We start from the raw sequence: 72,089 nt of genomic DNA on the forward strand, positions 1-72,089 counted from the left end.
CCCTGAGAAGCAGTTTTTGGACAGAGCTGTTCTGTGAATATCTTTGCCTGTCCCTTCTTCATCACCACCAACAGAGAGGATTGGGTGATGTTTCTTTCTTCACCTCAAGTCAAGAGAGAGGTATATTAAGGGAGATTATTCAAGAGCACTGTGTAGGTTTCCTGAAACTGGATAACAATGTTCATATTCAGGTCCATCATGTATGGTAAGCAAATTGTGCTTTGCACAAGGGTACCTAACTAAAAGAGCAAGTAGTGATAGAAATCCAGCTAGCAGTGAACTTACTAAATTGTGAAACAGCAGGACTCTATCTGACCAAAGCAGATGTCTTCTTATTTGCACACAGGCTCTACGTGGAAAAACTATGACCGTGGGTGAGTTGGATACATTGGTCTAGTGTCTGACTCCTTACTGAGGTATCTAGAGATAGTTATGGCAGTGGCCTGGTAACTGCTCATGGGAGAAGTGAAGAGGGTTAGCTGAGGTGGAATTGTCCCACACTCCAAAGATTTTCAGGGCAAATGATGGGTGTTTCCCATAAACCAGATGTGGGCTAGGCATGAGAGAGAGCCTGTGAGGGGTTACCTTGGATCCTGTCCAATAGCACCAACTGGAGAACTGATGGATTCTCAGGACAAAGAAGCTGAACTGCTGGATTCTAACTAACGAGATAAGAGTCGTATTTGTTATCATCAAGGGATTTATGGGTAACAATAATGAGGAGGTGTCTAAAGAAGGTTTGAATGCACTCCTATGACAGATTGTCATCTTTAAATAGAGAATAGGGCTAGCTTATGACAATGCTAGTCAAATAAGAACTTTTTTGATTCCTTTTCTTTTGTTACCTCCCCTCCCTTCACTCTAACCCAGGAATTATCAAAAATAGCTTCTACTGAGTGAGTAAATAGATGAACAAGCAAAAAAAAAAAAAACAAAAAAAAAAAAAAAAAAGAGAGAAAGAGCTGAGTACACCCTCTGGCTAGGAGACACATGACTTTCCCATAGAAGGCCTTAGCTAGATAGAGGAAAAATAGCTGTCACTTTGAAAGAATATGAGAACTATGACCAACACATGGGATTTGGAATTTTAATATGTTGATTTGAGACTGTTTTGTGACAAAATGATTACTAGATTTTACTATCTAAGAGTGATCAGAAAAGTGATGTAACTTCTTGCCTTTTCATCCAAAGGAAGAAGTCTTTCTTCTACTGAATACATTTTAAAGAGATAGTTGGACACAAATGATTCTAACCCAATGAGTCTCCAGTTGTTTTTAGCATAGTAGCTATAGATCTCTTAATGTCTGGGCACATCTGATAATAAGAAACTAATTTTCCCTTGAAGAACTCAATCTGTTGTTTCAAGTTTTAATAATTCCAAGAAATGTATTTTTATGTTATACTAAGATAATAAAAATTTATCTAAGATAATTAAAAATTAAATTTAAAGTTATCTAAAATAATTTAAATAATTCTAAGTAATTATTTTACATTATTTTCTATTATCTTCAAAATATTCTCCTTTTTAAATCAACAGCTCTTTTTGTACCTTCCAGAACTGTACACACAAGACTTCTCTTTGTCCTATATAACTGAGTACAACTATCATGCTTATTCATACTCTTCTCTTTCCAAGTTCAACACCCTTAATTCACTTAATGATTCCTTGCATGATATTGTTTTCTAAACCTCTTGTTATTCTGATCATTTTTCATTTTAAGATTTCACAGTCCATTCAAGTCATGAACTCAAGCATATTCTGAATAACTATAGTCTTCTGAGTCTCAAGTTGGCTTTAGTCTATTACTGGCAACTGCTTTCATTTTTCAAGCCATGGAGATAACATATACTAGTTTTTCTTGACCCTTTGTTGTTCTTTCATCTTGTGGTTATATTTCTGTTGTTTTAGCTTTTCATTTCATGATGCTTCTGTTGGCTCATTCTATAGGAAAAGGGCCTGATGTAATTGACATTTGGACAGCTTGAACAATGTTGGATAGTGTAGCAAAACAGACAACCATAGTTTTGAATGGAATATTATGAAATGGAAGACAATTATTAAAACTTATAACTAATAGTTAAGGATGAATAATTATTTTAAGGAATTGCACCACTTTATGGTTTCCCATTAAAGAGCATGACCAGCTCTTAAACCCAACAGACTGACTGAGGCCCAAATGGCAAGTCAGATATGGGTGAGAGGTGTCCAACCCGTGGGTTTCAACGGTGATATTGTTCTCCTTGATCTTATAAAGAAGTGTATCTGAGGTTCCTACAGCATCAGGATAGAGAGATGCCATGGCTTCTACCAAGATGCTGCTGCTCTTGCTCTCAATGGCCTTGCTTGCCCTGAGCTCAGTTCAGGGGAATGAAGATGGTAAGAGGGGGAAATGGAGATCATACAAGGAATTATGGAGTTAAAATTCATGGAATGGGGTAGAGTTGGATTGACACTCCTCAGAAATTAAATACTTTATTTTCAGAGAGTACGTCGATAAAAGAGGAGGCAACATTAGTTTCTATTTTCTGGATTGCAAATATGTCTCTGAAGACCTGAACCTAAGTCACAAGCCAAAAAATAAAGTTTTGGGGTCTGGTTTAAGGAGGGCTTTATTAGCAATGGGTAAGATTCATGATTTAAAAGTTTAGGAGGCAAAGATTCTGAGGTGCTGTAGAGTATTAGAGAGTAAACAATTGATGACATTAAAGAGTTAAAGAGGTTAATGTTTGTTTGAATGGGTTTGGGGCACGTTCCTGAAATAAACAATAGTTATTTGAAACAGTTATCTTTCTGAGTTCTCTGGAATAGTAAAGTCATGTTAATGCAGACAGTAAACTGTCTGGTTGTAGATGATTTCAGTTCTCAAATTTTCTCTGTTACAAGGTGTCACATAATCTTTATTTTGTCTACAATTGTTGTGGCTCTTTATTTTATTGTATGCAATACAGAATTAGTAAAATATTTATCTCTCCACCTCTGCTTCAGAGTCAATGATCAGGACTAGAATTCTACTTTTGGAAATGATTCATTGTATCTAAACCTTTCGTCATCATCATTCATATTACTATGTTGAATTCTCTCAGGTTTTTTTTTTTTTAAGATTTTATTTTTTTCCTTTTTCTCCCCAAAGCCCCCTGGTACATAATTGTATATTCTTTGTTGTGGATCCTTCTAGTTGTGGCATGTGGGACGCCGCCTCAGTGTGGCTTGATGAGCAGTGCCATGTCCACGCCCAGGATTCGAACCAACGAAACACTGGGCCACCTGCAGTGGAGTGCGCGAACCCAACCACTGGGCCATGGGGCCAGCCCTGTCTCTCAGGCATTTTCTTAACTTCTTGTTTCTAAACCTACTTGGCTTTCTACAAATGTACAGCTGGGGTATTTTATCAAATCGTATTTTAAATTTATCTTCTTTTTCTTATTTATTTATTTTCTTAAATCCTAGGTATTGTTTCTGAAGATTTTCTTGAAGGATCAGGTAAATCATTGTTCAAGGATGTATTTCTTTCTTTTTTCTTCAGAACCTATCACACTTTCTTTCTTTGCTTAATGTTTTGTCTCTTGAATGTTCTCAAAATTGCCTAGAGAAGGACAAAAATGAATAACGAACCTATAAATTTTAGAGGTAGATGAAGTTTAAAACCATTGTTACTCATACACACTTTAAATAAAAAATTTGAAGTCAATTTTAAAAGCATGAGTGGGAGTGTGTGTAGGAGTGAAGGTATAAGGAAGGACCAGAATACATGAGAGAGCTAATGAATGATAAGTTATTTCACCAACGAAGTGGTAGAATTGAGTAACTGAGTTAACAAAAAATTTTGTTGCTTAAAGAAAATCTTCACCAAACTGTAGAGGAGGAGGAGAATTCCTCTACCCACTCTAGCTAATTCTGGCTTGGCTACAAACTAAATTGACATGAGACAGGATAACAGGAGAAAATCAAATGAAGCTCTATAACATGTATACATGGTAGAAACCCAGAATACTGGGTAACTCACTGAATGGCTGAACTGCCAGCTTATATATCATCTTCAGTGAAAGACAAAAGAGGATGTTAGTGGTGGTGGTTTGGGACTTCAGGGGTTTGGAAGGCAATTTACTTGGGGATGGAAATGAAAATGGGCCAACTATAGACAATGTGACCTGAGAGACATGTTTTCTGTTACATTACAGTTATCTCATGGTATTAGCTTCTTTCTGGAACAGGCTCTTCTATTTAAATTCTTTTAGGTAATGGGGGTGGTGAGGTCAAAGTTTCTTCCAGTCTTTTATTCTTAAAAATAATCAGACTGAGGGGCTGGCCTGGGGGCATGGAGGTTAAGTTTGCGTGCTCCACTTCAGTGGCCTGGGGTTTGCTGGTTCAGGTCCTGGGTGCAGACTTATGCACTGCTGATCAAGCCCATGCTGTGGCAGGGGTCCCACATATAAAATAGAGGAAGATGGGCACAGATGTTAGCTCAGGTCCAATCTTCCTCAGCAAAAAGAGGAGGATTGGCAGCATATGTTAGCTCAGGGATAATCTTCCTCAAAAAAATATTGCACTAAAGAGACACATTTTGGGGTAGCCAATTCTGATCCCCCACATTCCTGCCTTTAAGAGGTTTCACAGGGGGCTGGGCCCATAGCCAAGTGGTTAAGTTTACACACTCTACTTTGATGGCCTGGGATTTCGCTGGTTTGGATCCTGGGCATGGATATGGCACTGCTCATCAGGCCACACAGAGGTGGAATTCCACATAATACAACCAGAGGCACTCACAACTAGAATATACAGCTATGTATTGGGGGGGCTTTGGGGAGAAGAAGAAGAAGAAAAAAAGAAGATTGGCAACAGATGTTAGCTCAGGTGCCAATCTTTAAAAATAGAAGTTTCACAGTCCTTTGAAACTTTAAGAAGTTTCATAGTCCAGCAACTAAGTGGTAAATTGTTTCATCTCATTGAACACATTTCTTAGTCCTGATAATAGATCAGTCCAATTAAATTCATTTCAGGAGGTGGTGATGCAGGTGAACTCCCAAATCTAGGCCTATATTTTGGAAGAAAGAAATCAGGTATTTAATAAGAAGTATTTCTATGGAAAGAGAAAGAAAGACAAGGTTAATGATTGGAGTGAATTATAACCCATTTTCTGAGCCCAGGAGACAGCCAGTCAATAAGATTTTTAGTTGTCAGTGTCAAAGCATCTTTTGCAGCTTGAAATGTCTCTGATGATGTTGTTGGGTGTTCAAATACCCTTTTGAGTGGCTTACATGGCAGCAGGCATGCTATCATGGTGATTTTTAGTGTTTATATTAAATTATCCAGCTTCAGTTTACAGGGCTTCAGGAAGAAGGCTGGGTGCAGTTCTCAATGATTTCAAATAAAAATTATGGAAAAAATTGAAAATGTTAGTTTGAAGATTTGCAGGCAGGTTTTTAAGAGACTAGAATAATTCAGGATCCAGTCGAGTTTACATGTAGAAAACAAAAACTTCAAAGATAATTAACAGAATTAGAGTCTAATATCCATAAATGTTTACTACGGTTTTTACTGAAATACAATTTTATTCTCTAAAATAACCCTCATTTTTACCAAAGATAGTCAAGTTAAGACTAACTGGTTTTTAAAGTAAGTCTAGTTTCAGTAAATTTGGCCCAATTATTTACATAAGCACAGCAAGAATAGCAACTGATCCTATAGGCTCTTTTAAATCTGCCTTGCTGGAACTTTTATCAGGAATCTCAGATTGAACTTTAAAGGCCATGAAACTCTTGAGGCCATGAAAGCCAAGGACCTATCAGACAAAGCCTGTAATACCTACAGATTTGGGTGAATTCTTCTCTTCTTTTGAGGTTCCCCATAATATTGAGGTTCCTTGCATCTGCCAGATAAGTGGCTTTCTTTACTTACCCAGTAAGGTTGCTGGTAACCCTGTAAACAAGGTACCAGGCCAGTATTTCGAAGTGGCTTTATTTCATGAAGTCAAATTTTTGTTTCTCAAAACTGTCTGGTCATATCTGAGTCTATGCATGTTTCTGTAAAATATGACATTCCAGTCAAATTTTGGGTAATATAACCAATGTTTCCAATTGTGTCCTGTTATAAGGAGAATAGATTCTTATTGAATTTATGCAAGTAAGTATATTGCCTTGAAAATAACAATACTTACTCATAAGAGCTTCCAAATTCTGGAGGGATCAAACATGGAGAAAAAGATAAATGTTTCAATTCCATCTACAAAAGTATAATTTACCAAATTTCTATAAGTCATAGTTAGCTTAAGAGAAAAGAGAAAAAATATTTCCTTAAATTTGACAAAAACAAAACATTTAAAAAATCAGCAACATTTCAAATGAAAAGTGACAAGATTTATAATCATCTTCATCACTTCATTCAGTCCCATATAATCAACTCTTGATTTTGATCTTTGTTAACAGTTTCATGAAGTCATCAATTTCTCTGTTGGAGTTCTGTAATTTTTTACCATCTTCAGTTTTATATTCTGAAAGTTTGTCAGAAACTTGTATTTTAGAATGTGTCAGAGTCCTTTCCATGAATCTTTCTCTAAAAATGAAAACACTTGTAAAAGTAGAGTAAAGTAAAACGGTCTATAAATGACAAAAGACTTAAAAATGACAATCAACAAAGAAACTTGGTTATTTCTGTAACATATAACATTTTAAGATAGTAGCTAGAATTATGACCAACAGCTAGGATAGATTAGAACTTTTGGAGTGTTATATAGTATATAACATCATATGCTACATATTATATATTATAAAATGTTATATAATAATTTTTAACACTTACATCAGTAACATTTACTCACAAATGTCATAGCTGTCTTTGAAAACATTCTTAGTTATCCATTTAACCATGGTGACAGTTAAAGATTTTCAGGAAAATGCAGAAAATTTAACAGCTGTAAGAAAAACTTTAGTGCCTGATAAAAATAACAGGAAATTAATTTTGATAAAGCACAAAATCTTTACCCTTCTCGTAGACTACTCAAAAAAAAAAAACCTTTTATAGTCTCTTTACCAACAACAGACTAAAGGTTCAAGAAAATTATCCTTTTAGGATAGAGAAGATGAAATTCTAATTTTGCACTAGCTAACTTTTCACATTAAAACTCATTTACTTAGCTAAATTCACGTCAATCTTAGCCAACTGGACCATGTAAAAAAACTTTTTCTCAGGGTCTGTATTCCACAAACCTTATGAAACTTTTTCTTTTTACATTCAGAGTTTGTCCCACACCTCCTTTTTTCCTCCTAGTACTTTAGGACAAATTTATCTTTATTAAACCAACAAACAAAAAATATTTCCATCCTTTATTCTTTCTTACTTTCCTTGAATGCAAACATATTTTCCTTAATTTTTAGTAACTTTAATCACATATTGGAATTTTTAACGCTTAGAAATCTCAATTTTTAAGTAAAAACTAAAAAAGCAATTGTAAAAATTTTCTATTAGCATTCTGTGGCTTGACAAATTGATAAACATTTTTTATAATTTTTAGAAACGTTATTTTATACTACAATCTTTTAACAACAAGACATATTTACCAACAGACTCAAACACCTTTTAGTTTCTCTGTAATAAGATGAAGATAGGCAAACTTACATTTAGTAATTAATGTCTAATAATTTATCTTATTTGGAAATGATCTAGATATTCAATGAATTTTTTCATTTAAATTAACCTGGCAAAACTTCAAAGTTTTAGGTTACCAAAGAGATCTTGGAAGTTATGTAATACATGTCATGAAATATAATTATTGCTAAAAGTTTAAACTCTTATCTCATTTACATCTAAACATTTGTTCCCAACAATTATGTTTAGATTACCCATGAAACTTCATGAGACATTAAACAAAATTAACTGTCATTCTAAGCTATTTTTGCTGACAAATTTGTAACAGGGATAACAGGAACTTATTTGACTAGTAAACTCAGGCTGTGTGTCTACATCATATCCAATGCTGATAACTCCAAGGACATGTCTATTTTAATCAAACCAACAAACTTAAACAAGCTTTTATTTACCAAAGATTATTTCATATCATGTTAACTTGAAAGACATTTGTGTTAGTTTTGATTACTTTTAGGAATAATTTCTGTAAGTGCTTATTTTAAGCCAATTAAACAGAGTTCTTAATTTTGGCCACCTTATCTGGAGGTAAAGTGTCACACATATATAATATACATAAACACACTGGTGGACACAGATAGAGACCTTATAGCTTCTGTTAAATTTTTGTCATGAATCAGGTGTAATACAAAACTCACTAGCTTATGAGAAACATTTGCATTTCAAAGAATGTCTCTCAGGTCCTAGAGAAGATGGGAACAGAAAATCTACATTATAAAGACAAAAAGAAAGCAGTCAAGTTTTCTTCAAGATGGAGTTTCTGGGGGCATATTTGCCTTATCAGTTTCTAATGTTTCAATCTTTTATCTCAATCAAAATCTAGGAGCATTGAGAGGAACAGGGGAAGTTTTAGGATTGCCAAAAGGCAGGTGAACTGTGAATTGCTTTTTTAGAGCCATACTTCTGGCCTTGCAGAGATTTGTAAGACAAAGATGTTGCTTCCAGTGCCACAAAGAACTGGATTGTAGTTTGAATAACAAAAAATGTTGACCCACTATCCCAGTTACATTGTGTGTTTCCAGTTGGCATTTTTGTATGAGGGAAAATTTTTAACTTAAGAGGTGAATCAAAAGATTTTTATGTTTTAAAACTTTCAAGACAGTGTATCACAACTTTAAAGGTTTGTGCAAAGCATTTAACAAACGTCTTCTTTCTAAGTGTACAATTTAACACTAGAACAACTTAACTTGGGTGGGGGCTTTTATTATCCTTTTTAATTAGCACTTGGTATTAGCCTCTAGTTTTTATCTCATACTGCTTGGGCTTGGGCAACCCTACTGACTTCCCTTTAGTATGTTTAATTAACACTGTCTGAAGAGCAGACTTATATGCTGTCTTACAACAGGCATGGGAAATGTTTCCCAGTGACTCCCAATATTTATCCAGACAATGCAATCTATAATAGTCAGGCAAAAAGAGACATAATCACTTCACATAAGGTCAGTAAATATATCAATTTTTCTACAAAATTTCATCTAAATTCCATTATAGCTTTCATTAGGACTTTATCAATTGGTCTTATAATTTTGGACAGGGGAAGTATTCTCAGTCAGACATTTTAAAACTTACATAGGCAAAGTTTATATAACCTCTTTATATAAAGTTAGCTCAAACATCCCAAACTTTATAATCTTATCAACACTTGCATTTTTACATTTTCTCAATTTAATTGTAATCTGAGTCAGGGTTTTAAGGCTAGACATTGTTTATTTATTTCCCTTTTAATTTGGCCTTTTAATAGATACCAATAAAACAATTACGATGAGAGCTCTCAAAAAAATCTTTTCCCCCCAATTTAGAGGTTTTTCCAATTTAAACAATCCACCGTCTGGCCACATTGATGAGTATGATCTTACTAGTGACTCATACCAATAAGCTTAACCATGAATGCAAGAAGTGTCCCCAAAAGAGATCCAGAAAATTCACTCCCAAAAATTGTCTAAGAAAGCAAAGGCTATCATTGCCCAATAAGCAATGAAGGTTGAGATGACAAAGGCCCCTAATGAAAGTAATTGGGACCCTTTATGATAAACTCCCCTGAAAACTGTCACAGCTAGCCAAAGAGAATATGTCCCACAACTCCAGTCTACTCAACAGGACACCAAGATGCATGCCAGTACATGCATCCTCTGCATGGGGGAGACCAGAAATGTCACAAAGCCAAGCTCTCAAGACACAGAATAACACAAAAGAAAAACCTCATCTAATATGCAAATTAATAGCTTCAGCTAAGTCTTGGGTCTCTTAGAGCCAGAATAATACCTAGGAGGGAGGTCTTGTGGGTTGGGGATCACGTGTGCTTTATAGAGTAACTCATCATTGCAAATACATTTTCTTGAAGTTGGCAGAGGGACCTGTGTCATCTGCCCCATTCTGTGACTCAAATTATCCTTTCATGGGAGATTTCTTGAGGTGGTGAGTGCCCTAATGGCTCTTAACTGCTTGACCTGTGCCCACCAAATTTATGGCCTCTTTGGCTTCCAAGATGCCCTTGGCAACGGCTTCCTCCTCAAGTGCATATTCCCAGACAACAGGCTTATAGACATGCCTGCATCTTGTGACAAATGACAAAAAAAAAAAAAAGAGACAAGGAAAAGTTGTGACTGTCTCTGGGAGGAAATGGATCAATTAACAAATGAGTACTCAGACCAAATCCTAGAGTTGTTAAGTCCAAGAAGCTAGCTTAACCAATATTTTCTCCTGCTAATCTAAATTTATAAAAGGAAAAAACTCACCACTCTCACTTTTATTGGACCCTGCAGGAAGAGATCCAGGAGATTGACGTGGTAAGAACACTTACCTCCTCCTGGCTCTTGTCAGGGTTTCAGGATCTCTTGGCTGCGGTAGTCCAGGAGTGACCAGTGTCCAACCAGTGATGTTTTTTCCTATCCAGGTTGCCAAACTGTAGGAGAGGAAGAGAATTCCTCTACCCACTCTAGGTCCTTCTGGCTCAGCTACAAATTCAATTGACGTGACACAGAATAATAGGAGAAAATCAAACAAAGCTTTATAACATGTATACATGGGAGAAACCCAGGAAACTGGGTAACTCACTGAATGGCTGAGCTGCCAGTATAAATATCATCTTCAGCAAAAGACAAAGGAGGATGTTGGGCTTCAGCAGGGAGAAGGCAATTTACATGGAGATGGAAATGGATATGGGCCAACTACAGGCAATGTGACCTGAGAGACATGTTTTACATTACATTACAGTTATCTCATTGTATTAGCTCCTTCCTGGAACAGGCCCTTCTGTTTTAAATTCTTCTAGGCAGTTGAGGGGGAGGTCAAAGTTTCTTTCAGAGTCTTTTGTTCTTAAAAATAATCAAGCCAAAGAGACACATTTTGGGATGGCCAATTCTGATCCCCCACACGTGCTTAATGATTTTTTCCAAGTTCTTGACTTGTCAATGGTCTTTCCATTCAGGTTATAATATGTTTAATATTTCGCTCTTCTTTTAATTCTTTCTTTGCAGAAGCCCATTCAGAGGAAGAGGAAATACCCCAGCTATTAAGTGAGTTATTCTGAAGAATTCAGTTAACTTATTTAGAATTTTTCTAAATGGATTCTAGGAACCTCTGAGTCACTGGTCTAATTCAATATTTCTATGACTTTTTCATTAATTTAAAAAATCACTCATCTATTAAAATTTCCTTTATCAACTATTCTATTATATGGTTTACTCACTAGTTTCACAGTGCAGAAAGAGAACAAAAGAACACACACACACACACACAAAAGATTTGCTTTAGATTTAAGAGTTCTCTCAGGTCTAGAGAGTGTGATCACTATTTTCCTTCTGATTTTTTCTCACCTATGTTACCTGGTCTTGACTGTCTTTATGAGAGCATGCTTATTTGACGATCACCCCCAAAAATTATTTGGTTATCTATATTTTCTACCACAACATTAATTCAATAAAATTTAACACTTAACAATAAGCATGGCATGATCCTATTTTTGGCAACAGGGATACAAAGGTAAATGACATTGTTTCTGTCCTTAAGGAGCTCAGGATCTAATGGAAGATTTACTTTGGACATAATCATGGTCACTATCAGAAAAGTGGCAAAAGAATGTATTATGGAAACTCAAAGCAGAGGAGAAAAGTGAAGGCCTCCCACAGGAGATGACATGTGATCTGGACCTTGGAGAGTGGAGGAATGGGAGAAAGTAGAGTGAAATGCATTGCTAAATCTCTGCTGAATCTATGCATGTAACATAATATTTCAATGGTCTAGGAACGCTGAATCATCCAGGAAGGTTGAAGTGAATATAGGAAGACTAACTTGGGGATGTGGGTTAGTTCTAGTTTATTAAGGATGTTGTGACTGACTAATTGAATTTGTGAGTTATTCTATGGGTAGAAAAGAAATTTTTGAACGGGAGACTAACATGGCAATTTCTTTGCTGATCCAACAACAGTGAGGAGTAAGCAGCTTAAGAGCATAGATTTTAAGCTTGGAATTTAAGTGTCTTTCAAGCTTGGAATCTTAGTGTCTGTGATAAGACACAATAAAATACACGGGCATGAAATAAAATATATGTTGAATCCACAAGAGAATTATTGGTGGAGTGACAGCCATGAGATCATAAAGAAATGATTGAAAGTTGACGCAAGAGATGATGAGGGCTTGGACTCAATTATAGGTACCAGAGACTTGCAAAATGAGACAATATAGGGAGGGCTTTATTTATACTTTCTGTTTGCGAAGCTGTGGACTTAACAGTTTGTTGAAAGTGATATAAGAAGGGGACAGTGTGTGTTATTTGACTACTCTGCTATTGGGAAGAGCAGAGTGGCTGTGAATTTTCCCCTGTTCAATAGATTTGTGTCAAGATATCATGTATACCTATAGGTAGACACAATGAGTCTATCTGGTGGTTTCTCTCCGAAGTCAGTAGATATCTGGTGATTTATGGATGATTTCATGTATATCATGGCAAGTTCAGGATAGATAGCAGTATAGAATAGTGGCAGACACTTCAAAAGAGGGAGAGTAAATGACGATGGGCTGAAAAAGAGGTGCTAATTTAACTACATGTGCTCTGAAGAGGGCAGGACTTCTGCCCTGTCTCTCCTAGGCAATGGGCCCTGGTCACTACCTGTCACCATTTAAGCCAGTAATAGACTACTTCTAATCAAATTTGGGCTATTGTAGATTCTGCACTTGTCTCGTTTAAGTTTGTGGCTAACCTTTCTCTTTACTTGTTCCTGTCTGAATCTGTGTTCTCTTGCCTAGCAGCTGATGGATTAGTTGAAGAAGTCCCAGAGGAATCACAAGGAAGACTTGGAGGTCTGCGTGGCAAGAAAGGCAAAAATGGAAGGAAAGGCCATGGTCAGCAGTATAGGCCTTGCAGCCAGAATGTCCAGGGAGGCCAAAAAAACTCACCTAGCAGAGGTGACCGAGATGGTCGAGGTGGCCAAAGAGGCTCGGATCATGAGGGAGGCCAGGGCAGCCAGGGTAGCCATGGTGGCAGACGTGGCCAGGGTGGCCCTGGTGGCCAGAGAGGCCAGCATGGAAGAGGTGGCCAGGGTGGTCAGCACAGTGGCCAATGACAAGGAAACCCAACTAAAGATGGTCTCCAGTGATTCTCTACGTATTAATTATATTTTTATTCAACAATCTAGTGAATTTCTCTTTAAATTTCCTAATTCTCTCTTCTTGTTTCTGTTCATTTCTCTTATTTTTAAATATTGACTTTAATCACTCTTAAACTCTTTGTCTAGATTTGCCCTTGCCATGATTCTCCTTAACTCAACCTTACATACAGAAGAGTCCCCTCCATTCTCACAAAAGAAAGTAAGGCTTATACACTGAGCTGGGGTTTAGTTTTTGACTCCATTATTCATATATTAGCCTACAGCCTCCCCAGTTTCTACCTCTCCTCTCCTTTCCCTTCATCTCCTGTCTTGTTCTCTTCTCCTTTCCTTATCCCTTCTCCTGCCCTCCTCCTCCTTCATCCCCCTCCCCGCTCCTTCTTCTCCTCTCTCTTAATATGATATCTTGTAATAAGATTACTTAATGGTAGAGATGTGTAGGGGAGGAAGAACATTTTTTTTAACTCACTCTAGGTCCTTCTTGCTGGGCTATTAATTAAACTGACATGAGACAGAATTACAGGAGAAAATTAAACAAAGCTTTATAACATTTATACATGGGGGATGCTCAGGAAAACTGAGCAACTCAACAAAATGGCCAAGCTGCCAACTTAAATATCATCTTCAGCTAAAAACAAAGGAAGTAGTGGTTGGGAGTAGTAGTTTTCGACTTCAAAGGGGAGGAAGGCAATTCACATGGAAATAGAAAATCAAATGTTTGGTAAACAGAGCTTTGATAAGAATGGGCTTAGAAAAGACCCTCCCAGTTGAAAAATACCCAGAGTCATCTATGGTGATGTCCTGACAGGCCTTTTATCTTAAATTATTTTAGGTAGGTAGGGGGAAGGTCAAATTTTCTTTCAGAATCTTTTGTTCTTAAAAATGATAAAGCCAAAGATACACATTTTGAGGTGGCCAATTCTGATGCCTCGTAGATGCCTTGCATAGATCATGCCCAGGCCAAGTCATTACATCTGTCTAAAATTCTTTTCTTTGTTTCAGAAATGATACAGATCCACTGATGTCATAGACTTCTCAGTGGTGTAAACTTCTTGGCCTTTCCTTTCTCCAACTTCAAAACATCAATAAAGTTATCAGCACTAACGTCCTGGCTCTTGTTTTCCTTCTAGGGTGATGGGTCTCAGTCAAGGGGAAAGAAGGGCAGGCTGGGAGATTACAAAGCCCTGTAGCTCAGATTTTAATAATTTTTGTGAGCACTTAACTACCACCATATTCCAGAGCAAAAAATTTTATTCTTGAGACCAGTAAGGGAGTTTGCCAAGTTCAGATTATCAAAACACATGCCTTTCTCTCAGCTCAAACACAGAGAAAACTACCTTGTAATCTTCCTTAATCTCTGGCAGTCCTTCAATTCATGTGTACCATAGTGTATATTTCTGTTTATGTCTGGGATTCAAGAGGGCCTCCAGCACCAGTTTACCCTCAGAGTGCCCTGGTAGAGACAGACTCATCATCTAGCTGTCAATCAGACAGACTTCCCCTTGGTTTAGAGACATTCGATTTTACCTAATGCACTTCAGTGAGTTCATACACATTGACTCAACTTATTTCTTCTGTGTATATGCATTTGTGGAAATGGTGTGAGGCAAAATCTGCCAAAACTAGACAAAATATAAAGAAAAGTGAGCTGAATTATGTCCCCATAAAGTCATATCTTGAAGTCCTAATTCCAGTGTTTCAGAATGTGACCTTATTTGAAAATAGGGTTTTTGCAGATGTAATTAGTTAAGATGAGCTCATATGGGAGTAGAGGTGACCCCCAATCCAATGTGACTGGTGTCTTTATAAAAAGGGGAAATTTGGACATAGACATGCATACAGGGAGAATACCGTAAGAAGATGAAGACAGAGATTGGGGTGATGTAGCAAAAACTGAGGAACACCAAAGTTTTCCAGCAAATCACCAGCAGCTAGGAGAGAGTCCTGGAACAGATTCTTCTTTGTAGCCCTCAGACTGAACCAACACCTTGACCTTGTGATGCCTGCTCTGATATCAGTTCCCCTACACTAAACCCAGCATATATCAGGTTAAAACGAAAGCACTCTTTCCTGATTTACTCCCTGGCTCCCTGGCTCCAGAATCCACTCCCCACCATGGAGACAAATGGCCAAGGACAGCCACCTGGATTCTTTATTATCTCCTCCTCCACCCTGCAAACAGCCTCCCAAAGCTGAACACAGGCTAGTGGGAAAGCTCTGACCAGTAAGACCACTGACTTCCCCCTCTTCTACAGGCAACTTCATTCCTCACAAACGTTTAAAACCCCTCATCTCCCATCTTTCAGGGAGATGAGATTAAACAAGACAAATTTGAGAGCTCACTCTCATCACCCAGCTGATATCATCTGAAATAAAAATACTTCCTTGCCATAAGCCTGGCATTCCAGTTTTTACTTGGCCCTTCTTGTGTGGCGGGTAAAGAACCTATGTTTGTAGGCACTAACAATCTGGCAAGCCAATCAGGAGGCTCTTGTCCTTGGCTCGGCAGCTCCAGGCCTACTGGGACTTCCTTGGAAGCAGTCTAGCAGCTGTCTAGGTGATTTGCCCTAGGGACTGTCCCAATACTTTCCATCTAGCCTGGTACCACTGACCCTAGGCACATTTTCTTATGGCAAGGAAATAGGCCTTAGATTTGTGTTTGTTTATTTGTTCTTTGTCATGGTGAGTTGACAGACTCCATCTGAAATAGGGTAAGTTGCCTTGGGGATGCCTGTGAACTTCCTTCCTCTCCTCTGGGGTCAATTCTGTTGACAGAGGGTCCTTCTGGGGTCCTTTCTGTTTGCAGAGGGGGACATACGGGCACACATTCAGAGTGGGAACTGTTGTAGGACCTTCTATCTCTAATCTGGGAACCTGGCTTTTCTGTGTCTGGATCTGTGTGTCTGTCTGTCTTTTTGAATTGGAATGGGAAATATTCTGTCTGTCCCAAAGCAGAGCCCAGTGAGGCTGATTCTGAATAGATGGTCTAATTATAGTTATAAGCCAATGTCTAAATAGGGATGATTTTCTTTTGTAACACCACATGGCCATAATATTCTTTAAACTCCAAACAGAAAATGGCCAAACAATGGATCCTTTAGTTGGAAAAATTTTTAGAGAGCTCTCATCATAAACAGCTGTTTTATTGGTACCTATGGAACGATCAAATTAAAAGGAAAATGCAATAATTAGTCTTAAAGACTTAATCAAACTTGCACTCTCAGCTTCTTGTGGTCTTACAGATGCTAATGAAAACATTAAGCAAACAAAGAGAAATCAGAAAGAGAAGAGTCACAGAACTCATCCCAACAGGATGGAAATCCTTAACTAGTTATTAAAAATAAAGGAAATGGGATCAATAGAACAGACATAAATAAAGTTAAAACAAAGGTTTTAACAAAACACTACCTAAGGTTGGATGGCTAAAGGGACCCCCCTCATTGTCTCCTCAACATTAAAGGACATCAGAGAAGCCTGTTCTATTCACCCCAGTTTGAAAAAATTCAAAAGGTCAGGAGGCAGAAATCACAGTGAGAAACCTGACCAGGAATTATTTGAAGCAACAATTAGGTTGCTCAGGTTGATAAGACTGTAAAGATTAAAGTGTTTAAGCTAATATTATATGAAGAGTTTATTTCAACTTTACCTGGATGTTTTTGAGAATAGATGTTATGTCTAGCTTGAAATGCTTTCCCAACATAATATTGTAATACCAAAACTTGTTAACGGAATTCTAATATGTTATAATTAGAAGTATAAAAGTTAGAAAAATTAAGATAAAGATTTGTAAAAATTGGTATATTTAAATGAGCTTTACGTAAAATAATTACATCTCTTTTGCCTGATTGTGCTATAGATTATGTTGTGGGGATAAACATTCTATCTTACTACGGAAAGTTTCCCCTGCCTGATATTGTAAGAGCATATAAATCCACCCTTAAGGTTATGTTAATTAAACATACTAAAGGAGGTCTCACTTTAAAATGGCCAAAATAGGGCAACTTCAGTTTGCCCAAACTTATGTATGCAATTGGAAAAAGCCTGCTACAACAATGGGAAGCCGGTTTTAATCTTTAAAAAAAATTTTTTTTTTGAGTTTACGATAGTTTACAATCTTGTGAAATTTCAGCTGTACATTACTGTTTGTCAGTTGTGTTGTAGGTGCTCCCCTTCACCCTTTGTGCCCCCCACCACTCCCCCTTTCCCCTGGTAGCCACTAATCTGTTCTCTTTGTCCACATGTTTAAATTCCTCATATGAGTTGAGTCATACAGAGATTGTCTTTCTCTATCTGGCTTATTTCACTTAACATAATTCCCTCAAGGTCCATCCATGTTGTTGCGAATGGGATGATTTTATTCTTTTTTATGGCTGCATAATATTCCATTGTGTGTGTGTGTGTGTGTGTGTGTGTGTGTGTGTGTGTGTATACACCATATCTTCTTTATCCAATCATCAGTTGATGGGCACTTAGGTTCCTTCCATATCTTAGCTATTGTAAATAATGCTGCAATTAACATAGGGGTGCATGGGTCTTTTGGAATTGCTGACTTCAAGCTCTTTGCATTGACACCCAGCAGTGGGATGGCTGGGTCATATGGTATTTCTATTTTTAATTTTTTGAGAAATCTTCATACTGTTTTCCACAGCAGCTGCACCAGTTTGCACTCCCACCAGCAATATATGAGGGATACTTTTTCTCCACAACGTCTCCAACACTTATTACTTTTGTTTCAGTTATTTTTGCCATTCTAATGGGTGTAAGGTGATATCTTAGTGTAGTTTTGATTTGCATTTCCCTGATGATCAGTGATGATGAACATCTTTTCATGTGCCTCTTGGCCATCCATATGTCTTCTTTGGAGAAATGTCTGTTCATGTCTCCTGCCCATTTTTTGATCGGTTTGTTTGATTTTTTTGTTGTTGAGTTCTGTGAGTTCTTTATGTATTATGGAGATTAACCCTTTGTTGGCTGTATGACTTGCAAATATTTTTTCCCAATTAGTGGGGTGTTTTTTTGTTTCATTCCTGTGTTCCCCTGCCTTGAAGAAGCTCTTTAGCTTGATGAAGTCCAATTTGTTTATTATTTCTATTGTTTCCCTTGTCTGAGAAGGCATGGTGTCCAAAAAGATCCTTTTAATACTGATGTCAAAGAGTGTACTGCCTACGTTTTCCTCTAGACGCCTTATGGTTTCAGGTCGTACCTTTATGTCTTTGATCCATTTAGAGTTTATTTTGGTGAATGGTGAGAAAGAATGGTCAATTTTCATTCTTTTACATGTGGTTTTCCAGTTTTCCCAGCATCATTTGTTGAAAAGACTTTATTTTCTCCATTGTATGCCCTCAGCTCCTTTGTCGAAGATTAGCTGTCCATAGATGTGTGATTTTGTTTCTGGGATTTCAATTCTGTGCACCTGTTTTTGTACCAGTACCATGCTGTTTTGATTACTGTAGCTTTGCAGTATGTTTTGAAGTCAGGGATTGTGATGCCTCCAGCTTTGATCTTTTTTCTCAGGATTGCTTTAGCAATTCAGGGTCTTTTGTGCCCCACATGAATTTTAGGATTCTTTGTTCTAATTCTGTAAAGAATGTCATTGGGATTCTGATTGATATTGCTTTGAATCTGTAGATTGCTTTAGATAGTATGGACATTTTAACTATGTTTATTCTTCCAATCCATGTACATGGAATGCCTTTCCATCTCTTTATGTCCTTATCTATTTCTTTAAGGAAAGCCTTGTAGTTTTCATTGTATAGGTCCTTTACTTCCTTAGTTAAATTTACCCCGAGGTATTTTATTCTTTTTGTTGCAATTGTGAATGGGATTGAGTTCTTGAGTTCTTTTGCTGTTAGTTTGTTATTAAACATAGAAATCCTACTGTTTTATTTAAGTTGATTTTATATACTGTAACTTTGCTGTAGTTGTTGATTACTTCTTAAAGTTTTCCAATGGGTTCTTTGGGGTTTTCTACATACAAGATCATGTCGTCTGCAAACAGCGAGAGTTTCACTTCTTCCCTCCCTATTTGGATTCCTTTTATTCCTTTCTCTTGCCTAATTGCTCTGGCCAAAACCTCCAGTACTATGTTGAATAAGAGTGGTGACAGAGGGCATCCTTGTCTCGTTCCTGTTTTCAGGGGGATGGAGCTCCATTTTTGCCCATTAAGTATGATGTTGGCTGTGGGTTTGTCATATATGGCCTTTATTATGTTGAGGTAATTTCCTTCTATCCCCATTTTATTCAGAGTTTTTATCATAAATGGCTGTTTGATCTTGTCAAATGCTTTCTCTGCATCTATTGAGATGATCATGTGGTTTTTATTCCTCAATTTGTTGATACGGTGTATCACATTGAATGATTTGCAGATCTTGAACCATCCCTGTGTCCCTGGTATGAATCCCACTTGATCATGATGTGTAATCCTTTTGATGTATTGCTGAATCTGAGTTGCCAAAATTTTGTTGAGAATTTTTGCATCAATGTTCATCAGTGATGTTTGCCTGTAGTTCTCCTTTTTCATGCTGTCCTTGTCAGGCTTGGGTGTCAGGGTGATTTTGGCCTCATAGAATGTGTTAGGAAGTGTTCCATACTCCCTAACTTTTTGGAATAGCTTGAAAAGGATAGGTATTAAATCCTCTTTGAAAGTCTGGTAGAATTCCCCAGGAAAGCCGTCTTGTCCTCGGGTTTTATTCTTTGGGATGCTTTTGATTGCTGCTTCAATCTCCTTCCTTGTGTTTGGCCTGTTCAGACTGTCTGCTTCTTCTTGACTTAGCTTTGGGAGATTGTAAAAGTCTAAGAATTTATCCATTTCCTCTAGGTTATCCATTTTGTTGGCATATAGTTTTTTGTAGTATTCTCTTATAATTCACCGTATTTCTGTGGAGTCTGTTATTTCTCCTCTTTCATTTCTGATTTTGTTTATGTGAACTTTCTCTCTTTTTTTCTTTATAAGACTGGCTAGGGGTTTTTAAATTTTATTTTTCTTCTCAAAGAACCAGATCTTTGTTTCATTGATCCTTTCTACTGCCTTTTTCATTTCAATAGCATTTATTTCTGCTTTGATTTTTATTATTTCTCTCCTTTTGCTGACTTTGGGCTTTTTTTGTTCTTCTTTCTCTAGTTCAGTTAGATGTAGTTTAAGATTGCTTATTTGGTATTTTTCTTGTTTGTTGATGTGTGCTTGTATTGTGATGAATTTCCCTCTTAATGCAGCTTTTGCTGTATTCCATATGAGTTGGTATGGCATGTTATCATTTTCATTTGTCTCCAGGTATTTTTTGATTTCTTCTTTAATTTCTTCAATGATCCATTGCTTGTTCAATAGCATATTGTTTAGTCTCCACATCTTTGTCATTTTCTCAGCTTTTTTCTTGTAATTAATTTCTAGCTTTATAACATTATGATCGGAGAAGATGCTTGTTATTATTTCAATTTTTTTAAATTTATAGAGGCTTGCCTTGTTTCCCGACATATGGTCTATCCTTGAGAATGTTCCATGTGCGCTTGAGAAGAATGTGTATTCTGCTGTTTTTTGATGGCGTGTTCTATATATCTTTATTAAGTCCAACTGTCTTAGCTTTTCATATAATTCCACCATTTCCTTGTTGATTTTCTCTCTGGATGATCTGTCCAATGATGTGAGTGGGGTGTTGAGATCCACTACTATTATTGTGTTATTTTTAATATCTTCTTTTAGGTTTGTTAATAGTTGCTTTATGAACTTTGGTGCTCCTGTGTTGGGTGCATAGATATTTATAAGCATTATTTCTTCTTGATGTACTATCCCTTTGATCACTATATATTGACTCTCTATGTCTCTCTTTATCTGCCTGATCTTGAAATCCACTTTGTCTGATATAAATATTGCGACACCTGTTTTCTTTTGTTTGCCATTAGCTTGGATTATTGTCTTCCACCCCTTCACTCTGAGCCTGTGTTTGTTGTTGGAGCTGAGGCATGTTTCCTGGAGACAACAGATTGTTGGGTCTTGTTCTTTAATCCATCTTGCCACTCTGTGTCTTTTTATTGGAGAGTTCAATCTGTTTACATTGAGAGTGATTATTGATACATGAAGGCTTCATGCTGTCATTTTGTCACTTGTTTTCTGTTTTTCCTGCATTACCTTTGTTTCTTGTCCTGTGTGTTTTGGCCTACCCATTGACATCTGCAGTTTATTATTTCCTCATTTTTTGTGTCTCTGTTCTGTTTTTAAGGTTAGTGGCTACCCTGAAGTTTGCATACAGAATCTCATGTGTATCATAGCCCATTTTCTGGTGGCCTTTTATTTCCTTAGCCTAAACTGATTCAGTCCCCTTTCTCCTTCCCTCCTAAGTTATTACTGTCATCTCTTATTCCAACTTGTGTTGTGGGTTTGTGGTTAAAGTGATAAGACTGTCTTTGTTTTTGGTGTTTTCTTTCCCTTTATCCTAATGCTATAGTTGTATATTTACTATCCTATTCTGATTCTATCTATTTGTCTCCTTACTCTGTGTTTTGTGACCTCTTTCTCCCTTTATTTCTTTTTTCGGGTATGATGGCCTTCTTGAAGATTTCTTGTGGGGGGTGGGGGTCCTTGTGGCTACGAAGTCCCTTAGCTTTTGTTTGTCTGGGAAAGATTTAATTTCTCCCTCATATCTGAAGGATATTTTTGCTAGATAGAGTATTCTCGGCTGAAGATTGTTATCTTTTAAGGTTTTGAATATGTCATTCCAATCTCTCCTAACTTGTAAGGTTTCTTCAGAGAAATCTGCTGAAAGTCTGATAGGGGTTCCTTTGTAGGTTACTTTCTTCTGCCTTGATGCCCTGAGTATTCTTTCTTTGTCATTCACTTTTGCCAGTGTTACTACTATATGCCTCACAGTAGGTCTTTTTACATTGACATATCTAGGAGACCTGAAAACTTCCTCCACACATATTTCTCTCTCATTCTCTCGATTTGGGAAGTTCTCTGCTATTATTCCTTTGAGCACACTTTCTGCTCCATTCTCCGTTTCATCATCCTCAGGGATTCCAATTATTTTTATATTGCAATTCCTCATTGAGTCAGCTATTTCTCAGAGATTTTCTTCACTCCTTTTTATTCTTAATTCTCTCTTTTTGAGTGTCTGGAGCCATTCAACCTGTCTATCTTCGATTATGCTGATTTTCTCCTCTATGGCATCTACGCAGGCATTCAGGGAATCTGTATTCTGTTTTATCTGATCCATTGTATTTTCCATCTCTAGTATTTCTGATTGGTTCTTCTTTATAGTTTCAATCTCTTTTGTGAAGTAACTCCAAAACTCATTGACTTGTTTCTCTATATTTTCCTTTACCTCATTGGGTTTTTTTGACTATAGCTATTCTGAATTCATTTTTGTCTAGTTTGCTTATTTCTGAATCCTCAGGGCATAATTCTGGGTGCTTGTTTTCCCTGTGGTCTGGAGCTTTTATGAACTGCTGGATGTTGGAGGATGGACGGCTCTTCCCCATTGTGATATGATTCGACTGTAGTTACAACCTGTCACCACTAGATGGGGGTCGAGAGCCACATATTCTGAGCCCTCCGCCTTCAGCCAAGATGGCTGGCACAGCCCTGGTTGGGGCAGGGAGGGGCACCTTCTCTGGTGCGTAGATCCGGTTTCCTGATCAGCTCTTGCTATCTGCTCTCCTGGGGTCTTGGCTTGCTGAGGTCACCCCATGTGAAAACTTTCCCCTGTTAGGGGGCTTCCATCTGGGCTGCACGTCTGTGGGATTCCTGGGTGATCGTATGGACATGCAGCCCCTCCCCCACTCCTTCCTTCATGGAGCCTCCCACAGCAGTGATCCCAGTCCTTAGTGGAGGGAGGGACGATCTCTCTTACCCAATTCCAGCTCCTCTGAGGGGGGCTCTAGCCTCTCCACCCTCCATCATTTGGCTGCTGTGACTCTCTGAGGATTTCTGTGCTATTAGGGTAATATTTTGTTGGAATCTGGTTGTTCTTTTTTGTATGTTGGAGGGGAGAGAGTCCCGGGCAAGCTCGCTCTGCCGTGATGCTGACATCACTTCTGCCTTCTGTTCTTTCTTAATATTATGTCAAAGAAGTTGCAGCAATTCCCCCTTATATATGAGGCCATCATTGTGTCTAAGTTTCATGGAGCTGGCCCAAGAGAATATTAGGACTAGATTTATTTGCCCTTGCCAGAATATTGAGTCCTAAGTCATTACTTAAGACCTCCATGTCAATAAATTCTCCATGTCAAGACTAAATAAAGAGGATCCCTTGGTCTACCATCCTCATTTTAGGTACATTTTCTCATTCCTGCTGATATGTTAACAGTATGTGGTAATATTAGCTTGAAGCTATTTTCTTTTGGAATAGAAACTGTACTCACCTGATAGGGCTGTGTTGAAACCTTGGCATGAAGCCATGAAGAGTGGTAGAGCATTATTAAAGAGAACAAATTTCAACTTGCCACATATTGAGTTAACTGAACAGTTTCCAGGAGTAGAGAGGCTCTTCTGTTCTTGTCAGGGTAGTGGTCTGCTTCTGGTGGCCCTGAAGTTTCCAGGGAATCTGGGGGTTCCATATTTTTAGCATTGCTCACCTAAATATCCCTCTCTCAGGTCTGAGGGTTCCACCTTTTTATGTCAGGGCTGTGATTTTAACATAAATGCTCCAGCAAATGCTATACCTCTTCTATATTATCTCCCTCTCTATTGAATCATTTCAATTTCCATGTACTCACTATATCGTCTGACTTAAAAGCAAAACGAATGACAACACTAAAATGTTTCATTGTTCCCATTCTCCGCTCTCCTTAATAATACAACTTACTAAAAATATTATATATGCTCCATGTCTCTGCTTTCTCAGATTTCGTTCCCTCCTTAACTTTCCCCACTGAACCTTGCATCTGCCCCTACACTTCACTAACATTGCTCTTGTTAGGGTCACTAGTTGAATCCATGTTGCCAAATTCAAAGGTTATTTTGCTATGTCACTTTTCTTATCTACCTAAGAGCTTCTTATTTTCTTTTGCTGGTCGCTTCTCCCTAATTTAATCTCTAAATATTTGAACATCTCACAGCTCAGATCTGGTGTTATGTCTCTATCCACAATTTTTTTTTTTTTAGGTAATCCCCTTTATATGTCAATGACTTCCAAATTCATATCTTTTATCTCTTTCCTTAGTTATAGATTCATATATTCAATCATCTATTGACATTTTCACTTGGTTATTTTATAGATCATTTAAACATAATTTGTAAGAAACAGAGTTTTTTTATTTCTAATCTCCCATCCCTCAAATAACAGTTTCCCCTCAATTGTAGGTAGCAGTGTACTCCCAAGTGCTAAAGCAAAAACAATCTAAAAGTTTTTAGAATTTTCTTTTCCTTGAATTCTCTCCTTTCTTATAATCAATCAACAAGACCTATTATCTTTATCTACACAATATATAGAATTCATCCAGTAAAAAATTCCCTAACTCTAGAGCCACCATCCAAATCTGAGCCCCTGTGATTTCTCATATCGACTACTTATTATAATAACTGACTAGCTGGTCCCCTTAATTGTACTCCTCTTCCTAAACACATACAATATCCCTTCTTTATATAACCAAAGTGAACTTAAATCTACATACAAATAAAATTATGCTATACATGGTTTCAATTCCTTCAATATCTTCCCATTTCACTTAAATCTAAATTCCCTTGCACGACCTACAAGGCCTTTCATGCTCTTCCAGTCACCCTTTGTTCATCATGCTCTGGTCATTCAGACCTTATTGCTCTTCCTCAGGCACTTGTACATCTTTTCGGGATGTTATTTGCCCAGAATATTGCATGACTGGGTTATATTTGTCATTTGGTCTCAGCTTGAAATCTCAGTACCTCAAGTCCGTCTATTCTGACTACACTATAGGAAGCTATCCCTCATCTCCAGTTATTCTCAGTTGCATTAATCATGATTTGTAACCATTTCTTTGTTTACTTGATCATTGTGTCTTAATGTTTTCCATGACTGTGTATTGCATAAGAGCATGGACTTCGTTACATCTTATCTGTATTTCCAGCACCCAGGATGGTGCCTGACACTCAGATATTCAATGTGGAAGTATATATCCATTTACCAAACAATGAAGAAAACCAGAAAGACACTGCTTGCATTCTTTGTAACCCCTTTACTACACTGTCTTAGAGAAAGTCTGAAAACTTTACTCCAAACACTGGGGGTGAATGAAACAGTACAAATACTTCTTTCAACTCTGAGTTATTATTATTTTTGTATGATTTCTCAAGATTAATATAATCTTAGAAGGTAAACCACTTGCCTTGGCTATATCACTTTTATCCTAGATATGTCAGTAAGGAGAATTATGTATAGTAAGAGGTCTCCAATATGGCTTCTGTTTTCACCTCAGTATCCTTTGTTTGGCTACTGTCCACAGAGCAAGTGATTGTCGAGATGCTACATTCATAAAGTGACTAGACGATCAAGTTTCTAAGGTCTACAATATGAAGACATCAAACATGGAGCTTCCAAGATTCCCATAAGCTCTCAGGATTTTTTTGTCCCCATGCCTAATAAATACACATAAGCTGGCCTTTGCTCAGGCAAGGGGTGGGGACAGGTATTTCCTATTGTTTCTTTAACTTACAAGACACTCAATACATCATTCTAAATGTATCAATTTAATCAATATGTATTTTTTACAGCCCCAGATTCAAAGAAGAAAAATTAACATGAAACTAGTGTAAAGTAAGTTTAATTTTTACCAAATTTATTGATCCAAACATTTAATATATCTTACAAATATTTTCTTTTCTGCAGATCAAGTCCATGGCTACTCTAGGCTGGTTAGTACCAGAGTTGATCACTCCAAAATATTATTGCCAAAATATAAAGGACACTTTGATGGAATTTCCCAAATAGATATCTCATGGATGACTTATGCATCATCCAAATAATAGTCCCCTGGGGTATGGAGATGATCTGTACTGAATCAATGTCTCCTTTGACAGTTTTGACTTTTTAACATCTCAGTACAGGAGTTTTTGATTAAAGCTCTCATCTTATCAGAGTATCTTGACACTCCATGCCTGGTGCAGTCCTAGTTTGCTGAAAGTAAACTTACACATGTCTTTTGTAAAGAAATATCCTTGAATAAGCAATAAATAATTCTACTTTGGCTCTTTCTTTAGCCAACATTATTTCATACAAACTTTCCACATAAATTCTCTTTCTCTCACACTTACAGATTGTCTTTCTTTCATTGATCTTTGATCCTAAAAGAATTTTTGAATTTGCTGTGACAATATTTATTTTAATCACAATTTATGTCTTAGTTGTGATTATATTCAGTATTAATTTCTGTTACATTCATAGAATTTTGTAGCATTTAAGAACTGTCACCTTATTGAGCCTTTTCCAAAGGTAGAACTTAGATAGATGATCTAAGATAGAAAAACTTCTAGCTAGGACCATGAGGATGAGCTAGCTGCTTTTCACAGAGATGTAAATAACAACAATATGCTATTACAGTTGTCCTGAATTAGTCATACGATTTTGCATCTGGAGATATGATTTAGAACTATGAAAATACTCTCTCTTCTCACAGTTAACTATTTGGATATTAACTTCTATATGTTCTGAAACATGTTTAAAAAAGAAACTTGAAGGGAAGGAGAGAGAGAGAGAGAGACAGAGAGAGAGAAAAAGGCAAAATCAGCTCCACATGAGATTTCCTAAATTACAAGTATACTAAATAAGTTTCAAGAGTAATTAACCATATGAAACCAACATGAGTGCAAGAACTGAAGATGATTAAGAAATATCTTGTCTTCCTTTGTCCAGAAAATGATAGTTTGTCTTCAGATCTCTTTATGTTGTCAGAAATTTCTTCTTTTTAGAAGATACTTTACTTTCCATAGCACCCTTAGAGATGCTTGTCTTAATTTGTTGTTCCCCAGAATTAGGATAAATGAATGGCTTGAGGGATAGATTAAAGCTATCACCTCACCAACCATAACAACTAATTCAGTCTCTGGCATGAAGTAGCTGGAGGTGGCCACAAGAAAGGCCAGATAATAGGCAATGAAAAGGAGGAGGAAGGAGATGACAGCTTTCATGGCTCCCACGTGGGCTTCCATGCTGGGGTCTCTGCTCCCTGTGGCATTGAGTTGCATCCGCCTGGTGTGTCTCCACAGGGAAAGAATCAAGAGGAAAAATGAGATCAGGGACACAGAAAAGGGGAATAGTGTTAACAGGTTGAGAAATAGCTTTATGAAAGCATATTGAGCTTTATTTACTCTGCATCTCAAAGTTAAGTTTGTTTTCCACTTTCTCTTGACACAGCTCCTGAAATCATCATTCAGATTCTCAGGGACAGGAAGGCTAATAAACACAGAGAGGGCCAAACATCCCAGCAGAATCCTAGGAATCATACTGTTAATTCTCCACTTCATCCAGAGGAAAAGGGGATGGAAGAAATTTGCTATCTTGAGGAAATAGAAAATGCTGAGGCAGGTGGCAAACCAGACATTTAAATGGTTGGTTAGTGTCCAGAAGAAATCAATGATTCTCATTTGTTTACCACTGGTATAGACATCTGGATACAGCACCAATATAAAACAATCTAATAGTATAATACACAATAGACAAATTCTGGATATGGCCAAACTCGTGAGGATTATATCAATGGAGGCAATCTTTCTGTTCTTGATCCAGTCCATACAGTTCACCAATCCAATGAATGCATTCCCTAAGATCCCCATCGAGAACTCTCCAGCTGCTATGATCATTAAGGTGCTCTTCATGTCAATTGTCATGTTAAAACAGAGAAATATCCAATTCGTTTCTAGTCAACTGTTGTAGTTTATCTACATCTACTTCTTAGATTTTGCTGTTATTTTCTTTATATCTTTTAATGGAGTCTTCCTTATGATGGAGACTGGAACGGTAAATGAAGACTGTAGCTATTTTCATTAAATCCTAATTAGTATTGACAAGCAATGTGGTTGACAATCCCAGGCCTGGCCACCGTATGTCCATTTATCTTCTCAGCAAGTTTTACTTTTCCACTTATGGTTAATTTAGGCTGAGCTACAGTTTGCTAGAGATGCGAATTGGGCTGATTCCTTTTCATGATCACGCCCTGTCTTTCTGAGGCTATGTTTTGCAAATTTTGGATTCACTAATTTGCGATGCATGCTAGTAACCTCAATAGGGTTGCCAGATTTAGCAAATACAAATGCAGGACACCAAGTTAAATTTGAATTTCAAATAAGGAATGAATAAATTTTTAGTATATTTCCCAAATTGCATGAGATTAGTACTCCTGGGAAGTATTGAAATTCAAATTTAATTGGGTGTCCTGTATTTTATCTGGCAAACCTAAACCTCAGTCATTTTCTAGCAATTAGAATATAGGCAAAATTTGAAATTTACAGAAGAATCTTCGTTTTTTTGAGTGATAATATTGATTATTACTAAAAGTCCCAAATTTGAAGGCTGTATATTTTCAGGGAATTTAAAAGGTTAACACTAAGTATAGACTATTTGGTTTGAAAAAAATATTTTAGCTCACTTATCTTGATTGTGCAGATGAACAATTATATGGCACAAGGTTTCTTAAAATAATACATTGTCTTATTAGTCAAGTGACATTTGATAGACATTTTGTTTGTGATGCTATATATAATAAGCAGCCATGCTTATTATCTTATCTTATATTATATTTTTTCTTTTCACTTAAAATGTTCTCAAAAGCAGTTGTACATAAGAGAGAAAAGAGAGTAAAATCCTGCATTTCATTTTACTCCCCAATTCCTCCATACCAAATTGCATCTGAGTTTCTAGATCCTTAACCTTTATAGCCTGTTAGGCAGAAGATTGGTAATTAAATTACCTCATTTCTACACATTAACTCATGTTTTGAAATAGCTTCTCTAATTCAGTTATTGAGAAAAACTTTACTACATAGTGTTTCCATGGAATAATTCTGGGATTCTCATATCTTCCTCAGCAATGCATATTTTCTTTTATCTTTCCTGAAAGGACAAACCTTCATTCCTGAGATGCAGCCCTGATTTTTGGACAAGCTGCCTCAATACTAGCCATGTTCGCAGGTGACAGCTTTCCTCTGATCTTGGAAATGATCCCTGACACAGGCATGTCACTTTCTTCTCCATAGTGTGTCCTGATAAATAAAGTGCTCACAGTAGCTATGATAATAGCTTTAGCCAAAGACGTTTTAGACGCAAAACCTTTTTTGGTATATGGTATAGCATGGAAGTTATAGTGCAGTTACTATGCAAAATACTATGCAGTTACTATGGAAAATAGTATGAAAGTTCCTTGAAGAATTAAAAACACAACTAAGATATGATTCAGTAAAACCACTTCTAGGTATTTATCCAAAAGAATTGAAATCAGAATCTTAAAGAGATATTTGCACTCACATGTTTATTGCTGCATTATTCACAATATCTAAAATGTGGAAACAACTGTCCATTGACAGATAAATAGCTAAATGGATTATTCAGTCTTAAAAAAGAAAGAAATCTTGCAAAATGCGCAAACATAGAGACTATAATGCAGAGTGAAATAAGTTAGTTACAGAAGGACAAATAAAAAAAAATATGATTCCACTTACATGAGGTATCTAAAATAGTCAAACTCATAGAAACAGAGACTAAAATAGTGGTTGTCAGGGCCTGAGGGGAGGGGAAAATAGAAAGTTGCTATTCAACGAGTATAAAATTTCAGTTGTACAAGATTAATAAATTCTAGAGATCTGCTGTACAATATTGTGCATTATATAACACATTATATAACATTATAGTTAACCATACTGTATTGTGCACTTAAAATGCTGTTAAAAAGGGGAGAGCTCATGTTAAATATTCTTACCATAATTTAAAAAAAAGCACAACAACAAAAAATTCTGCAAGAGAACATTTTGTCACAAGTCTATTACTTTGAACCCCATTCATGGTCATTGAAGATATTTGAAACATTGCAGATACAGAAAACAAAACATGGAAGAAAGGACTTCAGAATAATGGAGGAAAACCTTCCCAGAAGTACTAATTGTATAAAACATTTATTTCATCTAAACCTGCAGAAGAATATAAACTTCATCCCAGCATAGAATTTCCGAGTACTTTGTAGAATATGTTAACATATTTCATTAAAAGAACATCGATTCTCCAGTCTTGTACAAAAGATAGCACCTTAATAGCTACCATATTAGAAATACGGTTGATGAATTTTATGTTCTTAAGTCTGTAAATATCAGTACTTTACAGGGTGAATTTTACATGACCATATGTAGAAAAATTGATAATCTTCAGGTAAGTAAATTTTAGTTATAATAAAAGGAAATGAGTAGATTGAAATAGACCAGAATTAGACATAGAAAATGGTGGGAGCAAAAATGCACAGCCAGATGAGAACAGACATGACCTTAGACGTGCCAGATCAAGTGTTTCAGTGACACTCTAGGGGGGAGTGATTTGATGAGAACCACATTTTATTAATGACTCATTTTATTTTTATAATTTACTCCATATGTGTTATGGACATATATTGCTTTTTTAGTGACAGAATATAGTTAATTCATTGTGTGTGCTAATTCCTCCCAATTAATTTCTTTTCTAAAGTCTTGAGTGAAAAGAACCCCCATGGGTCTTACCAAGGAAAGGAACCTGAGTGAAGCAGTCTGACTGATGTTAGTTACTCCTGTCCTTTTATCTAGATTGTGAAGAACACATATGAACATCCCTTATAGGGAGATGTTTGAATGGGTTCTATTCCTATCCTGGTGCTGCCTGAAACCACGTTGTTTGAAAAGAAATTTAATTTCAAGGGAAACTAATATGAGGTGCCAAAAGAAGGTCGACTAGGAAGTATTACCTGGGAGACCGCCTAAAGCATCACTCACTTGGGAGGAGCGAGGAAACTGAAGCAGAGACAAGACAGGGAGATCTGAGTTCCTAGTTAATAAGCCAAATGGGAGTGACTCAGGAGAGCCACGAAGGGAGTTCAATTTAGGGCCAGCAATGAAAGTGCATGGTAGAAAAAAGTGAGAAACCAGTTAGTGCAGCTCAGGTGCGCTTCACCCTGGGCCAAAGTAAAAAATTCACAATACATGCCTAATATTTCCAGTGAGAAGACACAAAGAGAAGTATGAGCTTTGAAATTCTTGAAGGAAAGGGAGTGTGAAGATGAGAATGTCTGGAGTGTAAAGAGACGTAGAGAATGTATTCATTAGTGAGCTAGTAGGTCTCAATAACACTTAAAGACGTGTACCCTACATAAATGGAATAAGTGGAAAACAATGAGGACGGACCTATAAGAAAATTGTTTTTTATTAGAAAGTAAAATTTGCTTTTGAAGTCCATTCATAAAGCTAAGATTTTACATCATGCAGGCTGTTTTTCCACATCTCAGCATTCTGACAAATGCCTGCCTCAGCTTGTTATTTCCAATAATTAAAATAAGGGAGTGACCTGAGGGATAGAAAATTGCTATAACCTCTCCAAACATCACAGCTAACTTTCTTTCTTTCATCAGGTAGCTAAACGTCATTAAAAGAGAGGCCAGATAGTATACAAAAAGAAGAAAGAGAAATGAAGTCACAGTTTTCATGGCTCTCACATGGGCCTCTGTGCTGGGGTCTCTGCAGCCTGTAACATTGAGTTTCATTTGTTTAATATGTTTCCATAGGGACATAATTTAAAGGAAAAATGAAATCAATGACACAGTAAATAGGACAGTTGCCAACAGGCTAAAGATTGTCACTGGGCTGAAGTATTGAATTTTACTCACATGAAATGATTCAGTGAAGTTTCTTTTATGTTTTGCAATTTTCAGCAACTCATATTTTGGGGTCATTGCAAATATAAGGCTGATCAACAAGGAAATGGCCAAGCACCCCAGCAGGATCCAGTGAACCACCCTGTCAATTCTCCACTTCAGCCGGAGAAAAAGTGGGTGGGAGAAGTTAGCTACTTTGAGGAAATAGAAGACATTGAGGCAGGTGGCAAACCACATACTTAAGTAGTTGGTGAGTGTCCAGAAGATGTTGACTATCTTTATTTTATCATTTTCATGAACCTCTGGGTAGAATACTATTATGAGGGCATTCAGCACCATTGCACAAATCAAACAAATTCTGGAGATAGCTAAACTGGTGAAGATGTAGTCAATTGAAGAGGTCTCTTTCTTCTTAATCTAGTCAATCCAGTTTACTAGTCCAATGTATCCATTCCCCAACATTCCAACTGGGAATTCACCAGTTATTATGACCATAAAGATGTTTTCTTCTGTACTGAGCATGGTGGTAGAGAGAATACACTGATCTTAAATATCACTGAAGCTGGACAAATTTACAGATGACCAGTTGGAGCATAATAAATAAGTTCTTCAAATCATAGAATGATGTTTTCATTTGCCATTATTTTGACTCTGATATTATTCCAGAGGTGCCCAGCTTTCCTCTGAAATAGGATTGCTTCTACATTTATGAAGATAAACCAACTGATTGTTCCAAACAAACAGCTTGACTAGCTTTGTAGCCTGGGCAAATTATAATTATCACCCTTTAGTGAGTGATAACTGAAATGTTTGGTTGAAACTGCTCTCAGGCAAATTAAAAGAGATTACATTTCATGAATTTGCAATAGGCTTTTTGCTGTTAAGTTTGCATATTTGGACCTGTCAAGTTGAGTTTCAAACAGGGAGCCACAAAAAGCAAACAAAAATATTATGTTTAACAAATATCAAAACTTGCGAATGTACCTTCATTTTCATCATCATAAGTTATAAATTTCCCACAAATCAGGTCTCCTAGTGGAAATGGATTTTAATTTTGGAAAAGATCACTGCAGTCAGATTGTAGAGAGTTAGCATTCAGTCAAAGGATAATAATTATTATTTTCACATAAATGGTTAATTAGGGAAGGATACGATACAAATCTAATTATAAATGGTCTAGTGTTATTAGGCAAGCACATGGTAATACTTACTAAGAATTTGTCCTCTATGCAGTTGTTTATTAGAAGTGAAAAGTGCCAGATAAAGATTTGTTATCTTTAGTTTTATTTAATATGAGAAATGCTGTTGATGACAATTCTCTTCCTGAAACATTGTCTCTTGGAAAATAAGCAATTTAATCTAAAATTAAGGAAATTTGCACTTTATTCTAGTTACAATCAACTTCTTTTATAAGATTTATGATCTCACATTCTTTATTGTAGTCATTTTTTCTTTTTAAAAGATTGGCACCTGAACTAACATCTGTTATCAGTCTTCTTTTTTTCTTCTTCTTCTTCTCCTCAAAGTCCCCTAGTACGTAGTTGTATATTCTAGTTGCAGATCCTTCTGGCTCTGCTATGTTGGACGCCACCTCAGCATGGCCTGATGAGCAGTGCCATGTCCGTGCCCAGGATCCGAACTGGCAAAACCTTGGGCTGCTGAAGTGGAGCGCTCAAACTTAACCATTCAGCCATGGGGCTGGCCCCTGTAGTCGTTTCTTGAGATGAGGCAATCATGTTTTTTAGAAAAGTTTTTTTGCCAAACAATATTCCAGGGAATAAGACTAATTTTACTATTAAATTAGATTTATTCTTTTTTGGGAAATATGACAACTCAGTAAATTTGAATCTAGGCAATACAAATCAAATAAACGAGGATTCTTCTTATATTTAAGTAGAATTCTACAATGTAAACAGCATATGTTGTATTTTCCATATGTCTTACATGTATATAATGTGTAGTAGGAAAGCATAAAATTAATAATTTTAAAAACTTAGTTATCTGTAAAATATTACCAGAAACAAAATAGAAAAGAGAATGATACTGAGAGAAGAACGTGTCAAAGATTCCTAAATCTAAATGGGTAGAGAGAACATTCCAAAGAATCTTCGAGAATTGACTCCTAAAATGAGCATTGCTGGCTAGGGTTACGTATGGAACAACCTGACCATGGGACTCTCAATCTTCTTTCTCAAGGTGGTTTTGTATATATATTCTTAACTGTACAACCCCTGCTTTCCTGGCCAAACCTTCAATCTTGAGATTATACCTCTTTCCCCTTAGGCAGAATCTCACCAGACTGTTTTCCCTCTTCCTGATCAGAAGAAACCATTCCAGAAATGGAAGTGATAGGGCAGAAAAGTTAAGGACTGACCTTCAGTTCAGACAAAGTAGACAGTTTTTTACATGATTGATTTTATAGATAAGGCTAACATGTTTTAAAATCTCTTCCCCATGGCCTGTTTGCCTGAAATTCTTCTCCCCATTAAGTTCAAGCCCTTTGCTAGGATATGGCAGAAAGAAGTAGAACCTCTTTACATTTAGGCAATGATATGAAATGTGAGTGTGGAATTTAGATTCATTTTTTTCCTGCAAAGACAGGGAAACGTGTGGCTCAATGATAACATTAGATTCAAAATTAAAGAAGACAGAAATGTGAAGGAACACAAAGGAATATTTAGAATAATTATAGATATTAGTGATTTCCAATAGCATATAATAAAAATGGAATGCAATCAATTGGGAAAAGAGAGAATCTTTTGTTGATTTCTTTCTCCTTGTATTCAAGATTCTCTATAGAACAAAAGATTTCCTTTTTTGGTGGAAACCCTTTACAGTCCTTAACACCTTCAGAAAAGCCTCCCTCAGCTTGCTGTTCCCCATTATCAGGATGAAAGAATGGCTAGACGGGAAAATGACAGTTATTATGCCACCAAACATCATCAGTAATTTTCTCTGAGGAATCAGATAGCTAGAGGTCATTACAAGAAAGACTGCATAGTACATAATGAAGAGGAGCAGAAAGATCATCACTGTCTTTATGGCCCTCATGTGGGCCTCTGTGCTGGCGTCTCTGGACCCTGTGACATGAAATTTCATCTGCTTGGTGTGTCTAAATAGGGAGAAAAGCAGCAACAGAAATGATATCAGGCAGAGTATAAAGGGAACAATCGCCCCCAGGTTCAGGATAATCTGTTTGAAAGCATTTGAGACTTTACTCACTTTGAATTTCAAAGTTCTATTTCCTTCATGATTGACCTTGAAGTTATACCAGGAATCTTCATTCAGTGCAACACTAATACTTAAGGAGAGGAGAAAGGATGCCAGAAGAATCCCAAGGATGACCCTATTAATCTTTAGCTTCAGCCAGAGGAAAAATGGGTGGGATATATTGGCTATCTTGAGTAAGTAGAAGATGCTGAGGCAAGAAGTAAACCAGACACTTGAATGATTGCTAAATGTCCACAAAACATCCAAAATGTTCATTAGCTCACCATGGTCATATGTATCTGGAGAGAGCAGCATAACATAGCCATCTAAAGATATCACACACAACAAACAGATTCTGGAGATGGCTAAGGGGACCAGGATGATGTCAATCAAGGAGATAATGCTCCTTTTGAACCAGCCAGTGCAGTTAACCAGTACAATGAATCCATTTCCCCAAATTCCTATAGTCAACTCGCTAGCAATCAGGATCATGTATATTGTCTCCATTGTATTTGGCATGTCCTCAGAGAGTTCTGACTTTGGATATCACTGATGATGAATTGACTTTCAGCCAAACAGTGAAGAACAGTATATATGCCTACCACTTAGGTCACGCTGCAATTATCTTCATCTGTCCTTTTTGTCAGCTGTGATCCAGGTCAAGAAGATAGCCAGTTATGCACTGTGTTAGAACTGCCTGAAGGCTTCACTGATTGAGGCCAGTAATTTCTTTCATGTGGAGTGATGATTAAAAAGCTCTAAGATGCAAATAGGAATGGATCTGATTTCTTGGATTTGCACAATCTTTCTTATTTTAAGCTCTGTATATTTTGGATTCATATTCCAAGCTATTCACCAGGAACTTCAGGCTGGAATCAACTACTTGGAAAACATGGCTAAAATTTAATTGGAGATGTGGCATCATTAACATCTCTAATGACTTGCAAAGTAACCACCAAATTGTGGTCCATTTCATACAAATGCAGGTTTGGACCTTGAGAATAATTGTGGATTTAAAGTGTAGATGGTCAACATTAATAATTTCATCCTCAAAGTAAGAAATTGACTTTATTAATTAGGGTAACTCAGGTAAGTTGGTAGTGGTTTTCAATTTTCTTGAAAACACAGCTATTTGACTTCTAGCTCTTTCACCTTATAATGTGGAAGACTGCACGCGGAGGATAGTCTAGTTGGGTCAGTTATTACTCAGAGTTCGACCTCAGAATCTGTATTTGTATGCAACCTATTATGGTCAAAATATGAGTGTAACCTTCTTTATGATGCTTTTTATAATAATGGATACCCATTTCAAAGACAAAACATATTTGAACAGATTTTTACTATTTGTATATATGTTTTTTGGTTTTGTGATTTAAAGCACAAAGCAACTAAATCTATATAACAATAAACCAAACTACTGATGTTCTGTTGCATTAACTTCAATATTTCACCAACTTAACATATGAGCTGGAGACTTTCAGGCTTTGCTTTAACTGGAGGAGCTGCCCTGTCTGAGGGAAAGGGTTTGAGATGATGATCTCAAGCAAATTCCCAACATCATCTGCACACAAATTTTAAGAATATTGGTAATAACAGACACTGAGTATAGGAACTGAAGACAAAGAATCCCAACCCATTAGATGGGGTTAGAAGTCATGTGTATATTTAAGAGCCATTTGAATTTCTTACTTTGTGAACTGTTTCTATTCTTTGCTCATTTTTCTATGTTTTTATGAATTTCTAGGAGGTCTTTATATATTAGAGAAATCACACTTTTTTAATGAATTGACAATATTTCTCAGTTGGTTATTTGTCTTTAGCCTTTTTTTGTATTTTTTAAATGCAAGCTGAAGTTTTAAAATTTTATATAGTTCTATTTATCAATTTTTTCCTTTATGACTTCTGCATTTTGAGTTATAGTTAGAAAAACCTCCTCCATTGAAATTTTCCTATATTTTTCTCTGTTACTTTCATATTGCTTTTTACAATATAAAATTAATTTGGTATATATATACTATATATATGTATACACACCATATATATATATACACACACACCCTATATATATATAAATATAGCTACATTGTCAAGAATGGATGCAACTTTATTTTGCTATCCACTTGTTCCAATAATATTGACTTGATAATCCCTCTTGCTTCCCTGCTTTAAGATGCCACCTTTATTTAAATAATAATTTCCCTTATGTATTTGCAAAGCAAGTGGCTACTGCTCTTGACTCTTATTTCATTAATAATGACTAAAAGGACTGTGAGTGGTATGGCTCTTTCTAATTGCACAGGAAAACTTATGACAATTTGAGATTTTTAAGTATTTAGCTCATGACAGTCAGAAAATCAGAGATCTTCTATGGTGATCTTGAAAGATTCTCTTATATTTTATAGCTGCAAGTCAGATTTAAAAGTTAATTGTGTGTGTACGAGAATTACTATATAAGATATATTCACAGATTTGCCAAGCCTCACCAAATGAAATTTAGAGCAATAATGGGAAAAGAGTAGGACATTAAAACTTGGAATGACAACATCCACATGGACTTGGATAAATTAAGCTGAGAATCTTCAACTCCTTTTCTAGTGGAAGTGTCTGCCTTCCCTTGTCAGAGGGAATTAGCCTTTCTTGGCCTGAAGACCCTTTAGTAACCTCACTTGGGAAATGACATTCAAAAGGATACTTATTTTCCTCAAGATTCATCTCAATCTCCATTCATTGGCTCTTGACCCATAACCAAAGTCACACTTCAGCATGTTGTGGGCAATGTGAGGAGGGAGAAGGGAGGAAGGCAATTACAAAGTCTGACCAAAAAGTATAAATGTTTTTATACTTCAAAAGAATTGCAAGATTTTGCTCATTTCTATTGACAGACACCCAAAGAATACATGTGAGAATGGATTCTAACAGTTTTAGACCAAAGAGGGTAGAATATAATGCTGGATTTGGGTTAATACAGTATTGATATAGATAGCCCTTCACAGATTCTAGCTTTAATGTGTTTGCTTGTGTAGGTAGTTTTAACAGTTTACTTGCTTCATTCACTAAAGCTTGAAATAATTTATTACTTACATTAAATGAGGTTTAATGCCAGACCTGGCAGAATATAGAGGAAAGAACCTAAACATTTAGGAAGATAGGAGTATTAAAGTGAATTTATCATATGTAAACTTCCATCTTTTCCCCATTATATGACCAGAGAGGGCCCAAAGTACACTGCATTTACTAGGGCATTGAGAAATACATTATTGAGGGAATTACCAGTATCCTTGAAAAGCTGTGTAGAATCTATCTTCTCAACAGAAGGTGTAATGGTGGTAGATGATTGAAATGAGTTTCTCAATTTCAGTGGGGATGATGGAATCCTGCAGTGTCAGTACCTAACTAATAGATACAAGATGGACACAAATAGTATACTGAACAGCAAGCACCAAGTGGTGATTAGAATACTTTGACTCTCAACTATCTTTGGTGGTGCCTAATTGACTATGATGTCTTTCAGAATGAAAGAATTGGGTAGCCTACTAAAATCCTATTTGATCTTTATACCAAGAGAAATTCTGCATCTAATGACTAGAAAACTGACTTGAGTACCACAATGGAAAAACATGCATTTCACTTGGTTTCTAGTCCTAAACCAGAGCCCTTTGGCTGAAGAAGAGGCCACATCCTCTTGAGGAGGGGCCTTGTACACTACCACAAGAATATACTATGGATCTTTTTCCAGGACTTCCCTTTCTGCCGTTTACTAGGATGACTCTCAAAACCACTCAGAACTTTAAGTGATTAGTGGACATTGCTTTGAATTGACACTAATACTTGAGGATCCCCAAATACCATAATGGTTAACTAATAAAAACAGAGGCTTATGTTGGTCAGGTATTAAATCATAATGGGACCAATTAGGTCTCATGGGCCCACTCTGTGGTTATTTTTACATTTCCTGAATGTATAATTGGAATAGACATACATGAAAATTAGAAAAATCTCCATACTGTTTCTTGTATTTATGGAATGAGAGCTAATATGATCAAAGGTCCAAATGGAAGCCCCTAAATTTCCTGCCCTACCAGCATAATACATCAAGGCATTAATTCATATTTAGGAGAGTTGCCAACATTAGTTCCATCACCAAAGACTTGAAGCATTCAGGGATGGTGAAATTCACCACATCTGCATTAATAATATGTTCATTAAATATTTTTAGATTCCTATTCTATTGGGTATTGCCATCAAGAATGAGTGACATAGTTGTGAACCATCTTTTCCAAATTTATGGAAATGATAATATGCTTTTTCCTATACATTTATAAATCTGGTCCATTATTTGGCTAGATTTCCTAATATTGGCTTACTTTTACATTCCTGATATAAACTCTACTTAGTCTTGGTATACTATTGTTTTAGGAAAATTGTTGCTATTTCTGTTTGCTAACATTCTATTCATGATTTTTATATTGATATTCATATCCCAAAGCAAAGAAGTAGGATTAGAGTATAGGTTTTTGGTTCAGTCTTGTTCAGGTTCTGGTATTGATATAAAACTTGCTTCATAAAAATCTCTTTAAACTTTTTGTCTTTTTCTATAATCTGGAACAGCTTAAATAATATTGGAACTGTCTTGTCTTTAAAGATTTGATAGAATTTGCTTTTCCTCTGAGCCTGGAGCCTTTTTTTGGTTATAACTCTTTGACAGCAGTCTCTCTTTGTGAAAATCAGTATATTTATGTTTTCTTCTAGAGTTTGATATTGGTTAAGATGTGTTTTCCTGTTATTTCATACAACTTTTGACATTTATTTGAAAAGAAGTAAACTTGTGAATTTGTGCCTTGTCCCTCACCACATTTTTTTTCTCAGTTAGGTTAGTTACTGGCTTAAATTAATTTTTGACCTGTCAAAAAAGACATGTTGTCTAGCTCATAAATTCCATAATTTTTCACCAACCATTTTTTCTGCTTTTTTTTTTAGTTTATTTTGTTTTTATTTTCCGGACTTTTCTGAGTTGGATATTTTTTGACACATGTAGTTAAGTATGTGAATTGTCCTTTGAACATTGTTTTAGCTGCATCTGTGCAGGAAAGACCCTAACATAGCAGGCCTGAGACAGCAAGTCTTAGAAAGTTCTGCTTGTGAAGTTGCCCCTCGGTTGGCATCTGGCAACATGGGTTTTCTGAGAGTTCCCACTGTTCTCTGATAAGAGTGGCTCAGTATATGTAAACTGTATAAATAATGTGGATTAAACTGAATGCTTGCTTTCCTTCTGGGAATCTTGGTATTTTGGTATGTGCTATGCAGAGGGTGCCTATATGACCAACCCTCAATAAAAACTCTGGGCATTGAATGTCTAGTAAGCTTCTCTGGTAGACAATCTTTGTCACCATGTGCTGCAGGAGGAAGTAAATACTCCCTTGCTTGTCTAATTTCTAGCCTACATGTCTCTGGAGTTTTCCACTGTATTTAGGGACTCATTGTACTATGACTTTTATTCTGTGGTGGTTTTGTTCTTTTCTTCTCTTTCCTGAATTTCATCAGTTTAGGGTGGGTTCTTGAATTATGGCTTGGTAGTATTTCTTCATGGAGGTGATTGTTTCATTGATTAAAAAAAAAAAATCCATAGTGAAATTGGTCACAATTTTCACCTGCTTCATGTTATTATTTCTCTTGTGAGTGTTTGACACCTGTTAATGTTAGAACTTTTAAACAAGTTTTTCCTTCCATTTTTCATATTTATTTTTATTTAGACGGTGTGACAGTATTATTAACAATGCAATGCATTGCATTTTCTTGGAGTAGCTATTTTGCGTGTTTTCCCTATAATTTGTTTTCGTGACCTAAAGGCTCTTCTTTCCTCTGTTTCTTCAGAGACAGACGGGGTCCTGCCAACAGAGTTGATTTAAATGGTGCTTTGTATATTTCAACCTTCTCTATTACTCTTAACCAAACTAGACTTAGGAGAGCATCTATCAATAGCTCTACTTATCTCAGTTCCTGCAGTCAGTGTGGTAAATAAGAGAGAGAGTTTTTGCCTTTCAGCATGCATTCCTCAGACTCAGGAAGTATATTTTGTCTGTTGCTTTCTGAGAGTTGCAGCCTCTCAACAATCTCTGTGCTTCTTCCTCTTCTTCTTCTTCACAACTTTTGTCCAACTGTAGCTGCTCTAACATGTATTTTGGAGTCTGCATATAATACATATTTCCTGATTTCACCAATATTTTTCTTTTCCTTTTTGGTTTTTGCTGGTTTCTAGCATAAAAGGAAAATAATGATTTACTCTATTAATGTAAATTATATATATGCTTATTTTGTCTAAGAAATCAAAATAGAGGCATAGGTTATATGCTATTTTAGTATCCAGAAAGAAAGACGTTTAAAATAAGCTTTAGAAAGCACAAGTAAATGTAGTGTTATTGGACATCTACACAGCTGTGAGAAATCTTCATTAAATGGATGTCTATAAAAAGAAAAACAGGAGATAACTCTACAAGGAAATGAGGAAAGATAGACACTAAATTGTAATACTGTCAGTAAATGAGATCCAGAGAACTCTGATTAAGATGTTACGGTTTCTTGGAGTTATTTTGCTTTGCACTTGAGAGTAGCCTCAGTACATAGAAAAATCAGTCAAAATACTAGTCTCTTTTCATTAGAGAGACAGGAAAAAGAGACCAGTCTGATCTGTGGAGAAGAAAAAGAAAGTCCTAGAAAGCTACAAAGCCTGATAGATATGTAAGACTGTGCCATTTGAACTGAGTAATGAGAATACATGCCTTGAATTTTCTTGGCTATATATTTTGCAACAAGTGTATTATTACAAATATTAGTATATAAATAATGAGATTATATATATATATATATATATATATATATATATATGCATGGAAACAAACACACCTACCAAGACACAGCTTCTGGAAATTTTATTTTTAAACTGGTGTTAAATATTACTTATTAAACAAACACAACAATATCATAAAATATTTGAGATATTGCTTCCTCTGTTTCTGTTCATGCAATAAAATATTTTTAGACACAAAAAGATAAAAATTAAATTTTCGGATTTTTATGGGAAGGCATATGTCCAGTGTCATTCTTAAAGTGAGATTTGGGGTTTATTTCATGATTCTCTGTGCTTTGCTTCTGGAGAAGCATCAGCTTATAACAGTCCCAAAGCACACACTGTGCTTGTCATGACCAAGGCCATAAGAAAGGGCAATACTCTGAGAAGACCTTCAGTAGAGTAGAGAAATTGACTTGCATATTAACTGACAGACAGGGTCAGACTACACTCAAATATCAGGGTATGTAGCATTTGATTATTTTAACTAAAATTTTTGAATGATAAACTTTGAGGAATCGGATGAAGTAGGTTGAAGCTTATCGTTGGAAAACAAGTAATCTGGGATCAATTTGTAAGATCCAGAAAAGATGAAAATGAAAGCAAATTGTGTATATGGATGACTAATAACGGGCATTGTTGAGTTTCTTGGTAAACTCAGATATAGGATCCTACTTTGCCTTCTGAGTCCTGGTCTTTTTCTCTATATCCCTTATTTCAGCCATGAGTGGTATATGGATCAGCTGGGGGAAGGTATTCTAACCATATTCAAATGGGAATGAAAATATGCTTATGGCATATGAGCAGAGTTCCCTAAGGACCTGTGCTAACTAAATGTCATCCTCTTCTGTCTTTCCTTGCTAGAAATGAAACTCAAATGATCTCATGTGATTTGTCCCTACTGAATAATTTCTTTTGGGTATTTGTCCTTTGGATTTCATCCTAGCATTGAGAAGTTAAAGAAGGATGCTAGGAGACAGAGTTTACATATCTTTTCACACATAAACAATTTATTTTAGAAATGTGCATTTCATTGATTATTTTTGTTTCTACTATAAGAGATAAACTCTCAGGAAACTTAAGAGGTCATTTCTTGCATCTCTTGCTATCAGAAGTGATAAAACACAAATCTACCTAGGCAGATGTTTCTTTAAATTTATTTTCTTTTCCTTGTTGAAATACTGTTTACCACTCTTTAGAATCTTACATCTTCTATTGGATATTTTCTCTTTAATTATGCTACTGATTATTTCTGGTGAAGTCAGGCAGATGACTGTACTGTCCGCATTTATAAATCAAGAACAGACTGCTGCCATACTGTCCTATATTCAGACAACTCAAATTTGAATAGTTGCTGCCTTCATCTTCCACCTGACTCCAAATTCCTCACTATGTCCACTGGAATTCAGGGTAAGACATTAGGAAAACCTTATATTCTCATCCGTTTTTCTGACAGTTTACTTATCTTCTTTGTCTGAACTCAAGGAGTCTTAAACTTTTTTGTATGGTGGACTACTTTGACAGTCTCGTGAAGACTATGATTTCCTCAGAATAATGTTTTTAAATGGGTAAAATAAAAATATATGGAATTTCAGAGGAATCTAGATAGATTAAAAAATATTTTTAACGTGATATAGTAATCTGTGTGCTTCTTTCTTCACACAATAATAATATCTGGCAGAAAGAGCAGTGATAAAGGTAAATGATAGAGGAATCTGTAACAATAGTGATTTGTGATTTCTAGAGGAGAAAATATCACAGATCCTGCTAATGTTTCTGTAATTGTTACCTACACTCAAAACAGAGGGAATGCAATATTTAAGTTAAAGTTTAATAAAACTAAAGGTATAATTTGGTGCCCATACACGTTTATAGACCCCTTGATTCTATCTATGGACCTTTTCATTTTAATACCCAACAACTAAATCCTGACTCTTCTGTGGGCATTGCTTTCCCTGAAGCCTTTCACAGGGCAGCTGTGTCTTTCTCATACCCCTCATCCACCTGGACCTGAAGCTGGAGTATGCAGTATTCTTCTCTCTTCTTGTAACTTTCAGCTCATTCTTCTTTCTTCCTCAGAAAGTAGCAACAGCTTGGAATCTCCTGTCATCAGTCTGTATATAATATTGCCTCACCTTGTTGCAATCATTCACCAGCCCTCCTTCCTTTATTTTAGGCTTATATCTATAATTAAATATATTCAATTTCACCACTGTTCCTTTTGCCAAATTTTCTTCAACTCTTGATTAGATGAAGTCATCCTCTGTTCTATTTCTCATGAAAGGCTAGTGGATATAGTATTTCGTGTGTTCTTGCATGTTAAAAACATCCTCCCTCATCGGATATATACTGATGTACATCTGAAATTTATCTAATGTTGTAAACCAATGTTACCTCAATAAAAATATTAATTAAAAGAAAACATCCTCCTGTCCCCAAAACCCTTGTATGTGAAACACAACAGTATGACTAGATGCAAAAATTATTGGCTCACACATTTTTCCTTAAGCCTATTTTTTAGAGCATATTTGCTCTATCGTTCATGGTGGTGTTGATGATTGTTGTTGAGAACTCTGATACCAATCTTTTTATTTTTTCCTCAAATGACTTGGCCCTTTTTACCTGTTAATGCAGAGGCATTTATCTTTGTACATTTAAAGTCTAAAGTTGTTACTAGGTTACTTGTCTGAGCTGACCTTTCTGGACCAGTATTCCCATGCACACTGTCATTCTAACATAGATTCAAGTAATTTATCTGTAAAAAATCTTTCTGGAGTTTTTTTTTTAAATATTAGTTTTGTTTCACTACTTTGTTTTTTCTCTTCAGAGATCCAGCTATTCATTTACAGTGGACTGTTTTCTATAGTTGTCTCTTTCTCTCTAATATTATTGTCCTTTATGATTTTTGTGTTCTTTTCTTTTCCTTTTCTCATTTCTACCCTTTATCTCCTTTACAGTACTTTTGTTTGATCTGTGTGCTATTGTGAAAATTAAAATTTCTGTTCATTTCTAAGGTAATTTTTATCTCTTTAAATTTTTTCTTGATTTCTACCTTTTTTAATCATATCTTTCTGTTATTTGAACATATCTTCTTTGAGTATTTATATTTCATAGTGTTCTTTACGTGTTTAAATCTCTTTAATTCATTTTAGCACGCTGTGTCACACTTTCTCTGTGTTCATGGCTGTTATTTTTGTAGTGTATTTTCATCTGCTGAAAAGATTGAGTCTTCCTTTGGCAGTGTTTGTGTGTGTGTATATTTGCATATGCCTGCTTTTTTTTCTTTTTTTTTGGTGAGGAAGATTGTTGGTGAGCTAACATGTGTGCCAATCTTCCTCTATTTTGTATGCGGGACACTGTCACAGCATGGCTTGATGAGTGGTGTGTAGGTCTGTGCCTGGGATCCAAACCTGCGAACCCCGGGTCATCGTAAAAGCGGAGTGCTTGAACTTAACCTCTTTACCACCAAACCAGCTCCTACCTGCTTTTTTTCCTGTAGTATTTTTATACATATGCAGATATTTTGTTTTTGATACTGTGATTGTACCTGTGGTGGTTCATTTTTAAATTTCGTGGGTATTCCTGAATCAACTACTAGCAAGAGAATTTTTTGGTTTTTGAGTGGCTAGGATTGAAGCTGGGTGTTTTTTACATATTTCTCAACTCTTGGGGTCCTCTTGAGTTACTATAGCTTGAACATTTTCATCATTATATGGCACTATTCTGTGGACAGACTTCCTCCTATTTTCCAGTTTTATCTTGTTTCTCTTGTTTGCCCTGCTTTATCTTGGCTTGTTCCTCAAAGAGAGAATGCTTCATCCTTCTACGGAGCCTTCCTCTCTCCCCCTGAGAAGTGTTGCCTTCCTAACGCCTCTTGTTGCATGCATTTTCCATGCGCCTTCATTGTTACTCTTCTGTTCCTAGAACAGCTTCTTCACAGTCTAACCCATCTTTTTCTTAAGATGTGAACCTTATGGATTCTGTCACTTCTAGGATCCTTCAAAAATTCCTGCTCCTCTGGACAGATCGGCTGGAATTCTTACATCACTGTGAACTCTGCTCATTTCAGGTGTTCTTCTCCACCCACTTACACTTAAATTGTAATTAGTAAGTTTAAATTGTTAAATTAGCAGGTTTTCTATGTATTGTGGTTATGCTGAAGATTTAAGTTGTGATTGTTTTTATTTGCCCAGTTCTCTTTATTTTTTTTAAAAGAAGGTTTTTAAAAGGAAGTACAGAGCGATTAGATCTAAGCAGAAGATCATTATCTTATGAGAACTAGAAAACTCACATCTTTCTTGTAAATATATCCAGTGGAATCTAAATACAATAACAATTTAATGTACACAATCATCCATTTAAAATATATGAAAAAGCTGTTATTCAAGTCAGAAACTTTACATGATTGCTATTGGTTTAAATGTTTATTCCCATTTTATTCTACAGAACTTATTTTACTGTTATTCTAGAAAGGCTTTTATTAATTATTCTATCATATTTTTATAGTAAAAATATATATAAATTCAAATTATTTCTTCAACTTCTTACAACCATAAGTTTCCATTGTTAAATTTTTTTCTGGATTGAGTTATCATTGCAATTGCTGTTCGTACAGTTTATGAAGACAGCTTTTTAATAGTCATTTACAACAAAAAGTAAAATTTGTATGTGGAGAATATTTGAAAATGTTGAATAATATGAAAGCACAAAATAAGAGATAAAGTTCTCTTTTGAACATTGCTACAAAAGAATTAGATTGATTATAAAAAGCTAGTTAAAAGTTACACAATTAATAACTAACGTGAAAAATGCCACATACTATTGTAGAATCATTCACTTTATGAGTGTGCATGGAAATTGTGATTGCTATGTTTAGGACGAGAGAAACAGAGGAAATTCAAATTCCAAGTAATATTATTAGTGGAGACATTGATGATTTATGACAAGACAGATGGTTATTAAGTAAAAATTTTAATTTCAGATTGATAAATATACAGATGATTAAATAATGTGCTGAGTTGATGACATGAATTGGAATCTTGAGGAGAAAAGCTCAAACAAATATTCTTTTTTAATTCTCAAAAATAAGTAGCAAAATACAGGTGAAGTAATGAAAATTTTTCAGAAATATTTTAGAAAAATTAACATGTTATGAAAACACTGTAAATATGTGTTCTCCGATTGAAAGACAGTAAATTTAACCAAAGATTTTACATCAAGAATTTATTTTGGAAACATTGAGATTAAATGCTTCAGATTTTTATTCATTGTGAAATTCTTAACAGAGTAGTTGAATGCATTGTAATGAGACTAGAACATAAAAAGGTTAGAATGGAAAAATCAAAAGGGCATAGTTTGTCCCAGCTTTATTTGAGATAGTTTAATCACAATCTTTTCTATTGCTGTTTCATATTGAAAGGCATTGACTAGCCAAAGTTTTTCAAGAGTTTATGGACTAGAAGAATATTTGAAATGAAAATTTTTTTATGAATTATTGTCCTTTGCATTCTTGTTAAAGGATAGTTACTAATATCAAGAAATGTTTTCTATAATTGAGTTTCTGAGCACCTAAGTTGCTCACTAGTGCTAATTAGTTGATATCAAAATCTTGATCATAAAGAAGAATTATTTATACTAATAGTGCAAAATCTGTGTGCTTGAGAAAAAGCTTCACAATTATATGGAAGTACTTAATATGAACATGTTTTACTGGATTTGAAGTTTATTTTTATTATCACGAAAAATTTCACATTCTATTTCCAGTAAAAGGGAAAGATATTACATTGTTTTGAATGGTTACACTTATATAATTCAAGGAGGTTGAGTCATTCAAATTAAAGTCAATGAAGAGAATGGAATTTCCACCAATCAGAGAAAAAACATTAAAATATTTTGTTGTATGTTATGACACTCTTGTGCAAATGAATGATATTAAGAATTTGAAGAGATCACCATTTAAAACAGTTTAAAGATAAGTATTTGACTGTTAATATTTTAAACACAACTACACTTGGGGAACATTCCAATTTTCTGTCAAAAATTTGAAAAGAATATGTTAGAAGTTTTATATGAATTCAATATTATTTCCTTAATACTTTACATTTTATTTGTATTATTGTAATTGTAAAATAAAAAGAAAATGTAACTTAAAAAATCAAATCCGACATAGATATTCATCAACTAACCAATTTGCCAGAGTGGTGAAAAAATATTATAATTTCTAAATATGCCAATATATGAACAAGATCAGAAGCACTGTTGTATAAGAGAGACTTAAAAAAATCCACAACTTAACATATTAGATGAAATAACAAATAATTAAAGAGAAAAGTCTAAAAGCTTCCAGACAGAAAAAAAATAAACCATAAAGATTCAGATGAATTTCAGACGTTTTACCAATATGTGAAGAAAACAATGATTAATGGCATCAATACGATGAAGAAAAAGAAGATGAACCTTATGAAAACAGAATAATAGAAAAGTCCTTTTTGAAAAAGGATGCCGTGAAATAGAGATATGATTGTCTCTTGGAGAACTTAATTAAAAGAGAACTATAGAAGCAGTCGTTCAAACCTAAAATACTTTATCATGATAGCCTATGGTAAATGGACTTGTGTGTGTGAAAATGCTGAAGGATACGAAATATTTAGGGCCCATGGAGACAAACAAAGAATCTATTTGCTAAATAATGAAGTTGGGGTAAAGTTTAAACTAAATTTGATGTTACTTTTGCTCTTTATTTCAGGTAACGGCTTCAATCTATGGTGTTTAAAAGGGCCAGCCTGTGTAATGGTTAAGAGCCACAGCTCTGGGGCCAGGCAGCTGGAGTTGAATCTTGTTCTCACTCTTTGCTAGTTGTGTGATTTGGGCTGTGTTTAACTTCTTTTTCATGTGTAAAGCTTTGATAAAAATACTGTGTACCTCATAGAATTGTTGTAATTAAATGAAGTCTTGCATCTAAAACATTTAGAACATAAAAGTGCTTATATACCCAGTAAATGTTAGGTACTATTTTTATCGAATATCCTGACATTTGATTCAAGAAATCATGACTCTGTTATCAAATTCTTTTGCTAGAGAGCCTTTTTTGATGCATCTTAATTACAATTTTCTACGTTTGCACAAATTTCAAGCCTCATGATAGTTACATGTGATCATAAAATATGGCAATATAATAATGATGTCAACAATTTATTTTTTATTATTCACTGAAGATGTAAATAAACTTACAATGGGGTTAGTAGTTTTCTCCACACATAGTTTTTTGTTCTTTATTTCATTCAATATTAGTGCTAATTGTATCCTCTGATCTTGATATAACAGATGGGCTGTTTTGTGTTCCAACACAATGGCATCAATTAAATGATTCTAACAGTATATCAATTTAAACACAATGGGATATTTGTTTCTATTTAACAACTCACTTAAAGGTGCAACTTAAATAAAAACATTCTCAGGTATATAGGTTTCAGGTATACAAGTTTTACTACACATAGACCTTTTTTTCAAAAAAGATTTGGAGGATGCATTGGCAAAAACTGAAATGGTGTGAGAAGAAACCCATATGACATATGTGGAGTAAAGTTTAGTAAAGAATTTTATGAAGTTTATGATGTCTAAAGTTTCAAAAAAACTGTAAGAAAAAGAATATCATGTACTATGAAAATAAAACTTAAAATTTCAATTGGAGGGTATAAGATCAGTAGAAAAAATTTATTGCGTTCCTGCATACCACCAATAAATAATCTGAAAAGTAAATGAAGAAAACAGTTTCATTTACAATAACATCCAAAAGAATAAAATAGTTAGAAATAAATTTAACCAAGGAGGCAAAAGACTTGTACACTAAGAACTATAAAGCAGTGCTGAAAGAAATTAAAGAAGACACAAATAAATAGAAAGACAGTCCATGTACATGGATAAGAAGACTTAATATTGTTAAGATGTCAATACTACCCAAAGTGATTTATAGAGTCAATGAAAGCCCTATCAGAAATTTCCACAGGCTTTTTTGAGAAAAAGAAAAATTGATCATCAAATTTATAGGAAATTACAAGGGACCCTGATATCCAAAAAAAATCTTAAAAAAGAAGAACTGAGTTGGAGGATTCACAGTTATGGATTTTAAGGCTTACTATAAAGCTACAGTAATCAAGACTCTATAGTACTGGCATAAGGATAGACATTTGGATCAAAAAAATGAGAGTCCTGAAGTAAACCTATTTACATATGGTGAATTTATTTTCAACAGGGACACCAAAACAATTCATTAGGGGAAGAGTCTTTTTAACAAATGGTATTGGGACTATTGGATATCTACGTGCAAGAGAACGAAGTTGGAACCCTACCTCGTACCATGTATAAAACTTAACTCAATATGGATCAATGACTTAACTGTAGGAGTTGAATCTTATTCCCACTCTATAAATATAAGAACTATATATGTAAGAACTAAGACTATAAAAGACTTAGATATTTAAATATAAATATAAGAACTAACATTATAAAACACGTAGAAGAAAATCTAGGGGTAAATCTTTGTCAATGGATTCTTAGATATCACATAAAAAGTACAAGCAACAAAAGAAAAATAGATAAATTGGACTTCAAAAACAAAAACTTTTGTGCATCAAAGAATATTACAATAAAGTGAAAAGTCAACCTACTGAATGGGATAAAATATTTACAGATCAAATATCTGGGAACAGTTTAATATTCAGAACATATAAAGAACGCCTATAACTCAAAAACAAAAAGACAAACAACCCAATGAAAAATGAGCAAAGAACTTGAATAGACATGTCTCCAAAGATTTGAAAATAGCCAATATGCACATGAAAAGATATTCAATGTCATTAGCCATCAGAGAAATGCAAATAAAATGAGATATCACTTCACACTCACTAGGATGGCTATAGTAAATAACCCCGAAAATAACAAGTGTTGGTGAGGATGTGGAGAAATTTGAACCCTTGTACATTTCTGGTGGGAATGTAAAATGGTGCAGCCATTGGAAAAAACAGTTTGGTGGCTCCTCAAAAAGATAAACATAGAAATTATCATATGATCCAATAATTCCACTTGCAGTTATATATTGAAAACAGGGACGCGAACAGATAGTTGTGCACTAATGTTTGTTGTAGCATATTCACAATAGCAAAATGGTGGAAACAACTCAAGTGTCCATTAACAGATGAATGTATAGACAAAATGTGTTATATACATACAGTGGAATAATATTCAGCTATAAAAAGGAATAAAGCTCTGATACATGCTACAACATGATTGAGCCTTGAAAACATTATTCTGAATAAAATAAGCCAGACATAAAAGAACAAATTTCGTATGATTCTACTTATATGAAATATTTAGAATAGGCCAATTCCTAAGGCCAGAAAGTAGATCAGAGTTTCCAGGAACTGAGGGAAAGGGAGAATGGAGAGCTAATGTTTAATGGGTAGAGTTTTTGTTTGGGGTGATAAAAAATTTTTGGAAATAGATAGTGGTGATGGTTGCACAACATTGTGAATGTAATTAATGCCAAAGAATTGTACCCTTAAAATGGTAAATTTTATGTCATATATATTTTGCTATAACATAAAAATTTTAAATAAATATATAAATTAAAAAACTCAAAACTACAGACCATAAAAACATGCAGCATGGGGAAGACTGGAAGTAGATAAGATAAGCTAAACTTACTTTATTTGAGATGAAGATAGAATATATTTAAACCAGTACATGAAAATTTGATATCAATGGAAGATAGGCAAGGAGGGAAAAAAAGTAGAAGAAAGCATAAAAAATAGAAAAAAAGAAAGAAAAAGGTAGAAAATTAATATAACTGTGATTATGTGTAAAATGTTTACTCAATGATCATAATTTTGAGACATTAATATTAAAAAAAGTGTCATAAATCAGAATTTTTTTTACTATAGGAGACAATAAAAGAAAAATGTAGAAATGTTAAAAATATACAGATGGAAAACACATAATCAAATATGAAACAAAGTAACAAAATGAGTGATTTTTAACAAGGACAAAATAAAATTTAAAGCAAAAACATGCATGATTGACAAAGAGGGTTTTTAATATTAGTAAAAAAAAAAAATAAAAGTAATGACCACCAAATCAAATACAATTATCAAAATTGCTTCAAGTTCAATGCAGCTAAAAATGAAAGAATTATGAGCAGAGACAAATAAATAATTGTGATGTATGTTTATTAATAATCTGTTTCAAATTAACACATAATAAAAACAAATATAGAGAAGCAATATCATTAATATTCATCTAACATATATACATTTCACTTTAGCACCACCAAACTCCTTTCAAGAAAACACGGACCATTTACAAGAGTGGATTGTATAGCAGGCAAAATAAGTCTTATTCTGGGCCAAATATCAGAGAAATATGTTGTCCGATCCAACTTCAATAAAATAAAAAAGCAACACAAAAAATTACCTTTACGTATCTCATATGGGTAGAAAATTATCCCGTTAAATAACCTTTGAATTAAAAGGAAATTAAAAAGTATATTTTGAAATTCTTTGAACTGAATGACAGTATAAGAACTATGTGTCAATATTGTAGAATGCATCTTAATCAACATAGGCAGAAAACGTATAGTTTTGAATACAGCTACTAAAAGAAAGAAAGATTGAAAGACGCTAGAGAAAGACCAGCTTTTGCTTTCAAGAATATGGCAAACCAGATGTCTGGAGAAATTCTTCCAGTCCAGAATACATAAAAATATGGAAAAACAACCTTACAGAATTATTTTAAGTGCATGGCCCAGCTGTCAGGAAAATAAAAAAATATCCTCAGATGCAAGAAACGGTGGGAAAATGCAAATTTTGTGAGAGAAAAGAGTGCTGAAAATAGAGACTTTGGGGCACTTTCAATCTCTTTAAACTAGAGCTTGTTTGTTTTTTTTTTTAAAGATTTTATTTTTTTTCCTTTTTCTCCCCAAAGCCCCCCGGTACATAGTTGTATACTCTTCGTTGTGGGTCCTTCCACTTGTGGCATGTGGGACGCTGCCTCAGCGTGGCTTAGATGAGCAGTGCCGTGTCCGCGCCCAGGATTCAAACCAACGAAACACTGGGCCACCTGCAGCAGAGCACACGAACTTAACCACTAGGCCACGGGGCCAGCCCCTAAACTAGAGCTTGTTTTAAAGGACCTAAACATGCATGTAGGATAAGGTATCTAGCTTGGGCCTCTCCACGGTTGGATGTGAGATTGAATACTACCAATAAACCAGGACCACTGAAAGGCAGTTCCTTAAAGAGTAAATGAGAAAATAATATATGCTCAGCAGAATATTAAAATTAGGAGTATTTACCTCTCAACCATAACAATGAACTGAAGGGAAAAAGTAACAGAGACTTATTGCTCTGACAATTTCTAATAACAGCCTTGCATACACGTATATTTGAGACCAGAATTCGTACTTCTTGTGTAACCTGAAAAACTACAAACTGAAAATTTAATTTAAAGAAGCCCAAGACTGGTGGTGTCCCCAGTCAGCCTTGTAAGCAAAGTTAAATCCTTTCTGGCAGAGTACACCGTAAATTTGACCTCAAAGAATTCCCACAGATAAAGTTCTAATAAAACCGAGTTCAAAATAAAATCACAAAATACATGATGACCCAAGAGTCATGTGGACAGATTTTTGGGACCCCTCTCTCTGGTCTAACAGGCAAATCTAACAAGCAAACTGCATAGGCTTTGAATCAGTACAATAAAATCCATGCCGTGCTGTGAAGCAGCCATGCAGGCCACCTCAACCTGTGTCAAATAACCTTGCAGCCCCACACCTCATGATTAATGATGCCAGCTGGGCAGATCCACAGCAGGAAGAGATAAAGGGGTGCCTCGCTCTCATATTTCCCAGCTGCATTTCTTAGAGATTGAGGGATGAATTAACGACACTGGTCCTCGCCTCCCTCCACGCGTAGATAACGTCAGCATCTCTGAACTTGTTTGATATATAACCAACAAGTTCTTATCTATGTTACCTTCAATGTATCATCTAGAGAAAAGCTCAAATGTACTCTATCCCTTTTTTAAAAAAATCTAGTTGAAATTTTTCTCTTTTCCTCTTCCCTGCACGTGCACTGTTTGTGAAAAAGATAGAAACTGCACTTAAACTCATACACCAGAGCAGTTCCATCAGAGCCCTCTGTTGAAGGCTGGAGTTCAAAGTCTTCATGCTGATTATTGAATAAACTCCTTCACTAATAGCACCTAGACTCTTTATTTCAGTTGATGGTCATCATCAAGAGTCAGCACAAACAATAAACTAAATAATCAGACCTACCAAGGCAGCAGACATTAGAGTTAGTACTTACGCAATTCAGGAAAACCCTGGGGAATGCTCTTTTCATCATTTCTCAAAGAAAGTCAACCAAACAGATTTTATTCATTTACCTTTGTTAGCACCTAAAAACATAGGTTCCTTACCAGCCACAAAAGAGGAGCCAAATAAAAACTAGAAGACTAGGCTTGTGGCAAGGAAATGGTTTTTATTTTGGGTGATATCAGCTGGGAGATGAGAGTGAGCTCTCAAATTTGTCTCATTTCATCTTGTCTCCCTGGAAAAGGGTAGGCGAGGGGTTTTAAAAGTTTGTGAGGAATGCAACTGCTTATAGAGAGGTCGGCGGAGTCAGTGGCCTTGCTGGTCAGAGCTTTCCCACCAGCCTGCGTTTGGCCTGGGGAGGCTGTTTGCAGGGAGGAGGAGGAGATGATAAGGAATCCAGGTGGCTGTCCTTGGCCATTTGTCTCCATGGCATATAGTGGATTCTGGAGCCAGGAAGCCAGGGAGTAAGCAGGGAAAGAGCGCTTTGGTTTTAAGCCCATATATGCTGGGTTTAATGTAGGAGAAGTCATATCAGGGCCGGCATCAATTTGTCTTTTAATTAGTTTTCCTGATTACACAAATTATTGCATAAATTATAGAAAATTTAGAAATTTACAGAAGACTAAAAGAGGAAAATAAAAATCATCTATAATCATGCTATCCATAAATAAGGAACCTATCCATAAGGAATGTCCATAAGGAATAAAACAGATTTTTAAGCAACATACCCATGTATCTATATTTATTTATTTTGAAAATTACCTTCAAATCTATGTAGGAACATGTTAACAATAGTTAGCTGAGTGTTACAAATATGAATAATCTTAATTACTCCTTCATACCTTTCTGTGTTTTTTTAAATTTTAGGTGCTATGAAATTGTGTTACTTTATGGTGGGAAAAAATGGAGTTATTGATAAAAGGAACATGTACCAATAAAACTAAACCAAAATTTGCAAAAATATCAGTAGAAGAAATCATAAAGGGAAACATAAGTAGACTTGAGTTCATATAGATTACAAGCATATTTCCCCAAACACCACAAACTGAATTATTTACTAAACAGCAAATTGAGAAAAAGATCATAACACATATGGATCATATGTCCAGCGTCCTATTGTATTTTTAAAAGCTCCCAGTTGTTGAGGATGTGCCAAGACCTGTCAGTGTCCCTAAGGGGAGAATCTTAGCACCTAGATTGAGGCTGTTTGGAAGCCAGACCCTCAGGCAGCAGCTTTTAAAAGTATGCAAACATATAGAGTCCTGTGGCACCTCAAGCATAAGCCCCGCTGGCCAGGAGATCTGGTGGTGTCTTCTGTGTGGTAATCACAAAAATTGGAGCTCCAGACAAGTGTATAAGCTCTTTTCTCGGAGATACTGGGGAGCTGGAGCAAGGCAGAGGAAGAGCACCAAGATGGCGTCCACAGCCTGTGTTCCTTGAGAGCAGCTCTGTAGTACACTAGGTGTGTGCCAAACCTGAAGCCTGCCCTCAGGCCAAACTCCAAGATGAACGAAGAGGCTTCCTTTACAGAAAGACTAGGGGGTGTGCTGTCTGTGCAATGCCCTGGGGGTGGCAGCCTCTTGAGAACTATTTCTCTGATTGCCAGAGTTCCGGAGGACTCAGGAATGCAAGCTCCCCTGGCCACCAGAGCCAAGCCATCAAGAGGCATCCCCTGGGCCACAGCTGCAAAAACCAGGGTGCCAGATATAAAAACCAGAGTACCAGCTGTGTGTAAACCTCCCTTCCAGGAGACACTGGCACTCTGGAGCATAGCAGAGGAGAGGGTGAGGATAGTGCCAGCCTTCAGACTCTCTGGAAAGGATTATAGTCAGCCCCTAGGTGCAGGTTTAATAGATACCTGCCCCTCAGGCAGCAGACATGACAATTAGCTATTAGGACTCCTTCACAGAAAGACTCAGCTCTGGGGTCTGTTGCTTCTTGCTGTGCCCTGGGGGTGGTACTATTTAAGAGCTCTTTCTCCTGTTGGTTAAAGTCCTGTGGGACCCAAGAGTGTAAGCCCCACTGGCCACCAGAGCCAGGTGATATAGAGGTGTTCCCAGGGCAGCAGCAGGGGTAAGAGCTCCTTTATGGGTGGCGGAGTATTGCAGTCATGCGGGACCAGGAATGTAAGCCCCTCTGGCTTCCAGAACCAGGCAATCAAGAGACTGTCTCCCGGGTGTCAGCTGCAAAGATGACGCCGGCCAGTCTCCATCTCCGGAGAGTATTCCAGCAGGCTCCTAGATATGTGTGCTAAATTAGATGCCGTCCCCTCAGGCTGACACTAAAATAAGCAGGTGAACTTCCTTTACTTTAAGTCTGGGTGTGATTGGCTGCCTCAGAGCTGAACTGGGGGGCAGGTGAGTCTAAGCAGGCTGGCTATTTAAGAGCTATCTCCTATACTGCTACAATCTTGTGGGTATTGGAATGCAAGTCCCATTGGTTTTCAAAGTTAGATGCTTTGGGTGCTCCTCTGTTTGATGAAGTGTCTTTGTTTTTTCACTCTTTTATGAGATACATATATTGAGATATATATATATATATACACACACACATACAAATACGCATATACACATTCACAACAAAATAAATACTCATAACAATTAATGTCCTTATTTCTGCAACTGGTTATGTGGCCATAGTTTATATTTATAACTACCTTCTTCTACTACTCATTCCATATTCCCTTTGCCCTCAGCAAGTACCTCTGCTGGTTGTGGTTCTTTACCTGGTGAGGTGACCCAAAATTTATTCCTGAAGGGTCTAGGCCATTGGATGTCCTACCTAAACTGACTTGATATAGTTTTTCATTGACTTTAATCACACGGCATGGTAGTCCTAAGAGATGCCCTACACACACACACACACACACACACACACGTGAAATATGTATATAAATTAGGATCTTGCATATTTGAATAAAATACAAATTGAAAACTGTCTAGTAATACTATCCACAACAAACAGATCCTGGGAAGGACCAAGCTGGTGAGGATAAAGGCAAATGAGGAGAATTTTGACCTTGATTCTGTGAATTAATTAACCAAGCCAATTGTTCCATTCATCAAAGTGCTTTATGAATTTTCCAGTTGCTGAGAGTATGAAGATGCTTCTGTAGCATATGATACGCCTGGAGAGAGAAATTCTGTCTCTACTATCCCTGCTAATTTCAACTTATCTGGTGGCAGACAGGATGATTTTCTTGTTTTGTTTCTGTTTTAGACTCTGCTTTTAAAAAGAATGCATCCAGGTCTTCTATGAAACAGAGTTTTTATTATCTTCATGAAAATTACTTTGTAAAGCTTATAAAATGATTTAAAGCCCAGATATGGTGCCATTTACCATTTTGAGAGGCTATAACTTTATGTTTAAGATGACCGAAAGACTAATCTGTGCTTTTGTTATTGTCAAGTAGTATATTAGTTTTTGTCATTATTTTATACCTTCCTTCTCACCTAAATTCTATATGATTTTGATAAGTATATATTTTAATTGAGGATTAAACTTCAAACAATCCTTTTGTTCAGAAAACACTCTGAATCCCACTCCAGAGTTGGACCTGATTAGTCTGTGTAAGCCAAACTATTCACAACATTCTGCTGGCAACTTGTCCCTGATAGGGGAAAAGGTCCTGGATGATTTCAACAGACTGAACTGAAGGATTTATTATCCATAGTTTAAATAAATGCTCCTTCTCTCCAGCTAGACAGGAATAAGAAAATAGACTCAGCTAATATCGGCAGCCATCTTGTAACCCCAAAGAGAAGAGGTGTAGGGTAAAGACCCCAACGTCAGCAGAGTAGAGAGGTAAATAGCCCGAGTCTTTGAACATGGCCCTGAGCTCCTGATATTACCATCACTAGAACCCTCTCTCCTTTAGATGCCTACTTATAATTAATTTCCTTATAGTTTATACCAGTTTGAGATAAGGTTTTATTTATAGTCAAAATCTTCCTAACACATCTCCCCAAAGTATTGCTAATATGTACACATTTTCAGGGACAGATTCATGCTGCATATAATAAAGTACTGTGTTTCATATCACCTTTTGTATATTAACAATTAATAAGTAATTATCTTTATCTTTGGAAACTTCACTCAGTACATAAGGTTAACATAAATGAGAAAATATTCTCTTTTCCAATCATACAGCAGTATTTATTAAATCCTAATTTCACGCTGAGTTCTCCAATATGGAAAATAAATAGAAAAATACCTCATTTCTTTAAGCAGTGTAGCTTTAATAATGCTTTCTATAATTTATATTCATTAATTTGAAAATTTCAGTGTTTTTCTGGTTTAACCAGAGATTTTATTTTAGTATCTCTAACTATAGCCCTCGGATTTTCTCTATTCTCTTTTCAAAGAAAGTTCACTTTCAGTGTTACCACACAAACTAAGATGCAAATGTCACATACTAGTGTAAAGAGAATTTCCATTTTACCACGAATCAAAATTTTATGCAAAGTAGATAAAGCTTTCATGGTAATGAAATCTCAGGCATCAGAAAACTGCTTTGGAAAGGAAAATTTTTAAGTAACTTTAAAAAATATTCAATAGAGTCCTGATCTATGCAGAAATTTAGAAATCACCTAAATAGATTTTTAAAAAGAGTCATTGTTAATATTTTGCTACACAACTTTTAAATTTTACATGTTTTGTGGGAAACACGTAGATTATATTATTCTGTAGTATTTTTCCGACTAAGAAACGTATAATCATTTTCTTGTGTTAATAATATTCTTCTTGTAGAGTCTTGCACGCTCAGCAATAGACTGTGAGCCCTTTAAGAGCCTTTTGGGCAGGAGGCCCAGATGAATCCAGGGCCTGTCTCCCCAGGACCTTATCTCACTCAAAGAATATCACAAAGGAAAAGAGCCCCTCCACGTGAGCTACTGTTCCTGGGAACACTGGCCATACCAACGACAGCCTTTCTCGGCAAACACAAAGTCTTTGTGCCCCCTTACCTATATAAGCAACCCCCTCCCTGCCCATGGTAGCAGTGCACTGGCCCCCACTGGACGCTCCCGATAAGTCAGTCCCAATAAACTTGTATGTCTTGTGTGCTGTCTCCAGGTCTTTTCTTTGGTTTCTCTGCTAGCTATCCTGCGCTGCTTGCACAACTTGGCATGAAGCCATACACTTCTATAACATGATTAAGAGCCAATTATTTTGATTTTGATTCCTTAATAATTTCTCTTCTCTTGAAGTTTAAGATGTTTCTAATTGTACACTACAGGCTTTCTCAACCTCACACTGACATTTTTGGCTGGATAATTGTTTGTTGTAGGGAGCTATCCTGTAATTGTAGGTTGCTTAGCAGCATCCCTGGCCTCTACCCACAAAATGCCAGTAGGACCTCCCCAGTTGTGACAACCCAAAATGCCTCCAGACATTGCCAATTTTCCCCTTGGTGGGGGATGGAGAAGTGAGGGAGGTGGGGAGGTGGGAAGAGTGGGCAAAAATCACCTTAGTTGAGAACTAACCATACACTATTTTAGCTACTATGTTGATGAACAATTGTATGTATATATGTTTGCAAATATTAATGTTGCTTTCCTTAAATTAAAGCATGTTGGCACTAGGCAAAAAACTATGACTTGAAAATGTTGACAATAGGTCAAAACTATGCATATCTTAAGCAAATTACATCCCTCCATAAAACTACATATATTCCTACTTTCAAAAACTAGAGAATAATTCTAACACAAGTGGAATGCATATTAAAATTGAACATGCACTAGATCACAAGGGAAGTCCAAATACATTTTGAAAGATCCACATGCAGACCATATTCTTTATGTTGCTGAGCAGCATATCATTACATTGGATAAGTGAGGAAAATTTATTAGTAAAGTCCTCCTAGGTTTTTTGGGTAGGTGAAGGGTAAGGTTGGGTTTTGCTTTGTAGTCTGATAACTGACCAATATTTTCGAAAATCTTTGGATATTTAAAAAATGTATAGAGACAAATTGCATGGTGTTTAATTCCCATCACATGTCTGAAACTTTTCCTTTATTAATCTTAAATTAAGGTCCTAGATGACTATATTTATTTTCCAAACCTTATAATATATAACCTATAATATTACTAATTATTAATATTAATAATCACAATTAATAATCACGTATTCTTTTAAAAATTCTGTTGTGTGTTAGTTTCGTGAATTCTCTGCTATATCATTCAGCTTCTTTGTTTCTTTTGTTTGCCTCTTTGCAAGTTCCCTTTTATATTTTTATTTTTGTTGTATCAGCTCGTATTTTCCCTCTTCTTTCATAGATTTGTTTTCTTGAATTTGATGGAGAACATTTAGTAGATATTATTTAACATCAACCTCTGTTTCCTGCAGTGACTCTTCTTTAAAACTATCTTTCCTTCACCTTCTGTGTGCTAGAGAGTGCTTTCAAATGTCATATATTGTTTTGCTGTTGTTTTAAACTTTTATTGGTTTTCTTTTACTTTGCTTACTCAATTGTAAAGTGTAGGCCTTCAAACCAGGCCTTCAATTTCCCCCTGAAACAACTGAATGGATTGTTGGATTATCTTATTTTTCATTTTTACATGGGTTTAGATTATCCCTGTGTTCTCAAGCTGGAAAGGCTGTAACTGATTTGCTGATCCAGCAATCTAGGAGAGCAGGGCAGAGGTGGGTCTATCGGCAATTCCTATAGGTGAACTTCTCTTCCATTGTTGCTTTGCTTTTCAGGAGCTTTTCAGATACGCATGATAGGAGCCAGACTAAGTGTAACCTGGTTCTCTTCCAAATAGAAATAGGTTTGGTTTTTCTCCTGTGGGATCAACTTCCTCTACACCAACATACGGCATTAATTCAGAACAGCACTGCTTTGGAAAAGCCCCTCATCCCATCCAGAGCTTCTGTAATGTGCACTATGGAGTCCTCCCCACACAATTTACTCAGTTAACCACTCTTGGCTTGCTAACTTGATACTTTGTTAAGTATTTTTCCAGAACCACCTCTACTGGTTTGCTATTCACTGACATCATCTGAACTCTTGACACACACAAAGACCCGACCAATGATCTAAGATTCTGTAATTTGTAGCGATAAAAAAGACTAGTGTAAAGCTACCCCCACCTCCAGCTGTCATTCTTCCAAGGCCGGGGTTTCCAGGATGAAATGGGATTACTAGCAGACACTTGGAGGTGTTTCCACTGTAATTTTCAATACGAATTCAGGCTTTTGTTAATTCCTAAAGGTAAGTTGTTATATTTGCAAAGATAATTTGATATTCTAAAATACCTCATAGGAGGATTTTCTGGCAGTGGTTATGTTCATGGCTACATGGCTGTTTGTGCCATGTGTCAAGGGCCATGGGAGATAAGCTGTAGGTCTATATGGGTTGAAAGATAAAGTTACCGCTTACTGAGATGGGGCACAGTGTCACCGTACAGCCATATGTGTTGCCAGAGTTTCAAGCAACCAATTCAGGATTTAAATTCTCCAGATTTTAACAGTTTTCTCTTAATTTTACAGCACAATGTATTCTTAGTATTTTCCAATTTTTTTTAGTTATCTCATGGATTTTACTTTCATAACAGCAGGTTTTGTTTAAGAGTGATTTAATGTGCCTCACTCATGGCACCAATTCCCCATGGTCACTTTCAGAAACTTTGTTGTCGTTATTAAATGAAAAGGTCAAGAAAATATATATTTTTTTGTTTCTGCTACATTTAAAAATCATATACTTCTTAAAAGTTCTTGGAATTTTCTTTTTAATAAAGAAAAACATCTCCCACTGATTAAATAGATTTATTTAAAAGTTACATTTTTTATAGCATTTTGTTTCCTCTTGATTAAAAACCAAACCCTAATTAATAAAAAGTCTCATAGGGGCCGGCTCCGTGGCCGAGTGGTTAAGTTCGCGTGCTCCGCCGTGGTGGCCCAGGGTTCACATCCTGGGCGCCGACATGGCACCGCTCGTCAGGCCACGTTGAGAAGGCGTCCCACATCCCACAACTATAAGGACCTGCAACTAAGATATACAACTATGTATGGGGAGATAAAGCAGAAAAAAAAAAAGTCTCATAAAGTGGTATACCTGACTAAAACAGCTAATTTTTGGTGCTGTTATTAAATAATAACAGGATCAAGAGCTAATAAGAGGGGTTTAATTAATTCTTTTTTACACATTCTTTTTTATTTTTGAGTCAGAGGATTTGAGTTTGAATCCTAATGCTTCCACCTTTCAGTGAAGTCACTTACATATGACAAGCTGCAGTATTTTCATCATAGAAAATGGTAGCAATAATAAACATTTCATACAACCTTGGTGAGGATTACATTAAATAACTATGTCAAATTGCCTAGGATATTTCATGGAATCCAGGAGACTTTTTCTCTTATGTCCATAGCCTGTGTCAAATTAATATACAGAAATCTCAATAAATTGGAGTCTGGAGCCCAAAACCGAATGCTTTCATGCCCTAGTCAACAGCAGACACAAACCGGAAGAAGAAAAACCTCCTCTGCCTGACTGACAAGAAGCTCAGCCAATGAGAGACTGTCACAAGACTGCAATCTTAACAATATTCTGTGGAAAAAATTCCATACTTTAGCTAACATTTCTCTTGTTTTCGAAGTCCCCCTACTCTCTCAGGAATAAAAACATTTGTGGACTCTTCCAAACTCCAAAGAAGGTTTTTAAGGAAACAAGAGAAGTTCACTTTTTGTCAAGTAGTTTGGGTGCTTATGTTTCATAGAAAAACTTAACATTAAAAAAAAAAGTGTTTAAAATGCTACTGATGGATGACCTTAAAGACCTGCATCTTTATAGCAAAAAAAGGGCAAAGTTTCCTTGGGAATTATGATACTGAGGTTAGATTCAAATATTGCCCAGTCAAGTTTCCTGAAAATTTCAAACTCTATATCTCACCCTGTAATGAAGTGACCTACACTATGAATGCTTTGTAAAGGATCTGTGATGCAGAAGCTGCTAGTTTTACCTACATGTCAATGTGTTTTAATGTGGTGAAAATCGGTGTTCGAAGTTCCTAGGGGTTTTTAAAATAATGGAACCATCTGTATCCTGGATTGTAGATATATAGATGAGGTAAAAACAATCTAAAGGCTTTTTCATACTTTTATCTTCCCAGGCATAACTTATAAAACAAATATTTCCAAGAAATTAATTGATTTATTAGCCTTATATTTTTCCTCTTTCACACATATATCTTATGCCGGAAAAAAACTGAGATCTAAACAAAGAGCATTTCTCTTTTAATAATTTTTTTATTTAACTTTTTATTCTGAAAATTTTCAAACATACACAAAAGTAGCGAGAACAATGCAATAAATCTGATGTACTCATGACCCACTTTCAGCAGTTATCAGGGTGTGGTCAATATACCCTTATCCATCCTACTTCCTTATGGATTATTATGTTTTTTAAGATTGGCACCTGAGCTAATATCTGCTGCTAATCTTTTTTTTTTCCTTCTTCTTCTTCTTCTCCTTCTCCATCTTCTTCTTCTTCTTCTCCCCAAAGGCCCCCAGTACATAGTTGTATATTACAGTTGTAGGTCCTTCTGGTTGTGCTATGTGGGACATTGTCTCAGCATGGCTTGACAAGCGGAGCCATGTCCATGCCCAGGATCTGAACCTGCGAAACCTCAGGCCACCCAATTGAAGCGTGCAAACTTAACCACTCGGCCATGGGGACAGCCCCCTTATGGATTATTTTGATGTGCGTTCAAGATATGATAGCTCCACATCCCACAGACTGTACAATATGCTATTATAGTTATATTTCCAGCAGTAGTAACTGGCTGTTACAAAAGGATTTTAATGACTTCAATGAAATCTAGACTATCTGATTTTGGCAGTTACGTCAATGGCAAAAACATTCACAAGTAAAATTTATTGTAAAAGATTATCAATATATGAATTAAATGGCTAAATATGAATTATTACAGAAACTAGGTGAATATCAGGAGGACTTAACCAGTTTTAGGTAATAGTACATTAGTATGAACTATGAATCCCTGAATGACAGTTTACATCAAAGATCCATATTGACCTCCTATCTTTTGTGATGACTCAGTGTTAATGATAGCAATTGTAATTGGGTTTTTGAAAATTTTTTTCTATTTAACTACTTTTTCTGGTAGATCTTACTGTCCCCACTCATTCAATTCTAATGACTTTTGTTTAGTTTTTAACAACTTACCCTTCTTCTGTAGCTCTGCATGGGCCATTTTTTAATATCTATATTTATATACAAACATTGTAACAGCTCAGAGAGGTGATTCTTCCTCTTAATTTTTTTTATACCTACTAGACTAGAGGTCTGTCCAGGTCAAGGAGGAATTTAAATGGTACTCAGTGATACAGTACACATACAAAAGGAAGAATCCAATGAAGCAAGGAAGATGCCACAAAGACTGCTTGTTAACTTCTCTCATGGGCCTACCTACGCAGCTGAGAGTGCCTTTCCTTTGAGGCTACACTTGAGGTGCCAGAGAATCCCCAAGAAGGCTTTCCTCACTTGGCTGCATCCAAAAATCATGACATTTGAGTGACCCCAAAGATACAGAATTCTTAACATGTAACCAAACATCACAACCAGCTTGTTCTGTAGTGAAAAATAACCCAAAAATATCAGGAAAAGGCAAACTGGTACAGAAAAAAGAGCTCAAGAAAGAAAACATGGCTCTGACATGGGCCTCCATACTGGGGTCCCTGGAAACCCTGACTTTGAGCAAATTGTGTTTCATGTGTCTCCACAAAGAAAAGGAGCAACAGGAGAAAGGAAATCAAGGAAAGAGAGAAAGGAGGGAGGGACCCAGTAATGAAGACTGTCATGGCACTTACATGTTTATTTTTACTCACATTGAATAACCCAGTCATATCTCTTTTATGTTTTTTTTGGACATGACACCAGAAAACATCAAAACTGTATGGGAAAGGAAAGTTGATGAACAGGAAGGGCACAGGTAACAGCAGAAGCATGAAAACTACCTGGTTAATTCTCCATTTCAGCCAAAGGAAAAGGGGATAGGAGAAATTGTTGATCTTCAGAAAATTAAAGACAGTGAGACAAGTAGCAAACCAAGTGCTCAAGTGGTTGGCCAGTATCCAGATGCCAGTATGTATATGATTTCTTTTCTTAGTATCAGGGATTTCCTGATAGACCACCACTGAAAACAAATTGACAATTGTTAGCCGTAATTGACTGATTCTGGTGAAGGCCGAACTGGTAAGAATGAAGCCAACCAAACATAACTTCCGATTTCTAATCCAGGCAATGCAATTTGTGAGTCCAATAAATCCATTCCCTAAAATTCCTGCTATAAATTCCCCACCTGCTACAATCATGAAAACTTTCTCCAATGTTTTCAACACGTGTGCAAAGAGAAAAGCCTAATCTGTAGTTTGTTAATTGACTAATTTCCAGGTAGATAATGATATGATTTTTATATTTAATTATACAGTAGTATTCTTCTCCTTATTTCTTGTTGTGGCTCTTCTTTTTAGCTTATGAAGCCCAACAATCTGCCATAGGACTGCGGAGTCACTCTCCATAACAGTCATTGAACATCTCCAACAATCTCTGCTAAGTATTTCCAGTCTTGGTCCAGTTGTCAGCTGCAAACTGTGATATTCTATGTATAGGATGATTGAAAGGCCAAATTCTCATTTGCTAACATGCAAATAAAGGCATGGGTTACTTTTCACTCTTTCAAATGAAAATTCTTTCTCCTGTCTCAAAGAACGCCTTCATTTGATTTACAAATCTAAATTGTGAAACAGGAACCTCAAACACCGATTTTCACCACATTAAAATACTTTGACATGTAGGTAACACTAGCAAATTCTGCATTACAGATCCATTGCAAAGTATTCACAGTGTAGGTCACTGTTACAGAGTGAGATTAACAGAGTTTGAAAGTTTCAGGAAACTTGGCAGGTGATATATGAATCTAACCTCAGTATCATAATTCCCAAAGAAACTTTGTGGGTTTTTTTTTTCTTTTCTCTGTAAAGCTACAGGTCTTTCAGGTCAGCTGTCAGTAGCAGTTTAAAGACTTTTTTTTAGAGTTAGGCAGTGCCCTGAGCACTTGCATACACCACCTCAGGTCATCAGCAGAACCACCCTGAGATAGGTATTGGTTTTTTTTAACTTTTATTTTATTTATTCATTTATTTTATTATGGCAACATTGTTTTACAACATTATATAGATTTCATGCGTACATCATTATATTTCTCTTTCTGTTTAGATTACATCCTGGTCACCACCGGAAGACTAATTGCAATCCATCACCACACATATGTGCCTAATCACCCCTTTCACCTCCTCCCTCCCTCCTTCCCCTCTGGTAACTACCAATCCAATCTCTGTCTCTCTGTGTTTGTTGTTGTTTTTATCTTCTATTTATGAGTGAGATCATACAGTATTTGAGTTTCTTTTTTTATTCATAAGTCTTTGTATGAAACATAAACACCCTCAATTATACATGACAAAAACTGAACTTCTTTCCTCAAAAACCTTCTTTGGAGTAAAGAAGAGTCTTCAAATCTTTTTATTCTTGAGACAGTAGAAAGACTTTGAAAAAAGAGAAATGTTAGCTAAAGTAGGTGAATTTTTCTACAGACTATTAAGATAATCTTTGAAAAAATGCTTAAAAGTTATAACCACATTTAGGATTATCTTTTGTATACATTTTTTATTAAAATACAAAATTCCTGAGAGGTACCTTTTCTGATCGTTTGAAATTAACTGGAAGAATATTCTGTTTACTAATGTCTTCAGTGCAGTTGAATGAATCATAAGTAAATGTCATCCCCATAGCCACTTTTCTGAGTGGGTCTTTGGAGAAAATAAACTGATAGTAAAACAATTCACACTATGACACAACTAACCTGAGGGAGGAGACCCTGTGAGACTCTGTTCCTGGGGCAGGAACATGGAAAGGTTGTCCTGCAAAGCACACCTCTGCTAGTTGGATGATGCTTTGAGACTCATTGAAACTGGGCCCTTCAACCTCTAAGAACAGGCAAACCTACTGTAAATGAGGACCCTCCACAAAGCAGACATGATACAAGAAGAGTTTTCTTACCACTGCTGTTGCCAGCAGAATGCACTCAGAGGAAGAATGCACAGACCTTAACCATTTCACGACCTGAGGACCAGAGATAAAATAATAAGAAAACAGGAGATTGATGACACCTCTTTCTTTCCCCCCACTATCCAGCATACTCAAAATAGATCTCTTTTTTTCCTTTAATCCTGTGCAGTGTTGAATGATTCACTCCACAGACTAAGGAGAATTCACAAAAGCTAGTCCTTAATTTCTGAAACTACTCAGTATCAATCGTGCAAGTAAAGCTCTAGTCCTTTTCAAGTTATCTATTCACAGAAGCCAGAAATCTGTCAACCTGATTTCACTTCAACTCATTAGTTAGCCCAGTTAATTTTATGACCTTTATACCTCTCAGATCTATCCCCTTTCTGCCAAGTCTATGGCAACCATCTTAGTTCAGACCCTCATCATTTTTGCCACGTAAGAATAATCTCCTTATTGTTCCCTCTACTTACAATCTTAGTCTTTCTTAGCAATTCTGCAGCTTGAGTAGAGTTTCTTCCTCAGTGAAAACCTGACCATTATTTTCAGGATAAACTCCAAATGCATCTTCGTTTTCTGACCATTGCAAATACTGTTCTGAATGCAATTCCTTCTGGAAAAATATCCCTCATCATCCAAACTTGGATTTGGTGCCCATTCTATCACTCTGTACCTCTCTAATTATAGCAATTTTTGCAGTTTATTGTGACTGTTTTCTGGGATGTAATTTTTTGGAACAGAGCAAAATTTTAATGTTTCACTGTTAAAATCCTCTCACTAAATCCAAAACCTGAAAAATAGTAAACAGTTAGTAGGTATTTGCTAGGTTAAAAAAACAGCAAACATTATAGGAAATTTTAGAAGTCTACAAAAATAGATAAAAATTTAAAATACCAACGATTTACTAATATTTACACCAGTTTCCTTCAGGTATTTTAATATGTTACTATTTGTTACTTTCTTATCATTACACATAGTTATAATCATACTACTTTTGAAATACTGAGGTCTGATTTTTTAACTACTAGCTTTACAACTTGAAGACTTTTGTGAAGAGTTTACAAAACTTTTCACAACAATGATTTTAATACCTTCATAATATCACATCAAGGCCATATAATATAATTTTACTTCAGATAATCCCTTATTGTAGGAATGATGCGGGGTCGGTTAGCTGAGGAGTCAAAAGAAAGATTTCTTAGACTCTTAAGATCTGGCAGTAGTGCTCTTTTATTTAGAGACTAGAATAGCATGGGGACAGGACCCATGGGCAGTCAGAGCTTCTGCTGCTGCCGCTTCTGCTGCCCCCACTGGCATGGGGACAGGGCCCATGGGCAGGCAGAGCTGGTGCATGGGGACAGGACCCACGGGCAGTCAGAGCTCCTGCTGTTGCCCCAAGTTGAGGGTTAGAGCTAAATTTAAGGCATAGGTATGTGAGTTATCTCTTTACAAGGCAAAGAATATGTAAAAAAGTTAAAAGAGTATCAGTGCCATAGGGTCCGGCCATTTGGCGGTCCCACAAATTTTAGATAAGAATCAAACCGGACTGAGTAAATGGCAGAAGTCACCACTTGAATATTATCCTCAGCTAAAGACAAAGGAGGATTGGGGGGGATGTCAGTTACATGAGGTTGCCAGACAGTAACCTACTTAAGTTCTTGCCTCTGGCATTAAGAGTTTCTAGAGATAAGGCCATCCCCCTTCTTCCTGGCACAGAGGGGGAGGCATCTTCACAAATAGAGGTTTCCCTTAGAAATGTAAATGTTTCCCAACAAAGGGGCAAGCAAATTCCACTCCTCCGAGTCTGAATCACATCTGTAGTTTTAAAACTAACCAGCCTAAGAATCCTCATCATAAACCGTTTTAAAATTAAGCAGCCTAAAAATCCTCATCAGGAATATTTAGGTTACTTTGATATCTCTCTCTTTCTACTTTACCTTTTCTATTATAAACTATGCTGCAATGACTAGCTAAGTACATATCAACATTTCTCTGTTTACTTAGATGAAACTTTAGTAAGTAGAATTATGAATTTAAATGTATAAGCACTTTTAAGATTTTATGATATGTATTTTCAATCCAAATTGTTCTCAACAGCCTATACAAAGTAAGTATTACCATTAAATAATTTTTAAAAATTTACTATAAAAAGTGGAACATGGTGCTTTCTGTTGTGAGTTATCTGTCCACCTTCATTACTTGTTTATTTGAAGAGTTTTAGTGGTTTTCTCTTGGATTTTCACCAACTCTTTTCATATTGGAATTATAGGCACATTTTCTGTTTTTTATGAAAGCAAAAGCAAAACAGTTGTTATTTTCTTTTTAACGTTAGAAGTTAAAATATAAGTTATTAACTTATATTTTGAATAGTTGTACCAGATAGAATATCAGTCAACATCTATACTCTTTGTCCAAACAAAAAACCTTAAATATATCTTTACCTACAAACTCTTTACCCTAAAATTTTCACTGTTACAATAAACTGAAACAATTTCAGGTTATTACTATTTTAACTTTCTTTCCAAATTCATCAAACTTCACAGGTAAATTATCAATGGTTTTCTAAATGAAAGTTTTAGTTTTTCTCATCCAAGATGTAATGTGAAGAACCTCATATTTAAAATTGGCTGAGAAACTAAAATAGATTTAGGAATAGAGTCAATAGAAAAAGCCTAACACCTAAAAGAAAACAATGACAGTGAAACTTTATTGAATAACCTAAAAAAGGCTTAAATAAACCAATTTGTTTGTTATATTCTTGGATGGAAACACGCTATGTTTTAGAGAAATCTATAAAGTCAGTGCAAGCTCAGTCAAAGTCCCAACAGAATATTTTATGGGATTTGAGAAATTGACTCTGAAAATCCCCTAGGAAAGTAAATGTTGTAGAATAGCCAAGAAGTTGAAAAAGAAGAATAAGAGGCCACAAACTTTCAGACTGACCTGAAGTCAACTGTTTAAAAAATAAATTTGAATACACTTACGAAGAACACATCAGAAGTTCATCACAAGGAGCTCTATTACCAAAGTCTTCACACATTAACAGACAGTCCTGGCCCCTGTGGGCCGTGAGTTTGCTGTGTCTACTTAGAGGTACGTTACTTACAACAGTTTATTGGCCTTTCATTTGAACTAGTCAGATTCCCTACCTCACAAAATACACAAAGTTAAGTAAGAGTTTGATTGAAAAGTTAATTGTAAAAAAAAATCCGAAAAATTCCACTTATACAAGCCAGAAAAAAACTAACAAAAAAAAGGGAAAATATTTTTAAAAAATTGAATGCAAAAGTCCTCCTAAGAACACAATTCAAGATTCCAGAGCCATAAAAGAAACAAGTGACAGATTAAGTAAAACAATTGAAAAATAATTGTATGAAAAATAATATCATATACAAATTTTAAAAAAGAAACAATTTATTGGAAAATATTTGCAACATTTGTAACACACCAAGAGATAATATTCATAATTCATAAAGGGATCTGATGATTTAATAAGAAAAAGGCACATGGTCCTGTAGAAAATGGGACAAAGTTTATGATGAGACAAATAACTAAATTAAGAAAAAATAGTGTAATATCTCAGGTTCTTCTGGGGTGAGAAGGATGCCATGCTTCTAGAAACAAGCAATCCATTCACCCTAAAGGAAATTCTACAAAGTCATATCTCTACTCACTTGTCCAGGATAATCAACAGACCCAGGGCTCCCTAAACATGATGCTCTAGCTTCTAGGCAACTTGTGACTTTAAGTGGGTCTGAGGAAACTGACTTTATCTCCCTGTACTGTCCAAGGCATAGTCTAGTTTCAGGTCATAAAATCAAATACCTGAATGAGCAGGATGGGAACACAAATGTGTATTTTTACTGAGTGGACAGACCACTGAAAGTTGTAAATGTAAAAAATTAGGCAGAACGTTCTGTAGTTAAAATTATACAACACTATGCTAACCAAGACAAAAAGTAAAACCAAAAAGAAGGAAAGAAAGAACAAAAACCACATACATGGGCTAAATCTTGCCCATTGATTACACCTGATCATATAGATATTAGAAAAAAATTAATATTGAGAAAAGTCAAAGCAATGAAAGAGAAAAAAGCTAGACTGAACAAACAAAATAAATGACCTTCAAGAAAATGCAGTTAATATAGGGGGCATAGAATATTAAATACATATTAAATAAACACATTTGGTGGATCAGAATAATTTGAGAGGCTATCATAACTATACAATAATATTGTCCTATAATAAAAAGGCAAACAATATTAGAGAATCAAAATCACTTCTCTGTTATTTAAAATTTTTATTATAATCATGCTGACTTGGAGAATAGACTTTTCTGAGTATCAAATTAGTGACCTGGAATTTCTAGTCCAAAAATTTACATAACATATTTCAGAAAAAATAGGAAATGTTGTGATAGAGAAATAAGAGACCTGTGAAATAACAATAAAATACAAATGTCTCTATATTGTCATTTAAAAAGTAAAAGAGAAAAGATAAATGAGAAGAAATAAATAAATAATAGAAAAAATTCTCAGCTAAATAAAACTCTGGCTTGAAACAGTA

The 72,089-nt window shown here is 35.8% G+C and overlaps 3 protein-coding genes across 3 annotated transcripts; all 3 read right to left on the minus strand.

Annotated features, from left to right (window-relative positions):
• Positions 1–27,094: 27,094 nt before the first annotated feature.
• TAS2R7 (taste 2 receptor member 7) lies at positions 27,095–28,033 on the minus strand. Its single transcript, XM_014845619.1, has one exon. It carries the CDS (start codon positions 28,031–28,033, stop codon positions 27,095–27,097), a length of 939 nt encoding a protein of 312 aa, XP_014701105.1.
• Positions 28,034–31,625: 3,592 nt separating this feature from the next.
• TAS2R8 (taste 2 receptor member 8) lies at positions 31,626–32,546 on the minus strand. The gene is given in 1 exon segment (XM_014845620.2): positions 31,626–32,546. A coding segment is annotated over 1 exon segment (921 nt).
• A 2,271-nt stretch (positions 32,547–34,817) lies between these two features.
• Positions 34,818–35,753, minus strand: TAS2R9 (taste 2 receptor member 9). The gene has a single exon (XM_014845622.3). The coding sequence runs from the start codon at positions 35,751–35,753 to the stop codon at positions 34,818–34,820; it is 936 nt and encodes a 311-aa protein (XP_014701108.3).
• Between the last annotated feature and the right edge of the window lie 36,336 nt (positions 35,754–72,089).

Source organism: Equus asinus, chromosome 22 (assembly GCF_041296235.1).
Source record: "Equus asinus isolate D_3611 breed Donkey chromosome 22, EquAss-T2T_v2, whole genome shotgun sequence".
NCBI lineage: Eukaryota > Metazoa > Chordata > Mammalia > Perissodactyla > Equidae > Equus > Equus asinus.

Coding starts and splice junctions, on each gene's coding strand:
- TAS2R7 (XM_014845619.1), bottom strand. CDS start 28,033: ATGACAATTGACATGAAGAGCACCTTAATGATCATAGCAGCTGGAGAG.
- TAS2R9 (XM_014845622.3), bottom strand. CDS start 35,753: ATGCCAAATACAATGGAGACAATATACATGATCCTGATTGCTAGCGAG.